This window comes from Chelonoidis abingdonii, chromosome 7 (genome assembly GCF_003597395.2).
Source record: "Chelonoidis abingdonii isolate Lonesome George chromosome 7, CheloAbing_2.0, whole genome shotgun sequence".
Taxonomy (NCBI): Eukaryota; Metazoa; Chordata; order Testudines; family Testudinidae; genus Chelonoidis; species Chelonoidis abingdonii.
The window spans coordinates 93,201,963-93,274,051 of NC_133775.1; the positions used below are offsets into that span (position 1 = coordinate 93,201,963).

Consider the following 72,089-nt stretch of genomic DNA (forward strand, 5'->3'; position numbering starts at 1 on the left):
TGTCAGTCCTAACTCCAGGAGTAGCTGCCCTGCTCAGCTTGCTGGCTTCTGTAAATCCTTTGCTTGGTCACTTAACTCTCTCATGGATGCATGGGGAGTTTGGGCACCTAACTAAGGACTGTGAATTCCATTGCCTGGCACGGTGCCTAAGAGTTAGGTAATCATTGCAGCACCAAGTCCCTTTGTGGATCTAGCCCTAATTGGCTTGCCTAAGATCATGCAGTACGTCAGTAGCAGAGCTGAGACCACAACCTAGGGACCTGTGCTCTATCTGCCAGATCACACTGCCTTCACCAGTTTGTATTGCCTTCATCACAGGAGAGCAATCATCACCTCTAGCAAGGACATACAGGAATGAGTAGCAGCTAGTGCTACCTAGACTTTGTAGCAAGAACTTAATTCTACAAATAATAATACGTTGCAATAAGAATAATTTCCATTGTCACCTAAAGAAGTGGCTCATCTGTAATTCCAGCCGGCGAGCAGAAACTGAATAATAAACAGACAATTCACTTTAGCTTTTGTCTGGATCACAGACAAAAAGAATCCATCTCTGGGTGTTACCAAGAAAGGCTGAGGGGTGACTATGAACACACCTCAGCAGCATTAAGGCAACAACTTCCAAACCTATTAATTTAATGGGGACAGTGTTGATCAACATTTTATTTTCTGTACCTTTATTTTCCTCTTTAATAATGAAGTTTAATTCAGAGCCAAATTGAAATGATTCCAGAACTGCAACCACAACAACAAAAAAACCAGCAATGGGGTTTCCGCCATTTGGAATATTTATTTTCCTGAGCTCTTTGTTTTGTTTTGTGAAACCCACCCTTTAAAATTCAGAAACAGCTAAGTGACAAACTGGTATACCAGTATTAAAAAAAATTTATTATAATAAGAGCAATAATACTTTGTATTTATAACACAAGTGCCTTTCATCCAAGGGTTTCAAAGTTCTTCAAAAAAATCTGCATTTTTGTTGTAGCTGTCTCTGTCCCAAGATATCAGGTGCGTGAGGTAATATATTTAACTGGAAAAGCCTCTCTCTCTCACCAACAGAAGCTGATCCCAAAAAAGATACTGCTTCCTCTACCTTGTCTTTCAAAAAAAAATCTGGCATGTATGTATTATTCCTCTTTTATGTTGGGAAAACTGAGGCATAAAAAAATTAAGAGACTTCTGCGAGATCATAGAGTAGACAGCCTAAGCTTTTTTTTTTTATCTGGGATCTGACATGAAACTAACTTCAAGCATATTTCATGATCTTTCATTGTTGTGACCTTCATTCTCCCATGTGCCCTTCACCACTGTTTATTGTCATCCCTTTCTCTATAAAGTCTAGTATCAATTGTAAACTCATTAGAGTAGGGACCTTTGTAAAGTGCTTTGAGATCTGCTTGTGAAAAATGCTCTATAAGAGCTACGTATCTTTATTATTTCATTTGTACCATGCACATCTCACTGTTAAACAATGTTCCATCAGACTTTATGGCCTTGATAAAGCACGCCCAATGGGTAGAAAAAATGTAGCACAAGTAAAGCAAATGCAAACTTACACTCTCCACTGGTATAAAATTTGCCAGTTGCTTGGCTCCGTGGGAAAGTTAGCTGGGGCTTGAGATAGCCGAAAACAATTTAGAAGAAATACAATTAAGATCTGCACCAATTCAAAAGCCAGTGACGATACAGTAATGATACAATTAAGACAAATAAGACTTTTTCCTTTGCATGTAAGCCTTTCATTTGAGGATTCTGAAGTGATTTACAGGCATTAATTAAGATTTACAACCAGCTTCTGATGTAGGCAAGTATCCTACCCAAGCAGGAATATCATTAGAACAGAGAATGCAGTTCAATTTGCTAGATACAATATATAAAACCTTAAATAGTCTAAGACAAGAGTTCTTAAACTGGGGGTCATGAAGTTATTATGTGGAGGGGGTCACAAGATATACCTATCCTCTCTCACAGAGCTGGAAGGGACCCCAAAAGGTCATGGAGTCCAGCACCCTGCCTTCACTAACAGAATCAAATGCTGATTTTTGCCCCACATCCCTAAGTGGGCCTCTTGAGAATTGAACTTGCAGCCCTAGATTTAGCAGGCCAATACACAAACCACTGATATATCCCTATTGGTATTTATCCTCCCACTCTGCTTTGCCTTGAGCAGTTATAATGGTGTTAACTCTATTAAAAAGTGTTTTTAACTCATAACAGGGGGTGGGGTCACACTCAGAGGCTTGCTATGTGAAAGGGATTACCAGTACAAAAGTTTGAGAATCACTAAACATGGCTGTGTTAGAATTTGCCTCTTACTGATGCCCTATTGGTACAGTTGGGATGCTGTCAGTGTTTAGGGCTGAACAACTCATGGGGACTTGCTAAAACAAGTAAAAGTATCATGACTATGAAATTTACTCCTACTCATGGGCCGTCAGAGCTCAGGTTAGACAACCTCGGGGCATAATTCAGGGCATACCTTTGCAGGGAGATTTTTTCCTGTTTACTGGTGCTGCAGTCAGGAGAACTACATTGGCAGCTGAAGAGTGGCAGCAGTTGCCTCTGCCCACTGATGACAGTGTATGTGTGTTTATTGCTTTACATTTTTTTCAGTGCCCATGTCCACAGCCCTGGAAAAGTAAACTGGGCAGAAAAACTAATGCGTTACATAAAATTAGGTGCACTATCAATGTGCTAATAAAATGGATGGCTTCAACTGCTTGGTCAATGCCATAGGTTAGGGAGCCATTTCTCAGTACCTTAAATAATTGTCTCTTAACTAGAGCACACAGTGATGAGGCTAATATGAATTTAGAGCTACGTTACCCAGAAGCTGATTGAAGAGGCAGCAATGGTTAAGCCACTAAATAATAGCAACCGAACTAGCACCTTGACACTAACTTTTTGAAAGGGTGATTTTTAAAAAGCGGAAGCTTGGAAGACTGAGGGATGATGCCAGTCCTTAGGACTGTCCTAAGGGCTCTACATTCAAAAGCAGGAAGATTAAAATTCTTACACTCAGCCTGGAGGCTACTCAAGCAACCTTAATAAAGTCACATGAACAAGCGGTTACCACCCAGTCCTTCAGTAAATCGAATTCCTAGTGAAGCCAATGGAAAGAAGCATAAACTATGACATTTAAAAGAGAAGATGGAAATGGACCAGGGAGGTGGAATCTGAAGAGCAAAGAGCAAAGCACCCACAAACAAAGAAGATATTATCTAAGTATAGCAGTAGCAGGAAGCCTGTGACAGAACCAGCAGGTGTGTTGGACTAATAAGGTGTAAAGGAAGTAATTAAGGAGGATAAGGCTATTGTACTGAAACTACATTACCTCAGCTGCAGCTAATGTAAACATTATTTTATAATCATATTGGGCTATAATCTGTGCCACTGAACTCAAGAGGAGCAGGCTGGGGCCCAAAGAGCTGCTCAGTTACCTGTGAGAGGGACTAAGCTGATCAACAGTCTACAAGGTAAACCAAACTGTAAATAATAACAGACTAATCAATCAGCATCTAACAAGGACAAGCAGGGGAGTGTCAATAGCATCCCTGTTTTGGGGCCTGGTGAATGTGCTTTAGGTGCCTTTAGATTGCATGACTGGTAATAATGTCTAGCTAGAATTTGACTCAAACCAAAAGGTGGAAATGAAATGGAGTTGGTTTGCTAAAAGCATTGAGACACTTCCCTGTGCAAGTATAGCCACTGTCTTATCTCTAGCCTGCATCTTGCTTGCATATATACCTGCCCCTGGAAATTTCCACTACCTGCATCCGATGCAGTGGGTATTCAGGCACAAAAGCTCATGTTCCAATACTCTGTTAGTCTATAAAGTGCCACAGGACTCTTTGGTGCTTTTACAGCTCCAGACTAACCAGCCACCTTCTTGTCATGCTTCATAGCAATGTACCTTAGACAGCGGCCTTCTTGGAGCTGTACAGCCAAGGCTAAATTCAAGTCAGTTCGCTACGGGGAGGATCGCGCCGCAAGCTGGAACGGGGCAGTGTAAACGCGGAGCGCTTGTTACACTAGCTGAGCAACCGACTCCTTTGTCAGCCCCTCTCCGCCTCACCCGCTGCCTCGGGAACTGTAGCTGCCAGATGGCCCCCAGCGAAGCCAAACCTCCCCCCGGCTGCCCCCACCCTGGAGCACTTCGACTAGCCGGACGGCGCCTCTCGGCGGCGGCACCACGGCGGACTCAGTTTCCCGGTGCGCGACATTGCCCCGCGCGGCTTCTGTTAACGACCTGCTATTCACACGTGAACTCTTCTCTGGCAGCAGCCTGAGCTGGGGAGCTGGGGAGCGGGGGAGGGGGGGGGTCTTAACCGGCCTGCAGGCGAGGGGCCGCTGCAAGGCGACACCGCTTCGCTCATTTCTAGCCCATCCCTCCGCGGCTGCAGCGAGCCTCGCCGTGACCCAGCCCCGCGGCCAGCCGGACTGCGGGAGCTCCGCCAGCCGGGGGCTGAGTTCAAACGTCCTCTGGGGCCAGGTCTATGGGGGGAACGCGGGGCTGCCGGGCTGAGCTACGGGCTCCTTCCGCGCCCGCTCTGCCAGCCAAGGGGCACAGCCCGCGGCCGTCCCGCCGAGGGGCTCCACGGCAGCCCGGTTCCCGCCTTCTGGGGCGGGGCGGGGCGGCGCTTCAGGGCTGCCTGGCGGGGGTCCAGGCGCTACTGAGCCGCGGCCAATGCGCTCCCGCCGGGGCGTGTCAGTTACAGCCGCGGCAGGTATATAGGGCTCGGCCCGGCTGGCCGGCCTCGGCTTCCTGCGCGCGCTGCGTTCTCGCGACTGCGGGGTCACGTCAGGCGGGGGCGATCGGGGCAGCGGGCGAGAGACTGGGCGGGCAGCAGGGGTGCGAGTCCGCTTGGCGCCCGGCTGGTCCCCGGCGTGACTCCCGCGGGAGAAGCTCCCGGCCCCCGGCTGCAGCACCATGAACAGCTCCCTGGCTCCGCAGGTGCATTTCGCGGGCGGCTCTCAGCCCCACGACTCGCGGGAGTGGAAGGCGGTGATCCCCGCTTTGCTAGGCGTCATCTGCCTGGCGGGCTTGGCGGGGAACGCGTGTGTCATCGGCATCCTGCTCTACAACGCCAGGCGAGGGAAACCCTCCCTGATCCACTCCCTGATCCTCAACCTCAGCCTGGCGGATCTGCTCCTCCTGCTCTTCGCTGCGCCCCTGCGGGCAGCCGCTTACTCCCGCGGCGCCTGGACCCTGGGCTGGTTCGTCTGCAAAACCTCCGACGGGTTCCTCCACACGTGCATGGCCGCCAAGAGCCTGACGACCGCCGTGGTGGCCAAGGCTTGCTTCATGTACGCCAGCAACCCGGCCAAGCAAGTGAGTATTGAGACCCGCACGATCTGCGCGATGCTGCTGGCCACGTGGCTGGTGGCCCTGGTGAGCTCCCTGCCGCTCTGGCTCTTCAGCGCCCTTCGGGAGCTCGCGGCGGGCTCGCCCGCGTGCCTCGTGGCCGTGCCAGCCCCCGCCCGGGAGTTCATGGCTGCCTTTGTCAAGCTCTACCCCCTGCTCGTGTTCTGCGCGCCCCTGCTCTGCGCTTTCCTCTATTTCTGGCGCGCTTATGGCAGGTGCCAGCGCAGGGGGACCAAGACCCAGAACCTGAGGAACCAGATCAGATCCAGGCGCCTTACAATCATGCTGCTGAGCGTCACTGTCACCTTAGCCGTGATGTGGTTGCCGGAATGGATATCCTGGCTGTGGGTTTGGCACCTAAAGCCAGCAGGCCCTTCTCCCCCTGAAGGCTTCCTGGCTCTGACCCAAGCCCTTATGTTCACCATCTCTTCAGCCAACCCTCTCATCTTCCTGGTGATGTCTGAGGAATTCAGAGAGGGCTTTAAGGGCTTGTGGAAAAGGCTGACCCTGAAAAAGTCTCTCCCTGCCACAGACAACCAGGAAATCCCAGCTGCTAACTCTGAGGTTCTCCCCGATTCGGTCCCTTCTCCAGAGCCAGTGATTGCTGAGCAAGAGAGAGAACTCCCAGCTGCCCCTCAGGCCTTAGAAAGCCTGGAAAAGAAGGAGATGCCTGTCTTTCCAGACGTAGAGCAATTCTGGCATGACCGAGAAGCAGCCCCTGATACTCAAGACAATGACCCTATTCCTTGGGAGCACGAAGAGCAAGAGACAGCAGGCTGTAATCAATAAAGTGGTCAGAGATTAGAAAACTACACAAGTTTTAACCAGACGAAGGGTCTTGTCAGTATTGTTTTGTTACTTACCAGTGTGCTTAAGCAGATACTGAAGACCTGCAAATAATGTTACTTTGAAATTCCTGTGCTCATTAAATGTTTGGTTTCCTAATCTGTTACAATATTCATACTTGCAGTATTGTAGCCCTGTTGGTCCCTGGATATTGCAGACTTGAAGAGCTCTGTGTAAACTCCAAAGCTTGTCTTTCACCAACAGAAGTTGGTCCTGTAAAAGGTATCACCTCACCCACAATATTGGGGTGTATGTATGTGTGTATATCAGGGCAATGCATTTATAGTTCAAATCCTGACTCAAAGATTTTGGTAGAGTATCTTCTCTGAAATACTTATGTTTGGCACTTCAGTAGTCAAACTGGAGTTTTTTTTAAAGGTGTTTGAGATGCACTGAATTCAGAGACCAGAAATAAGGAGAACTGATAGAAACCTAATGAAATAGTTCTTCTAAACAAGCAAGGACAAACTGGTGAGCTGAATTTCAGCATCTGTTTAAACGTCAGAAAGATAAAACATTAGTATTTACAAAATACATACAGTGTAGATTTTCCCTTTTTGAATTTTCTGGTTTAAGTGCTGCAATGACTTCTGTGGAATTTAGTATATTTGCATGGAGTGACAATGCAGAATTTGACTGCTGCAGCTGAAATATTTTCAGAAATATTTTTTGAGATAACTTCAAACATGCACTGAGGTCTGAAAAGGTAGGTGAGGTTTGCTAACAGGCCAGCGTTGTCTTTCAGAACCAAAAAAATAATCCCTTCTTTCGGAACGTGCATTATAGAGATGAAGGTATATTTAAGCACCTTGTTTTAAGCTAGACATGATTTCTCCCTTCCGCAATGAAAATGTTTCATGCCCATTTTGTAAAGCACTTAAAGCATAAGAGTTGTCAATGTCAGTTTGTTTTCAACTGTGAATAAATAAAAAGTGAAGTTGGTTTGCCTTACTTAGATACAAAAATCATCATCTTCAGCCCCCTGAAAAGTCAAAGAAGACATTTCCTCTAGTTAAGTAGCAGTGAAGGGACTGTTTTATAAAGCTGTGCTGATATGGTCAAGAGAGTCATAAATTCAAGAGGAATTAATAGCCTTGTATATTAACGATGATTGGTTCCTATGTGTACATTACAAAATGTAGAGTTGGGAGAACTTCTCACTATTGCTAAATGCTGCCCTCAGACCTCTCCAGCTCTAGTGAATTTAGCCCTTAGTCCTACCTTGTGAATTACCCCAAGTATTCAGAAATAGGAGCTATCCTACTAATTGGAGCAGCCTCAGACTCTCTCAGCACCCGACAATGCCCATTACGTATCACAGACAAGAGCAAACCTTAACATGACTGTGGATGTGTAGCTTAACAAAGAAAAAGATAAGGGATAACTTCATTAGTCTATAAATACCTATATGGGGAACAAATATTTAATAAATTTTCAATCTAGCAGACAATAGTAGAACACAATCCAATGGCTGGAAGTTGAAGATAGACAAATTCAAACTGGAAGTAAGGTGTAAGCTTTCAGCTGTGAGAATAATTAAACATTAGCACAATTTAACCAAGGGTCCTGGTGAATTTTCCATCACTGACCATTTTTAAGGGTATGTCTACACTACCTGCCAATTTGGCAGGTAGCAATCTATCGGAGATTGATTTATTGCATGTAGACCGGATAAATTGATCCCTGATTGCTCTCCCATTGACCGCTGAACTGCAGCTCAGTGAGAGGCGGAAGCAAAGTCGACGGGGGAGCAACAGCCATCGATCCAGCGCCGCAAGGATGCAAAGTGATTCTAAGTCGATCTAAAATACGTCGACTTCAGCTACGCTATTCTCATAGCTGAAGCTGCGTATCTTAGATCAATTCCCTCCAGTGTAGACCAGGCCTTAGATCAAGACTGGATGTTTCTTTACAAGATCTGATCTGGGAATTTGGGGAAGTTCTGTGGTCTGTGCTATACAGATCAGACTAGATGATCTTGTCTTGCCTTAGAATCTCTGAATTTGAGACAAATGTTGTTGTCAGGCAGAATTTGAGCTCAATTTTTTTTTTTTCTGATTAACTTTCCAGTGAGTTTAAGTCTCACGACTGCAGCAATGGTTGACAGCGTTTCATCTGTGCAAGGGTAGGTCACAACTGTTCCAATCCACTAGTTATCCTAGCTGTGTACTTCCAGTTGAGACTACTTTACCACTTCCACACTGGGGCTACACTTTAAGTCCACTCAAATTTCAGCTAGCGCATAATCTGGCAGACCTGCTTTCTTACTAGCTTCACACATGGAATATAAGGCACCATTATGCCCAAGCAGGCACGGGCTTTCAGTTGGATTGAGTGCAATTCAAGGTACTGATCTATAAAGTCTGTCATGATTTGGATACCTGGCATCTCAGGGTATGTCTACACAGCAAAGAAAAATCTACAGCTGGCCCATGCCAGCTAATTCAGGCTTGGGCCACAGGGCTATTTTGTTGCTGTGTAGAAATCTGTGCTTGGGCTGGAACCCAGCCTCTGGAAGCTGGGGTTGGAATAGTCCAAGAGCCCAGTCTCCAGCCTGGGCCCAAAAGTCTAGATGGCAGTGAAATAGTTCTGCAGCCCAAGTCGGCTGGCATGGTCCAGCAATGGGTTTTTCTTTGCTGTGTTGACATACCCTGAGAGGCTGGCTCACACCCCATGCTTCATTCTGGCAGATCTGACATTCACATACCACTAAATTCCACATTTGCATGGGAGTAGACTAGAAGCAGGTCATTCTTAGAGAGCCCTTTACCCTGGGACAGGCACTGTCCCTACCCAGTCCAACAGAGCTAGAGATGTCAATCATCAGCACATGATACATTGCTCATTTAGTGAGATGTTAGAGGGGAGGGGAAGGCCCAGATAGTTTTGTCCAGACATGGCGGTTTACACACCCAATATAGAGATTTTATTTTATAAGTATAGTGGGGGTGGGGTGGACTATTAGCACTGTGCTTACGGTTGTAGCTTGATGTCAAATTTTACAAGATCTTACCTATGACCCACTATAGTTTGTGTCTTGAGGAGCTGGGGAGAATGTGTCACTTTATGCTTTTGATTTTTAGGTTTTATTGCTAGTGCATTTATAGAAAAACTGATTAAATGTTTGCTTCTTAAACACATTTCTGCAGTGTTAATTTGGGCAAAATTTTCTTAGATCTGGCTGTGATCTAAATTCCACGAACTCAAGAGACTCCAGATCATGTCAGCTTGTGAGAGAGAAAAGTGCCTAAGATGGTAGGGCCTGTTAGTACTACTGTAAAATACATGTTAATATGTAAGGAGAATTTTCACCTCTATCTCAACTTCATGGGTAATACAACTTTGTTAAACTACAGAAAGCTGAGATCATATTCTAGTGAACACGACCCCCTAGCTGGCAAGCAGTTAGCCACTTGATTTTTTGGGACCTGAAGCACCAGCAGTCTCTCATAACAGCAGTCCAACACAAATTCATGACAAATTGATTAATCTCATTCCAAAAATTTTTTTGTGGAGAAAGGAAGGATGATCCAAATGGAAGGAAGGGTGTGCTAATCAGGAAGGGATTACCCCCCCCCCCCCCCACAGACACACAGATTAAGTACTGAAGGAATACTCACTCTCTTTCAACATCTCAAGCACAATGAACACTAAAAGGATCGAGGGACTAAGCAAACATAGCAAAAATCTCAAAATTTGTGTTTCTTTCAAATTCTGTATTGTATTTGCACATGAATACGATGTTCTAGTATCAAAATTACATTTGTCTACGTGATTTATCACTAACTCATTTTGTCTCACTAGGCAAATGGTCTGTTTCAGGATAGCTAGTGTTAGTTTGGATTTTTTGTTGTTGTTAAAGAGACATCTTTGAGATTTAACAAACTTATTAACCATGTTCAATCCATATATAAAAAGGGTTGGTTTATTGTAGTTCAAATACATAAACTAAACAATCCCAACATTTCAAAATTAAACTTTAGAAACACAAGTTTAACATTCATAACAGGAGTATAGTTTACAAGAATTACCCAGAAGGGAAATTCACGGTCTAATCCAGAAGTCAGTAAAGATCACTTTATGGTAAATAAAAATATGTTTATACAACCGTCCTGTTCTGGGAACCATTGTTATTTACTGTGTTTCCAATTTTGAGCAAAAAATCATCAGACAAATCTTCACTTGGGCAAAAGGAACCTGATTTTGCCTGAACTTCAAAGTGGGTGAGGAGACGGGGGAGAAATAAAGCAGACTGGTGAACAAATTCAGAATGGTGTTTAATTTGGTCTCTGTGGGCCTAATTCTTCACTCACATCACTGTCACTCTATAGACTTTAATAGACTTAATTCTGATTTACAAGGGTGAAAGCAAATAGAGAATCAGACCCTTTGTTTTCAGATTTAAGATTATTATTTTTTTTTTTTTACACTGTTGCCTTCAGCACCCAATAGTTTAACTTGAGACAGTGTTTTGTCTGTTGAAACAGCTGAACTTGGGTAACCATTAGGAGGAAATTTGTGGTACTTGTGTAGTTTAGTTCAAACCACTAATGTCAATCATTCTTAAGACCTGCATATATAACACTGCTGAAAAGAATGCCTCCAAATATCACTGACATCCACACCTCATATACAGATATTCCATTGTTCTGAGATCTAAAGTTACTAGACACAGCCTGCATGGTTGGGATTTTTGTCAGTCATGCCACACAAAGAAAGCATAAATATCTTAAGTGTTCTCTTTGCACAGAGACCGTTTTATGTTCACAAACGCTGCTGCTGCTGCTTCTGCTCCTCAGGTTGTTTTCAATAGGTTCACGGTAATGTAGATGTAAAAACCGGATAGATGGCTCATGCAAGCTTTTGAATTAACAGACGCCCCATTGTGAGAATATTTTATAATTATTTTGTTGTTCGTCTTGTAGGCTCTGAAGCTGTGGGAGGTGGAGGGGGACCTCGACGGTCCAGGTCATCTACATAGGATACAATGAGCTTGCGCCTCTCCTCTGGCACACAGTCAAGTACCAGATAACGCTTGTCATTCTGTAAAATCTTTTCTACATCTTTCAGGTGCTGGTCGGATTCTTGGATCAACTTTTTGGATCTGAAATGAAGTATAACAGTTACGATCTGGGCAGCTGTCTGGGAGCCTACATAAAATGCATTGGGAATCTTAGTCCAGTTACTGGTGGTAGATGTCCAAATTACAAAAAACTACCCGCACCATTAGAACCTCTCTCGACAGTGTCAGTAGATAGGTCAAGCGCTGAAAGGGCATAGAGACTGAGCTATCCTCTCACCTATACAGATGCCCCATCAGGTCAGGGGTGAGGCACATTGGCAGGAATGCGTGTGTAAAAAATCTTGCACTGCCACTGCCTGTGCTGTATCTGTTCTGTGGATAAACAGAAGACTTCAGTCTTAATGGCCGCCAGAACCATTTATCAGCATTAAATGAACCACAAAAATGTTAAAAATATGAAAAAAAATCATCACAATTGAAATTAAGCACTCAAGAAGCAGCAAACTATTAAAACATGGACGTTAAACTCCCAGTTGCAGCCCAGTTAGATTGATGCATCAATCTGGCTACCACATCCATTTCAGACTGCAATTCAGCCCACTGAGAACAGCAGCAACTGAAATAGAGCTCCAATACTTTACACACAGCACTGGCTGCAAAGGGAAACAAGAAACTGATTAGAATCTAATAAAACTAGTCAGCACCCTTCTACCTTGAGCTCTTTTGCTTCTGGAATGAGAATCTGTTACTGTCCTAATGAGGACAGTAACATTTTGCAGTAGGCTCCAGACCAGACCAACTTCAACAATTAACTTACTTGTAAAGCTAATACTCAAAGCCCACTGAAGTCAATGGGAGATTTGTTTTTATTTTAATGGGGGTAGGGTTTCACCCTCTGTCTTGTCTCCAAACTCCCAGTAACATCACTGGATGTTTCACTGGATATTAAGCAGAGTATTCAGCCCTAATTTTTAGGCCTGAACCAAGGATCCTAATTAAACGGTAATCTGGCTTCACTACAGAATGAGCTGAATCGCTTGACAGTGTATTCAAAATACCCAAAACAGTGCTCTCCAGCAAAACAAAAATCCCAAAAGCCCCTGCTATAGAACAGTTGCCAACAGTTGATAGTAATCAGTGCAGAAGCCAACATACAGTGATGGACCCCTCACTACTATGCAACTTCACAGGCAGCCTAGTAATCTTCAATTTTTGCACTAAAGCTCCTCAGACACTGGTCTATAAATGTTAAATGGGAGGAGAAAGTGAAATTCAGTTAATCAACACACTTAAGGTACAGTAAAGAAAAGTCTTTGCTCTTCTAAGACACTATGACACACACCTGTACGTTATAAATTTGGTCTCTTTCAATAGCGTCCTGAAGTCAGCTTTGGCAGTAATGTATTTGTCTCTGATGTACTCTTCAAACTCCCTTTGTTTTTTCTGCATGAAGAAAAAGAGCAATATCATAGAAGATGTGACAGTAGATTATAAAGTACTTCATATTAATTTACAGTAAGAAATAATTTTATTGTAATTAGTTTAAAGATCACTACAGAAAAGTGTTTTTAATTAAGATTTTTAAAAAAGCAAATATCTGATTAACACAATGATATAGTTATATTCATGTGAAAGGGAATCCATTTCAACAAACATTGACTCGCTTTTGCTTTGGATAGCGTGGGAAGGCTAGCAGCAATGAAGCAAGACTATTTCTTACCCTGTCACTGGAAGAGAACTTAATGCACCTGGGATCTTCTTTAATGATTTTTTTCACTTCTTTCCATGTTGATGTTAAAGTAATCTTTCAAAAGAGGCAAAAACAGTTCAATATTGCAAATTATATTTACAGTCTAAGCATACAGTACATATGATCACTTTCCCGAGAGCCCTGAAATCCTCATGCATAAGGGGGCAAATTAAGGACATAGTAACCATTTTCCTTTTTGAACTCTTGTTTTCTGTGAACTGGTGGATTTTAAGAGAAAAGTCCTCACAAAATTATGACAGTTTCTTATAGTTTAAATTCAAACAGTTCTTCCTAACGCATATTTGAATAATTTCAACAGTATGTTTGTATGTGTAAAAACAGCTATGTATAGAAGCCCCAGCTCAAAGTGAGATATTCATCATTTTAATTTCAGTCTACCATATAAAAAGTGATTAGAATATTAGATACTCCTCTAACCAATATTTAATAAGACTGCCTGCAAAGACTTGAAGAAAGTTTTGATGAAGCCAGAATGAGATAAAAGGGAGGCAGGAAGTCACAAAACAACAAAGAAAGAAAGGAGAGAGAGGTTTAAATAGTATCGGCACAGAACTGGAAGTTAAAAATGAATTTTGCAGTTAAGATAAAAAAAGACAAGGTGAAGGATAGTATCCTGGAGGCTTGCCCCCCGCTATTCATTAAGACAAGTTATTGGGTAGGTAGGAACAAAGACAGAAGATTAAAATGCCCAAGATACTAAGGGACTGTGTCATAATAGAAGGTGTCAAATAATGCAACTCTGAAGAAATGTGGAAAAGCCAATGGAAAACGAATGACGATCACTGACCACAAAGACGAAACCAGGTTCAAGAGTGTGAAAAGCTTGAATATGAAAATGGACCACAACATTCAAGGTGGTTACTGTGGTATAACTGGTTAGGTGAGAAAAAGATTAGTCTTTCCAGCAGTCCCTTTTTTAGGGAAGTAAGGAAAGTTGGAGCAGGAGAAAAAGCCTAGGGAAGAATTATTATTGAGAACTTTAACTACAGAAGGTAAAGCTAGAGGATGCAAGTCAGTCATAGAGTTTAAGGCCACAAGGGACCACTAGATCATCTAGGCTGACCTCTAATACATTGTGACTGACCAGTGCACAAGGACCTTGCAATAGCAAAGAAATAATTAAATGAGATATTATCCAGATAATCCTGGCATGGATCCTGTATCCACACACTGCAGAAGAAAGCAAAACCCCCTCAAGGTCACTGCTAGTGTGACCTGGGACAAAATTCCTTCCCAAACCCACACATGACGACCAGTTAGACCCTGAGCACGTGAGCAAGAACCAACCAGCCAAGCACCTGAGACGCAGAATACTTGGTGCCACCTCAGAGCCCTGGCCCATCCTGTCCAATATTCCATCTCCAGCTGTGATCATTCCTGCTGCTTCAGCGAAAGGAGATAAAAAACCCCTCCCAGAACACACTGGGGGACAAAAAATCCCTTCCGGACCCTTGCCAGTGGCCAGCTGAAACCCTGAAACATGAGCTTTGGAAACATACCAATGTATCACCACAAGCAACCCTGTTATACAACTGCACTCATAAATTTGTCCAGCTCTCTCTCAAAACTTATTACTGTATATACTCATTCATAAGCCAAATATTTTTTTAGCAAAAAAAGGGAAGCAGCAGAGAAGGGGGTCGACTTATGAACAGGTATAGAGAGCCCCTCCCCCCAACAGAGGGAGCAAGGAGAGGCAGCACAGCCAGAATGGTAGAGGCAGGGCCAGAGTCTCTCTGCTTCTGGCCATGCTGCTCTCTCCTCAGCCTCGAAGCAGGGGCTGGGAGGCTGCAGCTGTGCCGCTCAGCCCCGCCCCCCAGAGCAGGCTGTGGCGACACCACCCGGTCCGCCAGAACGCGCTGCAGCCGTGCAATCCATCCCATCCCACTGGAACATGCTGCGGCCATGCCGCCTGGTCTGGTGCATTGGCTTATAAACAACCCAACTTATGATCAAGTATATACGGTAAGTTGTTTGTCCCTACCACTCCTATTGGGAGGCTGTTCCAGAACCTCACCGTTTGGATTGTCAAAAACCTTTTAATTTCCAGCCTGAATTTATTCACAGTCAGTTTATATCCATTTGTTCTTGTGTCAACATTGTCCTTTAGATTTAACAGCTCTTCACTCTCCTTGGTATTTATCCCTCTAATGTATTTACAAAGAACAATCATATCTCCCCTCAGCCTTCTTTTTGCAAGACTAAATAAGCCAAGCTCTGCCAATTTCCTCAGATAGGCCCTCCATTCCCTTGATCATCCTAGCAGCTCTTCTCTGCACCTGTTCTAGTTGAAATTAATCTTTCTTGAACATGGGTGACCAAATAAGGTCTGACCAGGGCCTTGTATAATGGCATTAATACTTCGCTATCTTCAAATGCCTGGCCCAATACACCCTAGGATCGCATTTGCCTTTTTCGAAGCCACATCATATTTGTGTCTCAGTCTGTGATCGACCCACACACCACATCTCTCCTCCTCTGTTGCTTCCAAATAATCAGCCCCCAGCTTGTAGTAGAAACTCTTATTTTTAGACCTTGCACTTTGTACTACTGAATTTCATCCCATTTGTCACTCTAGTTTTCAAAATCATCCAGATTTTCCTGTATAATATTCCGGCCCTCCTCTGTGTCGGCAACTGACTCCCAACTTTGTATCATTGGCAAGTTTCATTAGCACTCCTACTTCCTGTGCCAAGGTCATTAATAAAAATATTGAATAAAACCAGTCCCAAGACTGATCCTTGAGAGGAACTCCACTGGAAGTTTCCCTCCAATCTGATCATTCACCTTACAGCACAATTCGTTGCTGCCGCCTTCTCCTTTTAGCCAAATTCCTTATTCGTCTTACAATACTTGTACTGATCTGCATCTTCTCTAATTTAACTAATCATTTCCCATAAGGTACCATGCCAAATGCTTTACTGAAGTCCATGTATATCAGATCAGATGTGCTTCCCTTATCTACAAAATCAGTTATTCTCTCAGAAGAAGGAAATCTAGTTAGGCTGGTATGCTGTACCTTTGGTAAACCAATATTGCATTACATCCCAGTTACCATTTACCTCTATAAATTTAATTACTCTTCTCTTCACAGTTTGCTCTAAAACCTTGTTTACTACGGAGGTTAGACTAACATGTCTGTAACTGCCCAGATTCCTTTCTTTCCTCTTTAAAATACACTATTCTCCAGTATTATGGTTCTTCCCCCCCCCATGGATTTATTACAAATTCTTGCTACGTGACTAGCAATCTCATGGTGCCCCCGATTTGAGGGCATTAAGCTCTTATCAGAGAGAAGCACCATATCAGGTAGAAACGCTTTGAAGTTTTTCTTCCACCTCATAAGTGGTCATTTCCATTTCTAGACACTCGTTTTCATCAGCTGTACTGGGCATTCATGCACAAGTCTATTACCGCAGAAGTTTCATCCAGAAGTTGCCTAAAATGCTCCCTCTTCTTTTTGGTAAGTGCTTCAATGTGTTCATTAAAAAGCTTCTCTTTCTCTTCTCTTTCTAGCAGAGAGCCCGATTCCCACCGATGATCTTTTCGGAGCGTCCTCCGAGTATCGGACCATGACACATCTGAAGATCTCACCTGATACAAAAATTTACATTTTACAAAAACTATGTTCTTTCTCTGTTTTATCATCAGACAATGCTTCAAACACTTAGCTTATACTTCATCATCAGCTTTTATCTGAATTAAAACTGCATTTGGTAAGAGGGGTAAGAGAGAATGACATCTTTCATGCAGTTAGCTACTGTCAGATGCCAACCTCATGCTGCAGAGTCTCACTGTGCATCAGTTCAGATGGACATAGATACATCCTATCTGGACTGCTCTGCCATTCTGTATAGAAAAATCAGGATCTTTCACTCTGAATAATATACTGTGTTAACCATATATGATCTAGAAGAGCAGCCTCTGAGATGCATCATAATCAATTCCTACCAGCCAGTGGGCACTTTAATTAGTGCAATGTTTACTCTCTGGAACCAGAAACAACCTCCAAGGAGCTCCCACCAAATCTACATTACCTACATTATGTCACTAGCAAAGATATTGGGTCAACAGAAACCTAATTTATGTAGTCCCCCCGCCCCCCCCCAAAACAAACAAACAAACAAACAAAACCAGGACTGGAATCTGTGCTCAACCACCACCCATCTTTCAGGTATGCGCACATCTTAGATCAGCAGGCAAGAGGTTCCCCTCACATACCACGAGATTCTCATCTCACCAAACCTGCCCTCTTAGGAAGTGCTGTTTCAAGGGTTGGATCAACTAGTGCAATAAAGTGCTCTCTAACTGAGAAGTGAAAAGTGCTGGGTCAGATGCTATGTTGGGGGCATGAGTCGGGCAGACAAATGAGGTGAGGAGAATGTTCTTGAATCAGTAAATCTCCATTTCCAACATATGCATTAGAGTTTCTATTACAAAGTATTTACAATTTTAATTGCCTTTTTTGGTAATATTGTAAGAATGCACTTGTTGGATGAAACCTCAAGCACCAACTGTAAGACTGAATCATTTTTCCCAGCAAGACAAAAATCCTGAAAAAATAAATGTATCATGGAAACAGAAGTTTAACCACAAGTGCTAATGTGCTGCTGTGTAATCAGGGAACTTATTTCTATATTAGCGTAACAATTAGATGAACTGTTCTGGCAAAGAAAGTCCTACAGTAATCAAATGAGAGAAATGTTCAAGCCTCACCATATCAGATAGAAGCGCTTTGAAATTCTGGATAGCCTCTTCCCGTTTGTGCTGTTCACGTTCTCTATCGATCTCCTTGGTCTGCTCAGAACGAGCTTTCTGAACCTCCCTTTCTCGTTCACGCAAACTTGCCTCAATGCGAGCCTGCCTTTCCAACTCCTTTTCCTTTTCGGAGTCTAAATTCTGAATCAGAAGCAAGAGCATAATATTTCCCCATTAACAACATATAAAGAGGTAGCATCTTTCATATTTTGATTAGCCAGTCAAACAATTTAAAGGTTTAACAGTTAATGGAAACAAGAGGATGAGTATCATTAAACAGACTGTCATTTATGAAATAGGTAAAAATGAAATACACCACTTCTGAACTACCAAGGTTTGTCTGCACTTAGGGCATTTTTGAGAGAATTCCTTCTGTTGCTAACACTGACTTACTGGCAATGTTAGCAATGTTGAGAGCCATAGTGCAGATAGGGTGCTGGCTGGCAACACTAAAAGCTATTCTTGCTAAAGATTTTATCTTGTGAACTTAAAGTGGAGGAAAAGCTCAACAGCGGTATTAAAAATGCTGTGTTTTAAAATGTCAAAGACAATTCAACCATTTGTATGTGGCTACTGTAACAGCCTTAAAGAGACATGCCTCAACCGATCCCACGGAGGAGAAATCAAACCTCAAAATGACTGTCTGAATGATGAGGCTATTCAGTTCAAGTATAACAGATAAATCTTGTGTCCATCCCCCCTGTTTGGGACAGATGTTCCCCTCCTCCATTCAAGCACATGAAAGCAAAGGAATGAGCTGAACTGTATACTGCTTTTGAGCCCCCAAAAATATCATCTTGTAAAAATATTGAAAACTAATACAACTGAAAGAGAGGGGAAAATGTTGTTGTCTGATGGACTGTGCACTGGACTGCCGTGACACCTTGAACAAGTCACTTCACCTTTTTGCTCTTTATGTAAAATGGAGATAATCCTTCCTTTATAAAGTCTTTTGAGATCTATGGATTAAAACCTCTATATAATAACTAAGTGCTATTAAGTGACCATTGCAGGTTTGGAACTTCACTGGATGGGAATTGGGGAAGGAAACAGATCAGAGAGCAGCTACTCTACGAAGCATGCTCCCCCCTGTAGCAACAAACTCAACTGCAAACTGCTGTGGAAATTACTGCTAGTTAAGACTATTTTTCAATTCTCATTCATAGCATTAGCTCCTTGAAGAGGCAGGTAGGAACATGAAACAGAAGTGGAAGAAGCGATGGAGGCACTGCATATGAGCCAACTGGAGTTCAGTTGAAAGGAAACCACATGAAAGAAGGAAACCTCTGCTGATCTGGTTGCATTCCATGTGTATCACTACAGAAGTGACAGCATTACAAGTCTCTCAAATTGCTTAAATATATTAATAGTTAGGTAACAGTGAAAGTAGTATGCAGCACCTAACTATTACACAGATACCTTAGCTATTTTTTCGATGTATTGTTTAAAAAGGTCTTCTCTCTGTGAAGAGCTATCCACTGCTTTGTAACGGGGGTCAGTCTCTACTTTGTCCTTCACTTTGCTCCAGCGAGACTGACTGTCCAAGTGGTGATTAGACAGTAGTTCAAAGAAGTCCATTTTAATCTATATTTTAGAAAGAAGAAAAACAAATTAATGAGTAACATGATTCCTGAATGTTTGCTAATAGAAAAAGAGGCAGACTTACCTCAATGAGGCGAACTATATGAATTTTACATACTAGAACATCAAAATCTCTAAAAGTACATTGAATTTTAGAGTTAATTATCTCTAAAATACATTTCGGGTATAATTTTTGTGAAATATATTAAAATTGAAACACTAGGAAGACTATCAAAGTCTAAGATGAGCTGTATCTCAAAGAAATATTCATCCGCACACTTAATTTTCTTGCTCTACTCTAATTTAAGCTTTCTTGTTGAATGTTTAAAATATAATCCCTACAACTTCTGTACTGCACAAACCAGTATTTCAGGGCATCCATGACACAGAAGCTAGTTAGATTTTAAGCAGAGCCCTAATCAGGCAGCACAAATACCCATGGGTTCATGCCTCAAGTATACAGTGGATGGAGGTATATACTGAATCTGCGATTAACCAGCAAACAGTACAAAGACCTCCTGTTTAAGATCAATAGTGGGATTTGTTACATTTCATTAAAACTTTTCTAACTGAACAAAGATATATAGAGCTTAAGTCTATAGTCTTAAGAAGACAGATATATTCAAAAGTGGTGCCCAAATGCTGTAATTCAGCAATTAAATTTAAAATATATTATTCAAGCATAAATAAATATTTGTAGCTACTTCTTTTAAAAAATGGAAATGGCATGTTACATATAATAAACCCCTCAACACTGTACATAGCTACAGCATTATGGAGGACTAACAGATCTGGTCCGATGCTAACTTTGGACCTCAGAACGGAAGACCCAAACTAGTGATATACAACATTGCATCAGCAGTTGCAAGGGCAGCTACCGTACAGTTAGGAAAGATTTTTATCCCTGGGGTGGATGTTCCTCCATGTCCCTTTTGGGATTTTTTCTTCAATTCTGACCACTTTAAACCCTCAAGGCCCTGGCATTTAAGCCACCATCTTTCTCAATCAAGAGAACAAGCCGTCCCTTGAGAGGCCAGTTGACATCACTTGTTGAAGGGCTAGAGCCCACTGAATAGCTCAAAGCACTCTCTATCCAGGGTTAAGCATGCTGCCTTCACAACACTACCAGCCCCTGGTGGCACAGGAACAAGACCATAAGTAGTTCCTTTGCTGCAGTATAACACTACTACCTAGCTTGGGCTGGCTTGGCTATATATTTTGCATTCCCCCAAAAGTCTCAGCTCCCACATACAGAGGTTAACAATGGGAGTAGAAGACTAATGTAAGGCTATCAAAGTGTGTGCCTTATCAGCTAACCGAAACCTTCTAGGTCTCTTAAAATGACATATATAGTTATTACCACATATTAGGGTAAAATGAAGATCAGAGCCAATATTCTGCAGGCTTCCCCACTAATGAACTTGGCTCGACAGTGTTTTTATTGCTTAAGTTTGTAAGAAACTTTATGGACTTTTCCTGTGCTGTCTCAAGACAGGAGCCAAGTACAATAGAGATTAGGAAACAACTCCTTAGTGTTAACAGTGAAGAAGTTTGTAACTCTTCACCCACAGCACTGTAACTCTACCTTAGGGTGTTGAACAAGATGCAAAACAAAACCTTTTACTTATTTTATAAAATGCTGTATGTTGTTCCAGAATTGATCTTAAGTAAAACATGCAAGCAGTATCAAGATACGAAGCTTTCTAAGCCATGAGCGTTAGGAACTTACATTTAAAATGTAAAACAAGGTGTTTTAAAATGTTACTACAGAAATCTATAAAAGTAAGGGTATCTTACTGGTCAAAGTGTAAACAGGAACACTCTTTTGTAATATGTATCTACACAGAGATAGAGACAATATTTCTGCTTCCTTTTTACACTAGTCACTGGCTATTCATTAATCCATCCCGAGAGCCTGGTGAGAGTCCACAGTATGCAGTGGTTCCTCTTACATGGAGAAAAGGAGACTAAAACACTGCGCAACCAAAGCACAACTGCAAATAGTAATACATTGGCACTAGCTCCAGCTCAAGAATCAAAATAACATTTTTCCGTGTTACTACAGAAACAGTTAGCTGTCTTTCCTCCTCTTCTCCTTTAAAGCCAGCATGATCTCACAACCTAATACTTTTTCTTAAGCCAGGAAGGAACAGACATGGTCTTAGCTGACTGTTACTTTACTACTGGCCTGTTTAGCAGTAAATGTGATCATGTAGCCAGTAGCTTTCTTCCTCAGAAAAAGCAATGCCATTTTCATCTTAACACAGAGGACAGTATAAGACTGTTTCAGAACCCCAAAACATCCTTTGTTATATGTACATTGCACAAGGCAGTGCACTAAGACAGGCCGCCTCTAGTCAGTAGGTGGGGCAGCATATTAACAAGCCATTAATTAAAACAATAACTTGACAAAATGTTGTCATCTTGCTATGCAGGGGCTTAAGATATTGCCAACTTAAGTGTCCTGAACTGAGAAAGAACAGAGAGCAATGCCTAAACTAGAGCAGAATGGCAGGTAGGAAGCTATTAATAAGGGTTGGAGGGAACAAAGTTAATGCACTAACATTATAATCTTGGCAAAGTGAGTATACATATAGCTGAGACTTCAGCTCAGATTGAGTTTGTTGGCCCTTTATGCTAGTTTTCTTGCAATGTCTATTTTGAGGAGAGGCCAGAGGAAGATAGGAAGTGTTCTGGGTCAGTATGATGACAACTTGCAGAAAAGCTTCCATGTTACCAGCCCATAGTACACTTGATTCCTTCATTTCTTCACCATGAAAATTCACACACTGAGCCAAATCTCACTCACCTTACTCACTTGAATAGTACCTATGGAGTTCCACTTACTCATATGAGTAAAGGTGGGCCGGATTTGACTCATTACAGTGATAAAAAGGACTATATGACCATCTGAAACAGAGGCTCCCATGGCACTGTTTAGTATAATAAATCTCAACTGAGGAAATCAAAACAATATTTCAAACTCTTACTTTAAAGATTTCTGTGAAGAGCTTACCTTCTGTATAGAAAATCTTTGGATTTTTAATACTGGCTGAGAAAGCTTCACTTCACAATTTAGCTGCCTTATTTTATTTTACATTTTTTTTTAAAAAAGCGAACAAAAATAAGGCTGAAAATACTGCAGGTGTATTTAGATTTTTTTTTTTTTTTTTTCCAGTCAACACATTCTGGGCACAACTCTCATCACTTCACAAGGAAAAAGCTAAAAAAATGTAAAGTACCGGAACTGCGGGAGGCTAAAGTCACCACACAGAGATACCAATTCTTTCCTCACTAGGGAATCCCATAATACTTTGCGTGTCAGTGATTGACAGCTGTCAGACTGAACTGATTGACAGGCCGCACAGCACATAACTGTAAAGTCTATCCACTTGTTATAAAACAGAATACATAAAATGGTTACAAAAGGCTTTTGGAGAAAGAACATTAGTTTCAAGTACAAAAAGAAATACAGTCTTTCTTCTTTTAACTTGTCTAATTCAGAATAATCATGCAATATTAAAACTAAAAGTATTTACATCTCTTTAAACTTTCAACTAGACTACTGCTATGGTGCAAAAACAGTGTTTTAAAATTCCACATTTGTGGTTCAAATATAGTATGTAAAAGTTTAGCTATAGTTTTCAATTAGATTTCATTCATTTTCTCTGAAAGCATAATCATTTATTGAAAACATCAGCAATAGAATAAATGTAATTTAAAAGCCAATAATGCATTTAATTAGAATAATCAAATTCTTGACTTTGGAAATATTTATCCAAAATTGCTATTTCAATTATTAAAGTATTCCAATTCTTGTATGCCACAGCATTTTATCTTCTACAAGTGCTACTCTTTCACCACTGCTTCCTAATAAGTGGAATTTACACTAGCTCTGTTTTACACAATAAATGCTGGAGATTTTAAATGTCAAAAATGATTAGGCTTCAGAGGTTATTCTTCTCCATTCACACAACACACAGGGACATTTAGGAAAGTGGCTGCATATTCTGATAGTAACGCTATTGATGCCACCCCCGTAGCAGTCTGTTTTCCCAGTGGTGAGTGCTTGCTCCTGAGTATTGACATCACAGCCAAATGACATTTGGAATTCATTAATCTTTAATAGTCGACCTTTAATTCTGATAAGCAGTAATTTATACTTAAGGTATGTTTACTGAAAGATTAGAAAGTCACTAAAGTGCTACCTTTTAGGTAGAAAAGATGATAAAGCAGCTTTTTAAAATTTAAATGGACTAGTCTACAAAGAATTCTGAAATCTTATTGCCACCACTGAGAAAAGAGGAAGGTAATGGCCAGTTCTGGATTTTCTACCCAAAGAGGACAAGCATCCTTTTCATCCTCCAGGATTTCACCTTTTTTAAAAAAAAGACAAGTATCATTCCAGTTAAAAACAGCATGATGTGGCTTGTGGGTTTATTTATTTATTTTTTTTAAATATAATGAATGATCAGTGTATTAGCATTGCCTAGAAGTTGATATACCTGCAAAATTAGTAAGATTAATTTAAAAGGCCATAAAACAAGGAGTAGTCAAATATTTGTATTTTAAAAGCGGTAAGGCTGGGGAATAAAAATCTCAGTGAAAGAACCCTGGAAACCAAGTACTGGCTTTGTCCCATCCCATTCAAGCCTCCACCACTCACGCCACTGGAACTAAAACCACCTTACCTTCTCACCTCTGGTCTTCGAATCTTCTTTCTCCTTCTTTCTTGCCGCTGTGACAAACTCGTTAAACAAGGCCTCTCGATCTTTCATCTTTTCAATTGCCTTGAATCTCGAGTCTTTAGCATGCTTGGCTGCAAATTCACTAAAAGTAGCTCTGTAACAAAATGGCAAGTGAACTGATTTGTTCGAGCTATCTTTGCTGTGAAGTAGGTTCAGCAGAAAAACCATCTCTTCTGCTAGATCACGTGCCAAAATCCAATTTAAAAAAAAAACAAACCTCTCTTCTCACTATGCAGATAATTGATCAATAAACTACAGAGAGGAGTTGGGTTAAGAAGACAAAGAAAAATATTGCTCAAGACCTATACTTAAATTATCCATGCAAGTGTGAAGGGTTAAGGAAAAAAGATTACAATGCAACAAAAGAAAATAAATTTACTTAATTCAACTGTCTAGAACACCTTAACTTCCTGGGATTAACACTGTAGTGCAGCCTATCCAGATATTTCACGGTTGTGCGCTCTAAAATTTACATGCACTCACTTGCAGCCAAACTGTGCTAAGAGTGACACTGGGAAATTCAACATTTGGTGTTAGTCAATGTAGAACACTGGATAAATTAATTTTCCTGCAATGAACATTATATAGTTTAACCTTGTGACACAAGGAGTTGGGATATTTTTAACACTGAGCAGGTGCAGTAGTGCAGGGCTTTCCACCCATTATCTGTGTAGCATTTTCTTTACAGTTCTCTCACCTCCAGGGCCAGATTCCAATCTCAGATGTGCAGTAAATATAGTACTGCCACTTACCTCGAAAAAAAAAACACTACTGTGCTTTTTCCAAGATCTGATGCAAATCTGGCCCCAAGAATACGTGAGACACTTATAATCATACGAATGTGTTCATCACAGCATGGAAATAATTAGACTTGGAAAATCCCGCCTACTGTTGCTGTAGGGTAAATTAAAAAAAGAAGAAAATTTGATAGCTTGTTCAAAAAGATTAGAAAGTGAATGTACAGCTATACTGAAGAGCACGAGCTGTATAAAAAAAGTGGAATACAAACTTGAGCATGTTACACTGGGATAGATTATTTTTTTGAAGTAGTTGACACACGTGGAAGTGCAGCAATGCCTTAGACAAACAACTGACACTAGAAGATGAAGGATAGGCTAAAACAAAACATGAAGTCCCTCATCTGGAGATTATATTCTTCTCTCCCATTTTTATATTTTTTCTATGCGAAAACAGCTTTTGTCTTGGTATACATAAACATTCACAGAGATAAGAGTTTTAGTTTTTCTTGGATTGCGAAGTACTAAAGTCAATCCTTCTGAAGGACATATTTAGCACACCCATTCATGTATTTTAAATACTCAAAATCCCACAGCTGTTAAAAAATGTAATCTTCCTGACAACTTCCCTTACTGGATGCCTAAAGACACTGCTGATTGAGGATTGTTTTTACAGATGTGAAGTCAATTATGCTGGTTAGCCTAAAGCCTGCACATGCTGGCTTCCAGCACATTTCAACATATATCGCTGAATCCATGAAGTTGAAGTGAATCAAATGAACCGTTGTTTTAACATAAAAGAATTCCTGTCTGCTCCAGGTTAGAAGTGACACTGAAATACATCTAATGTAAAATATAATGCTTATAAGCTATTAAGTGACATAAGGATGGTTATGAGTTGTTTGGGCAAGAACTATGAACATGAACAATTCAGGCATCTTGGAATCATAATCTCGAATATCTAGTATCCATGCTAAAAACACCAAAACACTTACTGTGATAGATACCCCTGGATGGCACAGATTCATTGAAGGTAAAAAACAAAAACAAACAAACCCAAACACGTACACAGTGATTTGCTGTTATAAGGAAAACTTCTCACAGGCCAGCACGATCTGCAAAGGCTACAAGAGCTGCATGAGAACACTCATTGAAAAAAAAAAAAAGAGCCCTTTCTCATCATCCAGCCATGTGCTGGGGATTTTTTCACATTCTGAACCAGTGAATTATAATATATCAAACATCAAAACCCCCAAATTCCAGCACTCTGTTGGTTAGGGAGACTATAATCATGCGGAAGGAAATAATACATTTCAACAGGCCTAAGATTTTCCTAGAGTTCATTTCCCCCTTCTTTTACAGTTTTGAAAGGAGCAAAAGAGGGGTTAGATTACCCACTGAAAAATGAAGTGTACTTTGACCCGGCAAAAGCTTTCACATGTGAATGTGAAATAAGCCACCTACCTTGGATTAAACTTTGCTTCTTCCATCATTTTCTTGAAATCCTCCTTGGCCTGCATTATTTTGTTTTTCTTTTCCTTGCGCTCTTCTTCTGCTCTGGTCTTCACATACTGGTCAAATACCTAGAGAAATACCAGTAAGACATAAGATGTCCAAACTTGGAGTCATATTATCCCCTGTGAGAGAAAGGCAGATGAAGAGAAAGAAAACTTCATGTGTTTCAACTTGCAGAGTTTACCCAACTAGTCTGCGGAAGGGTATGCCTGCTTTGGCCTAGCAAACCTGCAAATCTGACCTCATATTAGTGAAGAAATCTCACACTCACGGGTGGTCTCTGTATGACCCCCTGGTGCCCGGGCCCAACATTTAGTTCTCCAATTGCAGAACAATTCCAAATGAAGCCATTTTACCATACCTTCCCAGTTCTGCTAGTAGATGTACCCAGGTAGTACTCAAATATCCAAAATAACCAATACCATTTCCCTTTCATTCATTCTTATATATTTATACACATACCCCATAATTTTGGAAGGAATTACTAATCCACCCTTGTTAGATACCTCTTTACAAGAGAAGAGAACTTCTCCTTTCCCCTAACAACTGATACATTTTATAATCCTGAATACTTACACTAAGGGATTAATTACCATTATAACAGAGACCATCCATTTATGCAACACTCACATATTTGCATAGTAACAGTAATGTAGAGATTTGAATAGCTTCTGTAATACACTCAGAATCCATTCCCACTGCATGTATGGGAAATGGCGTAATACAGTAGTATTTGTCATCATATGAACATTTCCTCCCATAATTTGTTTGTTAACCTGAGACTTACTTGGAGGATTTAAATATACTAATACAAAAATAAAGTTGTAACATTTCTGGGTAAAATGTTAAGAGAAAGGGGCTTATTCCTCTCCTAAGCTTTTCAATTTTTTTCCATTTTTCTTCCTTCATCTGGGGAAAAGATTTCTGAACTGAGTCTGCCTTATAATAAAGCCTGTGCTTGAATTTTTCATTGCTCAGATTTTTAATGTGTTCATTATTCATTCTATTAATATTTTGGTGTGACAATGAAGATGCGCTCTGCTGTTTTTTGGCAGCCTCTTGGCTATATATATCATTGCAGCAAGAAATGAATCTTACCACCAGAGAAGTAACAGCTCCTGCTCTCTTTGTTGAAAATAAAGCATAAAAACAAACAAACAAAAAAACCCCATTTGCAATACAGGTACCCAAAGGACTATACTTCCACTCAAAGATTATTTTTAATGATATGTATGTCTTGAAGTTAATTAACCTTTTCTATTACCTGTTTCCTTTCTTTAGGATTGAGAAGCAAGTACCGAGGATCGAAAACTATCTTGTGCAGCTCCTTCTCCCAGGTTGAAAAGGCAGAAACCTTTAAAAAGTAAAAAAATAAACTGGATTTTGCCTGGTAATTAAGTTCCCCCAAAGATACAAAGGTTGTGTATTTTGCTTGAAATCTACAGGACATCTGTTAAAAAGAAGACATAACCGAAATCCATCCTGAAGTTTTCATCACTAATAGATGACAAGCGGTAGGAGGTTAGCATGGCAAATTTCCACACTAATTGGCTCTGAAAACTTTTACATAATTACACAGAAGTAACACACATCTAATTACTCATTAAAATAACCACTACTGCGTGGCATTTAAAAATCACTACATCAGAAGAGAACCTTCAAGCTTTGCATTTTGATTTCCTATGACTGCTCTGTTCCTTCGCTAAATGTTCTGAGTTTTTAAATTAAAAGTTTCTCATACACAAATGGATCTTTGTATTGAAAAAATGCCTATCTGTAAGCTGATTTCAACTGAGTTTTTTTGGAATAACCCTAAAATGGCACTGCTGTGGATCAAAACAAAAGATGTACAGGCATCACTTCAAATTTGGAACCTCTTCTCTTTTACATATAAACATTGCTACCATTCTAGGAAGCCAGTGCATCTATAAAAGTCAATAGGTATTGAACAAGCCTCAAACTCAGTTTAATTAAAAAAAATGGCTAGTTTTCAATGTTAGCAGAATAGTTTAAGGAAGGATGAGGTGAAAGTTTTTCTCCTTTCACGTTGTGATCATGGGAAGATTTTAAAAGAACAAATAGGAATGAGATGCTCGATTCCCATTGATTTTCAACGGATACTGGGTGCCTGATATGACCTCTGTGCCTCTGAAAAAATCTCCACTTCCCTACCTATGTTTTGACTTGCCAATATACTACATACTTTTTTAAAAGAAAAGTCTTCGGGGCAAGGATTTATCCCCTTCTCGTTCCTGTACATCAGCAGCACACTGTTGAAACTTGAAAACTAACATTGGAAAATTAAATATATAACAAAATCGTGCTAATTCACACTGATTGTGGTTTAAAGAATCATGAGATATGAAAGGAAAAGATAATGCATCAGAATATTTGGTTCACTTATTTTGACAATGTAGTTCAGTTTTAATTATTTAGGATAACTGTGATGATTTTAGTAATCACAGCCCAACTCGTGTTCAATCTTTCCTCAGAAGTGGGATGAGACTGCTTTTGTGTGCATGAGAATTATTAGGCATGCAAATTAGCAAAGTAAGAATTAACAAGGTTCTACTTTATTATCAAAAGGATAGTTCCTCTGACCCCTCTCTCTAGCAACATATCCTTGAACTGTTTCATTCGAGCCTCCAGTGGGACAATGGCCCTCTCACGTGCAGCTTTAATTTCAGCTTCCATGGCAGCCTCCTTGTCTGAATCAATGTCTTTGTTGTCATCTTTCCTGTAAAAATGAAACATAGAGTATCCTCTTAGAAGTGATGTTAACACTGCAGTTAAGATATCTAACTGCATCACAAATACAACATAAATTTTAGATCATTCCAGCAACATAGGCTTGTACAAACCACTGCAAGACGTTTGTCAAAGACTGAAGCATCAGAGTGAATAAACACAAACAAGGCATTCAGATTCTAAGTATTATCAAGCGAATCAAAAGAAAATGTAAAATCACTAAAAAGAAAAGTAGGTTTAATCCATCTTTTGTTTTATACTATTTTACATTCTACCTCTCTGTTGAAAACACCAGGCTCTGTTTATTGAGTTAAAAGGACACGATTGAGCAAGTTTATAAAATTGAGTTTAAGGGGGGGAACTGCCAAAAAAAAAAAAACAAAAAAAAAAACACCACCAAACCATCAAATAATCCACTTTGTTAAGACATTTTTAAAAAATACATTGCTCCTCTAGGGATATTTACTGAGACATTCTTGGTTCCCAGAAGTATTATTCTAAATTCTCACAGTCATAACCAGGATCTAATTCATGATTACATCAAATGACACAAAATACCAAGATGGGAGTAGGTATATAGCTCTAGGAGCAATAACATTTGCCCTGATTTTCTGCAAACCAAACAGAGCAAAAACAATCACTCTTGATGTTATAGCACAGTCAAAACAGCCTTTTTACAGAAAAACTCCAGCTCAAAAATCCATACTTACTGTCTTTTTTTGGGCAACAAAAACTTGTGCAAATAGAGTGAACACAAGCTGGGCAAATGAGTGGCATATGCTAATACCACAGAACTGTGTAACATAAAGACAGCTCAAAATGCTCCTGAGGGAGATCAGGCTATCACAGATAGCATCTATCACAAACACACATTTATTATTTATGACTTCCACAGAAGATGGAATTCTCTCTCAACATGAATTCTATCCAGCTCTAAAACCCTCAAACTAAGTAACATTAGCAAGAAAGTTAGCGGAAATCTAAAGTAATCCTGTTCAGTTATACTCAGGCAATGCCATTGCCTTCAACAGGGTTGCATGAGTGCCGCTGAGATCGGACAGAGCCTTCTATATCTAGACTAAGTCCATATAAGTGTTTTCAAGATTAACTTACTTTCGCTTCTTTGTTTTAATAGGCTCATCATCATTTGTTTCCTCTGCTGATTCATGATCTTCTTTAACTGTAAGATAAGTTTCATTAACAGTCTTCTAGATGAAGAAAAGTTCACAACTTATGCCTGAAGCCTCTTGCATACCATATAAAGCTGCCTGATCACAATTTTAACCCATTATTTTGAAGGAAATTAGATGCAATTCTTCATTCAGTTTTAGAGAAATCTTATCGGAGCTTGATAATGTTTGTCGCTATGGCATTATGCTTAAGTCTCCATCTTTAATTGCCCCTATAAATCAGATTGTTATAGCACGTGCCAACACCCTGGTTTTGTATTAGCCACAAAACAATTCTCTTCCATATTCTATTTTCCAATCATTCAACAGAAGGGATTAGTTCTTATGAAACCTGCTCTCTAATTACATGTAAAATCCTTTTCCCATAACAAGATTTAAGAACTCTATTTTCATTTGTGTTTTATACACTTACATGCAGAAAATAGAACAGAACCATAAATATACAAACTCAAAATGCTGAGCTCATTCATTTCAGTAAAATTAAGTAATTAAACTATCATCCCTAAACCCAGCAAGAAGCCCAGGGGACTGTGTAGGTGGCCCACTTTCCTCACCCCCCATGGATCTGACTGTAAGACTGGGACGCAATTTAGTGTAAGTTGGAAGAAAACACAACATTAGCAGTTATCAAACAGTGGGTCACCATTCTACTTCACTGGGTTCACCAGGGCAGAAAGCTGCAAGCAGGAACTACCCACGAGGTGCTAGAGCCCCAAGCCCTCAGCCTGGCTGAAGCTCCAAGCCCTCTGCCCTGAATGCGGCTGAAGGTAGAAGGTCGCAATTTTTTTCTAGTGAGGAGGGGGGTTAGTGATTTTTTTCTTTTAAGTCCAAATGGGTCGCCTGCCTAAAAAGTTTGAGAAACACGACACTACATGATTTATGGTCAGTTTTGTATTTTAAAGGAATTAAACATGTAACTCACATTTCCAAAAAAAATTGAGGCCAAAATGTGCCTTTGTAAATGCTTCATGGAGCCCATTTATATCTTCTAATTGCAAAGTAATATTCTGCATTACTGTCTTTAGAATTAAATCATCTTCCTTATACTTCCCCATCCCAAAAAAGCCTTTTCCTCTTAAATGCGGAAGTCTATCATTCTTGGATGATTTATTAGAAATTATGCCCAAAATAGTCTTTCAGTAGCTTCTTAAAGAAAATAACGCTGCCCAACCCCCAGAAATAAACACAATTTCTGATCACTGCAGAATTTTATTTCAGTCAACATTAATTTAATTCCCTCCTTTCAATGCTCCAGTATTTTACGGTCTTATCTTTGTGATTAGATCTTTGTCTGCTTTTTGTTGGCCTGAAAATCTATTCCTTTTCCCTATAAATTTTTTTAACCATTTCTCCCTTTCTTCTCAATAAAGAATGTCTGCTTCTTAGCCTGTTTTCATACATATTTTATTTTATCAGACATAACATTTCTCCTGTCATTAACATCCCCTTTACTCTCTTGGACCTTTTTTTTTTTAAGCACTTTATATAACTGCAATTTATTATCGCAGTCAGCTTTTTAACTTAGTTGTCTCAGTTTTCATAATTATACCTCATTTTTCAAGCCAGCTTACAGTTCTATCACTTATTTTTTATGCTCGTTTTGAAAATAAGCATAAAATGGAGCTTGGGCGAAAAGTTGTTCGTTGCCTCTCTATTAATCCTGTAAAGGTGGTGATGGGGAGAATGGGGACTGAAAATGATGATTTTCCTCTTACTTTGTTTCTTTCCTTCTTCCATTCCTTTTTTGTGAGGAGGTTCCTGAATAATTTTGTCCACATCAGCTCTTCCAATTAAGTCCTCTGGCCGGTCCCACATAGAGAGACGAGTGGTTGGATTGTAGAAAAAAACCCGCTCATCACCAGTCCATACCACACACCTAAGAATTTTGAAACAGAATGCACATGCACCAAGTTTAGTTTTATCTATATTCATTTTATATGTCTGCTTTATATCACCCATGAGAATTGAAAATATTAAGTCATCCAGAAAAAAAGACAATGCTTTCTAATGTTGTCCTGCAAAGAATTTAGATTTCTAATCTCTTCCAGCTATTCACTATCCGCTTTACAGAAACAGAGGAAAACAAACAGATGCTAAATGAATGATACTGCAGTTCAACAAGTTAAAAAACCCCACACACTCACCAATCATCAGTAGAAAACTTTCTCTGGCAAGTGGCCTAAAACTTTCAATTTCTGCGGAATATAAGCTTTTGTTAAAAAACCCAGTTTTATAATGTTGCAGAGCTAACCTTCCAAATGAGAAACACAGTACCATCCTACTCACTCAGCAATAGAGCTGTGATCCTGCATTTGATACTACTGCTTTCTCAACCAGCGAAGAGTAAAACTGAAAATATTCAAGTGTCACTGCTACTGATCAGAACTCTGTGGGGGAAGTAAAACTGACTGGATTCTATTCCATTTTCATTCTGCAGCTGCTGCTTCTTAAAACTGTATGCAGCATTAGAGAAGCATGAGAAAATATCCACAGGAGAAGACATTCAAAAAACCCACCACAGGAGAAGACATTCAAAAAACCCACATGCCAACAGATTGGAAGAGTTGAGTTCTGTGGGAGAGAATGGAAGCCACTTCTGAGTTCGTCTATCCTCTGACTAACCTGTTTTTGTTGTTTCCACCAAATGTGTAAGAGTCTAGCCTGAACTACATCTCCATTTAGGAAATAATGTGCCTTGTATTATCTTGGTCTAGCTCCCATTCAGGTGATTGATTTTTCTGTTCTGGTGAGCTCACCTGCTACTACTCTACAGGATACCAGAATGTAGGTCACAGTCATGTCTAGGTTATATTTAACACATAACTACAAGATAGATCTTTTTCCCTGAAGAGAACTGAAGAACTGTTTTTTCCCTGGTAGTTTATGTAATAGGCTTCAAAGCTCAAAAATACAATTTTACCAATATTTTTACCAAAAGACATAGCAAATCCAATACCACTCTGGAAAAGTATTCGCTCTAGAAGTCTGATTCAGATATTAGTACTAAGGAACCTTCTATCTCTGCTATCTTGATAAAAAGTCATCAGATGGGAAAATTCAATCCTAACACCGCTGTTTGAAATTTACAGACCATGCTCTGAAGTTAAAACTTCTGCTTTACTATGTTAGTGGTTACAGAGGTAGCCTTAGATAGAGACTTGACTTTAATTGTTCTAAGACCCAGGTATTAAAGAGACATCAATGGTTAAACTGGACTTACAAAGAATGACATCATTATTAGGCTCCTTTATTTAGACACAAAGAATGGTTACTTATCTAACAGTAACTGTGGATCTTCAAGAGGTTATCTAGATCAGAGGTTCTCAAACGGTGGTCCATGGACCACCAGTGGTCCGCGAGCTCCATTCAAGTGGTCCGCAGATAGTTCCCTCTAAGGTGCGTGTCTAGGCAGCCGCACACAAGAGAATGAAGGGGCACCCCCCTAATTAGTGGAGCCATGCAGCTGTGGCTTCATTAATTAGGTGCCTGGACCCTGGAGAAGACGCACATATAAGGTGAGGTGGTGGCCTTGGGGGGAATATGGGGTAGGTGAAAGGGGGCAATGGAGTGAGAAGAGGGCATGGAGGGAATTTGGGACGTGCAGGGCTGCAGCAGCCAGAGAAAGAGGCGATTTTACTCAGCCCCAGGGCTGCAGCTGCCGGGGAGAGACGGCCCTCCTGCCCAGCCTCAGATCTATGGTGGGGGAGACCCCTGCCTCCTTCGCAGCCCCAGTTAGGGGGCTGCTGAGGAGGGGGAGAGAGGGAGAGACCCCCTCTTTCCCAGCCCCAGCTCAGGAGCTGCAGCAGCAGGGTAGAGAGGGCACTTGCATCGCATTAGAAAGGTAAGACAACTGATATTAAAATATGACTTGTGCACCTTTATTTGTAGAACAAAAAGAGTTTATCATCATCAAGGTTTTTTTTAATATAGCGCTTTTACCCAAAGCGTTTTACAATAGTTAGCTAACAGAACAAACAACATTTGGAAAGATCATTAAGTGGTCCGCCGAGACCCTGAGCAATTTTCAAGTGGTCCACAAAAAAAAAGTTTGAGAATCACTGATCCAGATGGATTCCACTCTAGATGCATGTGCACCCAGTGCTCATGGGATCAGATTATTTTGTCAGCAGTGTCCTTTGAGGCCATATCTGAGCTCTAGATGGGTTCACATCCCCATACTTGAGAACATAAATGATGGCGCAGGACCAACCAACCCTAAGTTCCTTTGCCAATACAGAATGCCAGAGGAATAGTACTCTGTAGTAGAGGGGTCAGGAGGGTGAATCATGGAATCCAGGTGGATAACACATCTCGAAAGAATCATAGTTCCACTCTTGGTAACTAACCAGCAGTTGTCTGTTTGCTCGGAGGTAGGTACTAGAAGTCCTACTTAAAGAATGACTGTAGGACAGCGCTACCAAAATGAGCATTATTTTTTGGAACCATCTACCAAAGAATAGTTTCTTGTAAATGCGTGGATTGAGTTCCACACGGCTACTCTATACTTTTCAGAAATAGGTACAGTCTTCAGACAGGCAGAAAAGGTTGCCTAGGCTCTAGTGAAATGAACTCTCATGTGGCTAGATGGATCTCACTTGGGTAGCTTATAAAAAAATTCTTAAAACAACTGCTGGAGACCCATTCTGATAATCTCATTGCGTATACTGCCTGGCCCTTAAACCTATCAAAGTCACGAACAATCTAGGTGTGTTCCTAAATGTATCTGTCCTGTTAAGGAATAGGGCAATGCCCTTACTATATCAAGAATATGACATCACCTGGGATTAATGAGGCTTGGGGAAGAAGACTAGGAGAAGAATACACTGGTTCATATGGAACTCTGAAGCAACTCTGGCTAGGAATCTGGAATGAGGCCTGAAAGTAAACCTGTCCTTATGAAACACTATATAAGGGGTACCTTCCATGAGGGCCTGAATCTTTTCTCCCTTTGAGTCTGTGTAAGGTCTTCTAAAAAAAAGAAGGCTTCACTGATAGGTGGTATAGGGAGCAGGCTGCAATTGGCTCACATGGGGGACCCATCAACACTGTTAGTATTATACTTATGTCTCACAAACTGGGTGAAAAACATGAATAAGGCCCTTAAATAACATACCCACTCTAGGGTGTGAAAATACAGTGCAGTCCCAGATAGGAGAGTGACGTGCATATATTGCTGCTAGATGAACACTTTATGGAACTGCCTGAAAAAATCAAGATGGTTTCAGAGATAGTAAATAGTCCAATTTTGCTGAAATGGGTGTTGCTGAAGGAGACATAACTGATGCTGAGATGTCCAAATAGAAAACCTCTTCCATTTAGCTTTTAAGTCAATCTTGTTGAGACTTTCCTGCAGAATGTTCTGAACTTCAGGTGAACTGCTCCTTTCAGTGGATGTCAAAATGCCTTAAAGTTACTGTTGGACAAGGTGTAGATGACCGCCTCATCAGGGGAAGATGACAAAATTGCTTGCGAGATCAACTGTTCCTCCACCTTTGCCTGTTGATCTTCCTTTCTCTTAAAAGAAAAGGATCTAGCCCCTTGAAATGGGGATAGAGGATGTTGTCTTGTGGGAATATGGTTGCATACTCCAGGATGCTTGTACATATGGATACAACACTGGTGGACACAAGGGGAGGCTAACGAGGGCCGTGTCCCTGTGGGCACACCTACACTGCAATTAGATACCTGCAGCTAACTGATTCACAGGGCTCAACTTAACAATCTTTTTATCTGCAGTGCAGACATCCAGTCAGGCTGCAGCCCAAGCTCTGGAACCCTCCGACCTCTGTGTGTACATATCCTCTAAGACCCATGCCTTCTCCTGCTCAAAAAGTAGTTTCCGAAGGAATAGCTCCTGGTGGCTCTGAGCCTACTATCAATGAAAAAAGTTAGTAAAAAAATACAAAAACAATAATAGTCAAACTAAAAGTTAACAATGGAACAACTGAACTAACTCACCACTAACTGTCTACAACAAAGTCATACAGAAGCATGACTTCTGTACGGGTTCTCTCTTGCTGCCACAGGCCATAAGAAGGAACTGAGACATGCTTGGGCCTACTCTTCTCTTTATCTCCTTGGACACCCGGGGGGTAGCTGCGGTCTCAAAAGCCACCAAAGAATCTGATCTCCCATGCACTGAGTGCATGTGGACCAAAAATGGAATCCTGTGGACAACCATTTGAAAAAGAAAATGTTTTAAAAAAAATGAAAAACCCACCAAGCAGAGGTACAGAGGTTTTCCCACCATATTTTCTAATCTGTATTGTGTATATCCGCCATATATTTTTATCACATCAGGAAGCCCCTTTGGAATACTTGAGTATACATTTCTTGTAAATGGCAGACAGATCCTTCCAAGTACCCATGATTTTCTTTCTTTCAATAGGTTCAATGATCTACTATTTCACAGCATGATTACTTTCATATTAGCACACTGAAGAGCAACAATTCCAAACTGAAGGGCTCCAGTATGTTTGACAAATACACATCCAAATGTCAAACAATATTCCCAGAATTCCTATTAACATTAAGATCTACAGAGATTTGTCCTTCAGAGTCCTATTTTTGCTTCCAGAGATTCAGCATCATTTCCCTCAATTTAGAAATCTTGCAATAATACTGTTAATGTTACTTTGAAGTATATTTCATTTTAGGATTTTAAACAACTTTACAAATCTTAAGCTCCATTCCCCTTGTAAGGCAGGTACAGTGTTGGAACTATTTCACAGACAGTTAAGAAGCAAAGCAAATTATCTAACCGGCTCTAGGAAACAGAGAGTCAGTGAAAGAGACAGGAAAGAATTCATGAGTCCTGACTCCCAGTCTCCTGTTCCAACAACAGAGCAACACTCCTCACCAACAAGATGTCTGCTGCAACATACTACAGAGAAAGGAATTGGAATACCAAAGGTGTGCACTGGGAGTTAACTACATACCATGGGGTTCCAGGAATAGGAGTAGTTGCAACTGGTTTTGCTTTCTGAGCTGCTTTTTCTTCTTCAGTCATTTCTTCCTCTTTTGGCTCCTAGAAGGGAAAAAAAATAAAGGTTGTAAGAGTCCGCCATGTTCTCTGTTCAGCTATTTCATTTATATCCAATTGACAGTAATGTGGAATCATATTTATTTATTTATTTAAAATAATGTTAATCAACAGCCTCAATTATATTCTCAGAGTTTAAGGGAGGAAGAATCTATTAGATCACCTAGTCTGACCTCCTCTTTCTTTCTCTCTCTCTCATAGGCCACTAATTTTCACCCAGTTCTCCATATATTGAGCCCAATAACTTGTTTTTGACTAACATATAACTTTTGTTTTGCTAAAATGTCTTACAGAAAGACATCCAGCTTTGATTTGAAGACTTCAAGGGATGGAGAACCCACCACTTCCCTTGGTAGTTTGTTCCAATGGTTAATCACTTTTAAAAATTTGTGCCTAATTTCAAACGTCAATTTGTCTGGCTGCAGCTTCCAGCCACCAGTTCTTTATCTGCTGGATTAAAGAGCACTTTTGTACCTGATACTTTCTTCCCGTGAAGGTACTTGAACAGTAACCAAGTCACCTCAATCTCAATAAGCTAAAAAGGATAGCGCTTTAAAGTCGCTCACTGTAAGGCATTTTCTCCAGCCCTTGAAATCATTTTTGTAGCTGTTCTGCATCCTCTTCAGTTTTTCAATATCCTTTTTAAGATGTGGACACCAGAATCATAAACAGTAATCCTCTATCATTCTCAATAATGCTATATGTTGATATAAATATCATCTCCCTACTCCCCTGTCTATACAACCAAGGATCGCATTAGCCCTTTTTGCCATAGCATCACACTGGGAGCTAGCTACACTCAGTTATTGTCCACTATGACCCTTAAATCCTTTTCAGAGTCACCCCTGCACAGGATAGTCTACCATTCTGTAGATATGGCCTGTATCCTTATTCCTAGATGAGTAAGTTTGCATTTGACTGTATTAAAACATATTTTGTTTGGATTTCTTGGTGACCTGGGCCCATTCAGACTGGTCCATATGATCATTATCTACTATTCTGCCTATCTGTGTCATCTGCAAATTTTAGCAGCAGTGATTTTATATTTGCTTCCAGATCACTGATTAAAATGCTAAGTAGCGTCAGGCAAAGTGCCAAGCACTTTGGAACCTTATTAGAATTACCACAATTGACTGATGATTCCCCACTGATGACTACTTTTTGAGATATATCAGCTAGTTCTTAATCCATTTAATATGCTCCATTGATATATTGTGCTAATTATAAATGTAATGCAGTACTAAAGACACAATGTGGGTGAAGCAATATCTTTTATTGGACTAACTTCTCTTGGTGAAAGAGACAAGCTTTCATGTTCCTTAGGCCTCTCTAATGTCCTGGGACCAAAACAGCTATAATAAGGCAGTACTAAGTCAAATATCTTACAAAAGTAAGTACACTACGTCTTTGAAGTTTATCAATCAAACTTGTAATACCTCAGAGAATGAAATCAGGTTTGACTGGCATTAATTATATTCCTGTCCTTTAATTCTTTATGTGTTCCCTATCAGTTTTTCCATTATTTTGCTTGGGACTGATGTCAGGCTAACTGACCTGTTTCCCAGGTCATCCCACTTGCCCTTTTGGAATAATGGCACAACAGCAGTATTTTTAGAATCGACTAGAATTTCCACAGTATTTCAAGATTTATTAATAATTAACACAAGAGGGTGAGAGATCTCCCCAGTCAACTCTTTTATGAGTCTTTGGAGTAAATTATCCAGGCCTGCTGATTTAAAAATGTTTATTCCTAAGAGAAGTCATCTAACATCCTGTTCAATTACTAATGGACTGGAAAATACTTCACCCTCAATTGATATGACTACATCTTGCTTCTTTCAAAATAATGAACAGAAATATTTATTGAACACATCTGCCTTTCCTGAATCATTAACAATTTTACCATCTCCATCTAGTAATGGGCCTATAACATTGCTAGATTTTCTTTTGTGCCTCATAGGCTTAAAAAACCCTCATTAGTATCTTATTAGTTTTCATCTGTCTTCTCAAATGTAACAATGCTTTGATTATTATGCTACAGGCTTTAATTTCTATTTAAGTCAAAACCCAGATTCAGGAAAGCCCTTAAGCCACATGTTAACATTGACTTCAATGGAATTTAAAAATACTTAAACACTTGCCTGAATTGGGACGTTTCCCCGAAACAGGGCCTAAATGAAAAGATTATGGTGAGATATCTACCACAAAGAGAAATTTCAAGAAATGTCTATTCTGAAAGCTCAGTGACTTGAAAGACAAGATTTGGCTTACATAAAGTGCTGAACATAAAATATAATTGCCTTTACAATAGGAAAAAGCAAACAAGCTAGCAAAAAAGTATTAATGACTACTTCAAAAATAAGCATGACAAATTGGATGTGTAGCCTTTCCAACACTATAAACTGCTGTATGTATATTATGACTTGCTTTAACGTTATTGCCAGAAAAATACAGAGCAGATTAGTAAGCAAACAGTACAGAAAGTGTTATTTTTGGTCAGGCAGCTTAGTGTTTTTATCACCGTACCTTACTTACATAACAAAAAAACTATACACAAGAAGAAGTTTTAGTTTGGTTACTGTAATTTAAGGGAAACAAATGTACTTTACTTTTGCAGAGGTTCTCTACGATAAGACTTTCTGACAAACTAAACTCATTGATTGTATTGTATACAGGAAGTTTTGCCTTTGTCTCAAAATTACAAAAATAAAGAAAATATGCAAACATGCTTCTCTTTCAATATTTCAGACATCCTGATATCCAGAGCAAACTGAGCTGCTGAATACTTCGAGTTTAATGAGAGAAATGACTTTTTATAAATCAGAATGTATTTAGAGGTAAGACTGTTTTCATTTTCAAGTTCTTACTAACTTACAACCTAATTCATCTCTCTATATTTTTCTTTTTAAAGTTTTTTTAAATAAAAAAATTACTAAATGTCACGAGAAAAAAAATACTGTTTTCAAATCACCCCCAATAACCTAAGAACTCAAATTACTAACCATAATCTCTTATCAATATGTCTGCATCCACATATATACACAAAAAGAAGATTTTATTTGGTTGAAAGGTCTTTTACCTCTTTAATTAGCAATTTTATAGGTTCTTCTTTGGGTTCCTCTTCTTCTGTTTCCATTGGCAAAGGCTCCTCTGTAGGTTCTTTAATAGGTTCTTTAATCTTCTCTTCTACTTTTTCTATAAGAAAAAGGATTTTATTTTTTTTTAAAAGTTTGCCTACGGTAACTTAAAATTTTTACTGAACTCATCAGATTCAGTTTATCAATGTAGTTTTTCAAGTTGTACTTTTATTTGTTTGGCACTATTCTCTCTCCAGACAATTAAGTGTCATCCTCAAAGGGCCAGATTCTCTCTTATGCCAGGATCTGCTCAACATGGGGAAAAGGGGAGGCAGTTAGGGCTCCTAATCTCACAGTATCCCAGCCCCAATGTAAGTTAGTCTTTCCTAACTTATGGCAGTTGGTGTATGAATTGCTGTAGTGGACCCTACTCTTCCCCCTCCTCCCCCCATGCCCTCTGCCCCCAAGGCAGAAGAGAATTATCAACTTTGCAGCTGAAGTCAAATTCTGGTTGCTCTTTGTTGTTTAGATGTTGTGCAGGAACTGGAATGGGGCAGAGAATCTGACCCAAAAAGCAGGCATCCTGGCCATTCACTGTAAAAAATAATTTAAATGGAATCCCTCTTACTAACACCTTGCTACCCATGTAACGGTCCTAACAGGATTCAAGTGACACAGTCAACTTTAATTTTGGGAACTGGCTCATTTCTAAAAATGTAAATTTCTGACAGAATACTCTTTAAGGCGTATGCCCTGAATTTTAAATTCTGGCCTTTTCAGCAAACAGGAACCTCACAGACAATACAGGGGAAACTGACCAAATACAAAGTAATGCTAAACACACAAAGTAAACAACCTGTAAGAGAATATTCCCACCCCCCCAACTTTTCTTTTATAGCAACTCTAAGTGCTACATGTAAATATAATAGAGAGAGATGTGATTTTCAGGGTGTGTTCCTGTGACAACAGCTCCAAATTCAGTCCAGTTTCCTGAAGTGCTCATGCACATTCCTTGTTTAGCAGAATAAATTATAACTTAGATTCCACGTATTTCTTAAAGCTGGTTCCACGCAAGGATTTCACGATTGTAATTAAAACTGCCCTTTAGCAGCCTGCATGTCTGTTCTTATACTTAGCCCCAATGCCAGTAGGAAATATTAGAAGTCAAAAATAAGACAAGGAGGTTACATCAATAGAAACAAGTCACTTGGGAAGAATAGCTAGGGATGTTAACCATCAAATATTATGCTTGAAGTTGCACTAAATTTTAATAGAAGAATAGTGTGTGTGATAGAAAGAGTTATTTCTCTAATCCCAACATTTCTCCACCTAAAATCCAATCAAAAATATGGGGGAGGGGAAGAGGACGTTATGCTGTGACTTGCACTGCAGGCTGCTCTAGTGGGTCTTATATGATGCAGAAGGGTTGCTATCAGCAGCACACCATCCTGGCATAGACCTCCTTTGCTATTTCTTAAAGGCTGTTGCCTTTTTAACAAACAGCTTGTTGTTTATATACTGCTAGGGTGCCTTTACTTTCTGGATTAGTTTTTTTGTTTGTTTTTGATACTATGTCTGGTGACAATAGGTCTCAGAAAGGAGTCTCCTGCAAGATCAGCTGCTGTCTATCTCCTTCCCTTCCATGACATTAAAATTTGGTTAGGGAGTCCATGGGTTTGGGAAGGAAGATAACAAGTCTGCAGTTTCTTTGGATGCATTAAGAGCTACAAAATAAACTAGGATTAGCTAGTTACTTTTGCTCCAAAAAAACCCTGCAGTTTGTTTAACTTCTCTAGAATAAACTACACATTTATCAAGATTCAAGAGATATTAAAAATTGAGAATGAAAGTTTTAAAATGCACTTTGGAACTTTAAAGAACATTACAGAAGAGGCTGAAATACAAGAAAGCAATTTTAAGCAGACACACATTTGGACACCAAGCATTCTGCATGAGTTCCCGAACCACTAGAGAACGTCTTCTACATGAAGTTTGGATGGAATACTCAAGCGAATGGTGCAGTCCAGTTTCCGGAATGGACAGCTCTTGCCTAAAAAAGACTGTACAATGCAACTGCAGAGAGACAACCTTCTGAGCATTGTTCTATACCTATTACTTTCCTTTAAAATACATTTTTATATATTATGAGGATCTAGAAAATGCTTCTTTATTCAGGGAACCTAACTCAGACGTTCTGTCTTAAGGACCTCTCAATTCAAGAGAAGTAAGCTGAGTTAGTGAAAACTGAATTGTCAACTAGATCATGGGCAGCAGTCTTAACTAGCATGGTTGAGAGTTATTTTAAGCAGGTGTGTGTATGTATATATAAAAAAATTCAACCAAGAGGGAAAAGGAAGAACTACTTGTGCCTGACTAGACCGGTGAAGACTAGCAAAAATTTTGTAGATACTAGAATAGAACATTTGAGGGGATTTTCACTCTCTAGTCTTCTTTTTGGCATTATATGTGGATCACCGGGTGGGGGGTAGGGGGAGAAGAGGACTTCCTCATGGATGTAATTTGGGTTAAATTATTTGGGGTTATGGAATATAATCTTTTCTTTTTGCTAATTTAATTTTGTCCTATTCATCCCCTCCCTTTCTCTCCATCCCAAACTCTAAACTATGTGCTTTCACAGGTTTCCATTCTTTAATGAGTTTATCACTAAGATGTAAAATTACATATAAACATTTTAAAAACTAAAAAATTCTTTCCACTTTTTGTCCTTTCACAGAGATCTTTTCAAGCATACTAGTATGAGAATATAACTTCTTCCTACTGGAAAATAAATGCATTGTTCAACTAAGTGTTCCATGGTTTGACAGCAATGAACAGCTATTAAGATAGCACAAAACAAATATGCTTTAACTCTAAGACCTATCCCCAACTCAAAGTTAGCACTAGAAACACATTTTGGAAATCCTAATTAAGGGAGAAGAGGATTAAAGTAATTCTCGTTCACATTTTCCAACAATGTTTATAATGTTAAGTCGTAAAAGTGATCATACCTAGTTGTGGCTGGACTCTAAAATCGAATGCTGTACCTTTCTCTTTTAGCTCTTGGGGTCTTTCCCATGTTGATTCCAAAGTCCTATTGTTATAATAGTAAGTCTTCCCATCTGCTGTTTTGTACTCTGTCCATTCAGAGACTGCTGTTGCTCCAGCCAAAGTAGCAGGTGAAGCGGCAATAGCAACCTGAGGATGGATCATAGGTACAATAGGAGGGGCCATTCCTGGCAAGACACCTACATAAAGGAGCAGTAAAAAACAAAAACAAAAGAGTGAGTGACAATGAAATATCATTTTTTTGACACAAAAAGCATCAAAATACTGTTTTACGATAATCAACTAAGCATACAATTTAATGTAAACTGCTTCAAAATAAGTTTTTTCCCCCCAAAATTGGAAGCTGATGTTACTAATTATACTACCATGTTTCTAAATCACAAATGTCTATATTCAACTGGGCAAAGGACAATTATGTAAAATGCAGTGATTTAAAGAGTAATAGCCAATTCTGCATAGTACAAAAGTTGTTAGCATTTTAGGCATTCAATTTCAGTGTTTCAAGAGCAAAATCCCTGCTACTTCAGTTCAAGATGAAGTCTGATGACTTAATGCTTTTAAAAGAGTAATACTGAACTATGCTGCGACGGTTCTGTGGAGTACTTGAGACAGACTACCAAATCCATTTTGCTCATGTCCTAAGTCAAAATGGCAAGCAAGTACCCAGAGATGAAGAGCCAGTACAGTATATTACTATACCATTTGCCTGGTATACCAGGTTGTTTGGAAAATGAAAGTAAATTTGCTTTCAAGTAAGCAAATAGGACCAACACAATGTGGCCATTATTTAGAGCAGTTTAATAATAAAGTACTAGTTGTAATGTCTTTTAGCCCGAGACAAAAAAAAAACACCAAACCAAAACAGTACATTATTGAAGAAACAAGTAACTGGTTTTTATATGAAAACACATTTGTTCCTGAAAATGGCTTATTTTCAAACAACGTACAACCTTAAAATGAAGATTTATACTAAGACACGCATACACCACATACATACTAACATGCAAGCAGTCATGTCACTGTACAAATAGAAATAGAAAACACACAAATATCCCACACGCAAAAAAAAGAACTAAGTAGTATGGGCATGAGGAGGTTCACATTTATCGCAGAAATCAATGATTAAAATAATGTGAGTTTGTGTAGCTTTTTTGTACTAAATAGGCTAACACTAACAACTCATTAGGAAAGTTATTTGCTGGCCAATATATTTTCATTTAGACTTTTTTTGAAAATAAAAATATATAGATCCACTCATTTGGGGAAAGCAAATAAATAAATAAAAGATAAACAACAACATTCACTACCATGCCAACTTACAGACAAAATGAACTAAGATGGTTTTAAAAGTTACCCGTCTTGGTGGTAGCGACTGTCTTTACATACGGGCAGCTGACTATTTGCATCATTGCTACACCTGTAAAATGGATAAGCAAGCATGTTGGAAAGCTGCCATTGTATGCTGGCTATTACTGGGAGTCCGAATAATATGAATTTTCCTGCTACAATTTAAAATGCCATTTTCCAATAGAAAAGACAGATCCCAGGCAGGAAAATGCAAATTCTTCTTTGTTCCAATATATTACGAAAAGTAGTGCCAGATCAACTATAAAACTAGTTCTAAATTACAGCAACATTTACGGTTTTACATTGAACTAGCAGTTTAAAGTGTAACATATATTAGGACTTTATAAAAACATTTGAGAGAGGATTCAAGGGTTTAAATTCAGTGTGGGGTAGAATCTCACCCCTCTCTGTGGGACAATGTGTTGAGGGTAGTTTTGCTCACAGCATTTGCCCAGAAGAGGCCAATAGAAGCAGCTACAGAAACTCATGCAGTCCCTGTCAGTTTCATTCTGCTCCTACCCCAGCTGCAAAGAAGGTGCGAGCAACAGTGGAGGTACAATTTTAATCAATTAAGAGAAGGGTGAGAGTGATGGTGGCAGCGGCAGCAGTGAAAGCACAATTTCAACCAGAAAGGAAAGAGGAGGTGATGGTCATTAGGGAAAGGCACTGAAGCTGAAAAAGAGGAGGCGAAAAGAAAAGGTTGTGAAGGGGTGAAGAAATATACACAAAGAAGCTACATTGGTGGGTCAGTGGTAGGAAGTATTAGCTCTGTCAGTCTGTGGAGCACCATGGGTTAGGAATGCTGTGAAGGCAGCACACTTAGCCTTTAGGAGAGGTGGCACCATGGACTGCTTTCTAGCTCACTGAAGAAATGATACTGAAAGGTATGGAAACTGACATCTAATCCTCTTCAGTGAGATGAAAAATCACTACGAAAGATGTGAGAATAAAAAGGGAGGAAAAAAGGGATTCCAGAAGACAGTTCATTTTAGGGGGAAGGGGTCATGACTGTAAAATACTTCTGAGTATCAATCCAGTACTTTCAGACTGCTAACTGAAAAACTCAGACATATACCCCCAGACCTAAAATGCTTCATTCCCACCATATGAAAGAGATAAGAGGTGGGAATTCCAACAACACAAAATGAAATTAAACCCTTGTATTTATAACCAAAATAAATTTTAATTTTCTTTATCAAAAATCTAATATATAAAATACACTAAATATACTGCCAGTTTATTAAAAAAAAATCTTTTAGAAAAGACCAAATCTCAGTGCTCTTTAGTTTTGAGTTCTTTTATTAAAATTTCTAATAGCTCTATGTAGTAAGGATGGATCAGGATACCAAAGCATTGAATCAAATGGTACTGAATGAAGTGTTTGTCTAGTTTTGTTGGGGGGTTTTATGATACAGCCTTTGAATGACTGTAAAAATTTGTTTTGTTAAGGAAGTTACAGTATGTTCTAAAACTAAATCAGGATAAATAATGTCATCTGTCCGATCACTGAAATTGGTTCTACTGCAGTGCAGACAGACTTCTTAGCAACTACAGAAAACAAACAAAAAAAAAGCTGTTTCCTCTGACAAATTTCACATTTTTAAATGTATAGATAGCTTCCATATATGAATTAAGAGTAAGCAGACCGACTTTAAAATTTAATATTGTAAGATATTAACACAATGGAAGAGTTAATTTAGTGTCATGCCACAACATGCTGCAGAACTTTAAATGTCAAGATCACATGTCAATTGCACGGCCCAGCTCTTTTTTAATATGAAGTGATCTCTCTGGATGGCTTCATGCTCATCACTGCTTAACACAAAAGAGCTACACACTTATGCTCAATATGTCTTTCAAATTCTGCTAATATTTTAACAGAATCATTTTAGCTTGTTTCTTAAAAACTCATCTCTTCAGGCATTTTATAGTTATGGTGGAAATATTCCAAGGCTTTCTAGAAACATCACAAAAAAAGTACAACCAAGTCAAACCAAATTTAGCTGAATTAAAAAAACAAAACAAAACATAGTTTTGGTCCGTAATCAAAGAGATTGTGTATTTAGAACAATCAAAGAAAACATATTCAAAATGGCATGGAGTCCTCTCAGTTCAATCCAGTGTGTTATTTCCCAGGGAAAATGGGTCAGGTGTAAGTCTTCCAGAACTTCAGAAACTATACTCATGTTCTGAGAGAATTTGAGGAAAACGTTCCATCAGATAACCATGGTTTTTTTTGTTTGTTTTCCACACTTCTCTCTTCTTTTCCAGTGTAGAGTTCAATGTGGGAGTTTCTGCACTGGAAACTTACAAAATATATAGGTGTCCATGGTTCATGGGCAGTTTCTTGGATATTGAAATTGTTTCCTTATTGTATTGATCATTCAAATTTTGCCTGCCAGTTTACACTCAAGAATAGCTGAATATGCATTTTACATGAAGAATACTGGATCCTTCATCTTACACTGATCGTCTGCTGGTGGAGGCAGGAATTGAAGTTAAGAGTAGTCAAACTTTCTTCATCCTGATTTAAGCTGCACATTTTCAAACTTAACAATTAGTTATTCTTTTCCCTTAATTTCCCAAAATATGTAAGAATCTACTCCTGAGGGCATTCTGCACCAAAAAATAAATAAATAAAAATTCTGTGCCAAAAAAATAATTCTTTGCATTTTATCTGTCAAATAAATGTGGAGGCTCCAGCATGGCATTGGGGGAGCACAGGCCACGGGCTGCACAAAGGCAGGAGATCACTTAGCTGCTGGGACAGAGACTCAGTGGTGAGGCTGCACCTAACCCCGACAGAGCGTAAGGACAGGGCCTGTTCCAGAAACACCCCAGGGCCCTGCCCCTTCATGCCAGGTGCACCAGGTGTGGGCAGGCAGGCTCAGCAAGGAAGGATCCAAGTGTGGAGGTGATTAGTGTGGGGGGATCCAGGTGTGGGTTGAGAGGGTTCTGTTTGGGGCAATCTGGGTGCAGGTGGTTGAGTGGGGGATCCGAGTGCAGAGGAATCTGGATGCACAGAGACTTGTTGGGGGGTTCTGAGTGTAACAGTAATGGGACTCTGCAGGGGGGTCCAGGTGAAGGTGGTTGGGGCTCAGCAGGGGTGAAGGGGTCTGAGGTGGGGTCCAGATGCTGGGGAGTGGGGCTCAGTGGGGTGGGGATCCAGGTGTGGGTGGTTTGTTGGGGCTACAGGAGAATGGGGTTCATCAAGGGGGGGTTTGGATTGCAGCGGGTAAGGTTGAGCAGGAGGGTCTCGGTATGAGGAGGTCTGGATAAATGGGGGTTGGGCAGATGGGAGAGCAGCTCCCTGTACAGGGATCCTCCCCCAGCAGCTGAGGAGTGATGGGTGAAGGAGCCAGGGGAGTGTGGTGGGGGGTTGTAGAGCTTCCTGCAGCTGGGAGAGAAATCTGGCTGTGGGTCTGACCCGGACCCAGATGCCGTGCAGGGAAAGAGGAAGCCCCCTCAAACAAACAGTTGAGCCTGGCACAGGGCAGGAGCCACCAGCCAGTCTTCCTCAATCCTGTCCCCTGTCTCACAGTGATTTCTCTCTCTGCCAGCTGTCCTGGACACACAAAACATACTGCTGGAGAGGGCCCCATGAATGCTCTTGTGGCTTCCCTATCAGAAAGTCAGTTTTCTGCAGGGAAGCAAAGAAATTGGGGGGAGGAGAGAGAGATACAAATTCTGCACATGCGCAGTGGCACAGAATTCCCCCAGGAGTAAACAATCAGACCTCTAAATTACTTACCTAACATTCAGTATCAACCAGAGTACTGTCCTCAACCTGGTATAATTTTGTCTTGTTTAAGCTGATGACTTCCCTATAATTTCCTTTTTAAAACAAAATTGTGGTGTTGCATCACTCCTACAAAGTTGATTTTTTCTAATCACGACTCTGAAAAAGACTGGTCAATTATGGTGGATAATCAGCTCAACATTAGCTCCCAGTGTAATGCTGTGCCCAAAAGTGCTAATGTGATCCTGGGATGCATGATCAGGGGAATCTTGAGTAGGAGTAGAGAGGTTATTTTACCACTTCATTGGACACTGAGTGACTGTTGCTGGAATACTGTGTCCAGTTCTAGCGCTCATAATTCAAGAATGTTGATAAATTGGAAAGAGTTCAGAAAAGAGCTATGAGAATGATTAAAGGATCAGAAAACATGCCCTGCAGTGATAGATCAAGGAGCTCAATCTATTTAAGCTTAAGAAAGAGAAAATTAAGGAGCGACTTAATTAGAGTCTATAAGTATGTACACAGGGAATAAGTATTTAATAATGGGCTCATCAATCTGGCAGATATAAGTATAACACAATCCAATGGTTGGAAGTTGAAGCTAGACAAATTCAGACTAGAAATAAGCTGTAAATTTTTAACCGTGACAGTAATTAACCATTGCAACAATTTGCCAAGGGTCGTGGATTCTCCATCATGGACAATTTTAAGTCACGATTGGATGTTTTTCTAGGAGATATACTCTAGGAATTATTTTGGGAAAGTTCTATGACGTGTTATAGAGCAGTCAGACTCACTAGATCACAATGGCCCCTTCTGCACTTAGAACCTATGACCGTGGACTAAGCTTCAACATGAGCCCCTACAGCTCAAGTCTTTTTGCTCATTTTCCGACACTATGCCTGGTGGATGCAAGTGATCAGGCTTGGGAACACTTGGTATCAGTGCTGAATTGTAATACTTTCTCTGCTATCCGGGGACCATCACGGCTGCAACTACACTGCATACATATTCAGGAGCAGAAACTCTAGAATATGTAATTCACTTTTAGTCTCTCCTCTAGTTTTATTTCATTTCCTAATGCATGTTTGTGCATAAGACTGAAGCTCTAAATCCAAGTAATGAAGTGACAGCAATGATTACATACCAACCATGAATTCTGCCATATGAAAAAAGAATGTAGTGCTAGAACATCCTGGTAATAAACTATTTTTACAATTGATTAACAGTCTCAGGGTCACTTAGAGAATTAAGCCAGCTCTTCATTACTTTGTATGGGACTGGAGTATAGACACGATCCCTTTAAAAAAATCCATTTATAAAATGCAATTTTCAGTGCATACTTAAAATTTATTTGTATTAGCCAAAACAAGTATTTTACATGTTTAAATAACTACTTTCTAATAATTGTATCAGAACATTAAACATGTAAAAAAAGAGTTTCAAGTGACTATTACTTAAAAAGTCTGTCCACTAAACCTGAATTATTTCAGAAAACATTCTAAATAGAGAGGATTTAGGCAATTCCATACACAGTAGACACATGAGTGCAAACAAACTGACAACATGGACACACAGTTGACAAGACAACTACAGTCTACCAATTTACCTGGAAGTGGAATTGGCATGCCAGGAAGGGGAACACGAAATGGAGGTACCATTACAGGTGGAAAAGCAGGAATTGTTGCTGTTGGCTGAGGTACTGCATGAGGAACTGCAGGAGGCAACGTCTGTGGGACTTGCTGGGGTACAGTCTGCACAGGTGTAGCAGAAGGAGTGGAGGTTGAAACACTAACTGAAGATGTAGCAACTGAAACACCTGAACTTGTGGTCTGGTCTTGTGTTGTCGGTGCTGAGAAAAGAAAAGAAAAGAAGAGAGAAGAAAAAATTTGTAGTTTTCTTAAATGATGCAACGTGTGAACTGTAAATACGTGAGCACTTACTAATATTTCCCTACACATACTATACAGTATTTCATCTCTTACTGACGCACACATGAGGAAAAGACGCTCGCTGGAAAGAAAAATCCCTTCCTCCACCCTGTGACATTACATCATTCCAAAAAAAGGTCAATTTCTATTTCTTATTTCCCTTGCCCCCCTGTTTGTATAATATAACTAACAAATCTCTAGGGCAGTAGCAAAAGTTTCTTTGCTTTGTTTACCAGAGAACTAGTATAACCTGTTTGGGTGATAAGTGAAATTTGAACCTCTGTTCAGATTGAGACAACTAGAAGGGGAAAGTTGTACAAAACCTTGAATGAAGGAAATAATGCGCAAAGAATATTGTTGTTTAAACAATATAAAGGCAGCAGTTCTGTATGTGCATGTACGTGACAACAGTGTGATATTCTTAGATTGTAGCCATGCAACTGTGATTCAAGTGTGGAGAAATATCTGCACAAAATTTACAATCAAGGAAAAGTTTAGGAAAATGCTCTCAGTCATGGGCTGGAAGAATTCTAGTGGCCTTCAGTGCCTCCTAGTGGGTAAATGAATATTAAACATTCAGTTCAACACTTCTTGCAGGATGATTCGGATTATCCTTCAACAGGATGTTAATGTTGCATACGAATGTGTGGGGTAAAAGGCAGAAAAGTGGCAGCCAATTCGTTTCAAGAATTAAGCTTATACGAGGCATCATTTTGATTTATTTTATCCTGGAAAGCAATGTTATAAATTTACAAGATGATACAGCGCAATGATGGAGAAATATCACTTTTCTTGTACTAAGTGATTATGTTTAGATATTAAATTTATGTCATAAAAACAGATTGCAAGGAAATTATTTTCTCCAGTATTTAATAAAGCGATTAACTCACTTTTTCAATAATATAAAGATACTTAATATTTAGTATATATTTAATAATATTCATCTGTAGTTCTCAAAGGGTGAGAGAGTTATGCCTATTTTAAAGAGAGGGAAACTGAGGCATGCAGCAATTAAATGATTTGCTCAAGGTCACACAATAAATCAATGGCACAGTCAGAATTAGAACCCAGCTCTTCTGACCCCCAATACTTTACAGACTGATTCTGAATGCTGAAAAAATTGATCTTTTAAAACACAAGCTTTAGCACCTGGCCACAAGCATCAACATTAACAGATCTTCCTTAAGAACAAAGGCAAAATTCATTAGTGCTTGGTGTCAGGAAATTACATTTTTGGCAGACAAGAGTCAAGTCAACTTTTACATTATTCTATTAATATTACATAAAAGGGGCCTCAGTATAAACATATGCCTCAAAAGCAGAGAAAACTACAGTGAATAAACTATGGATCTCAAAGCTGATCTGGAATGGAACCTAAACATTTGTCTGATTCCTGTCCAAAGTTACGTATTTAACAAATGGCTACACATCCAATAAAATAATGCCCTACACACTACACTTAAATATATCAAGAGAACAGGCTAGGTGGTCACTTTCCAGCTTTCCAGATCTAGTGAAACAATGACATATGACTCAAGATGAAGAGTCAACTGTAATTATTTGCTACGGCTACACTCTAAATATATACATTCCGCAAGGTCAGTCCCTTATTCCCTTGGGCTGTTGTGAGCTGGAAACATTGTAGTGACTCAGTACATATGAACAAAGGAACTGAAGCACTGGGATGCTCTGCAGAATGAAAAAGCAGAAGTTCTGCTCTACAACAATCAACTCTGCTTGTTCCAGAGGCAGCACTGACATGTCTACCTCCTCAACCAGAAGGGCAGGTTGGATCCTGGAGACAGGTAAGATGGGAAACCTTGGTGGAACAACCCCTTCCTCCAAAATAATGCCTGCTCTTTTCTTAATAAAGCATTTCCAAGTTTTGTTGGAAGTATATCGATAACCAGACAGACACTTAATAGTTATTTGAGAACATATGGGTAACAGCAGCAGAATAACAAATACCTGGCAAAGAAGAGGGGCCACATGTCATATTAAGACTTTACTCAGTATTTCCTCTAAGGTAGCATTTCTTTCCCACTCTCACAAAGCCTAAGAAACCCACAGTAACTCACTGGAAATGGTCTGTGAAATTGAAGTGGCTGTGGTTGTAGTAGAGGTCATGGAGGACTGAGTACTTGATGATGTTGATGGAGACACTGAAGATGCAGGACTACTGGTTGTTGGTGTGGAGGCACCTTGGGCTTGTGCCTGCGCTTGGGCTTGTGCCTGTGCCTGTGCCTGTGCTTGGGCTTGTGCCTGTGCCTGCGCCTGTGCTTGGGCAGCAAGCATTGGTGTCAGTTCTGATTGTTGAATAACCTTTACCCCATCCGGCTTGGTCCATGCAGACTCACGTGTTCGTGCATTATAGAAATAGACCTATAGAGTAGAAAAGTCATTATCAAACAAAAGTCATTATCAAACATATGTTTTCACAATGAATGGTCCAGTCCCCCTTTCTTAAATTAGAAGGGCAAAAATTAATATCTATATGAATATGTATTAAAAGGAAATTGCTCTGTTTTGCCTATCTACTCACCATGACAAAAACAAAGACTCAATCTGCAGCCTCGATGGCAAAGATTAACACAACACCACCACCAATGCAAACAAGATCATGTGTAGTAACAGTCACTCACTGTTCCTGACAGCTCCTTGCTGTATTTGGTTCCAGTCTTACCTTGCCATCTGGAGTCTTGTTTTCTACCCATATCTCTTCAGTGGGTGGCATAGTTGGAGTTCCAGGAGCAGTGACAGGTGGCATCCCTGGAGGAAACATCATACCAGGAGGCGGTGGCATGCTACCCATGGGAGGAGGCATGAATGGCGGCCTCTGTGTAAATTCATATAACAGTAACAATGTCACAGGACTGCCATATACAGTTTGTGTTCATATTCAGTATCACTTGACTGCACAGCCTCAGCAAGAAAACAAGTAGCAACAGTGTTCAGTGCTATTCTAATACAGTCCACCGAAACAACGTTGCAATCTCTGGCCTGTTCTACACTTAAAATTTAGATTCCCATAGCATACTCAGGGGGTATGAAAAATCCTCAACCTTGTGGAAGAATGCTTCCATCCACCTAACTCCGTTGCTTAGGGAAGTGGAATGCCTCCAGTGACAGAAAATCCCCTTCCATTGCTGCAGTCTGCATCTGCAATACAGGGTTAACAGTGGCAGAGCTACAGCACCGCAGCGATGCCACTGTAGTGCCCATAGGGTAGCCATGGCCTCAAATAGCAATACCAAGGCAAGGGCCACACCTTATGACAAGTCAAACCTTAGCACAGAGAACAGCTCTAACAAATACTTCAAGCCTTGAGGTATAAACTAAATGCAAAGCAGCAAAGAAGTGGCTGTATAAAGAGAAGAGGCATAGGGTGGAATAAATGATTCTCCCCTCATTGAAGAGAGAAATATAAAACATCCCTACAGGAGATGCAAGTGAAAGACAACAGGAGCGAGAACGTGCTGAAAAACTGTCTTCCACCCATCAATAGCTAGAAATCATTTGAATTCAATGTAAAGCTACAAGACAATTTATACAATGAGATATACAAAGTGGGGTATGAGCTGGTGTACCACTGCAGAAGCAGACAATTTCATTACAATACATTATACCTTTTATTTATCTACCTGCTAATGTTTTACTATTAAGACATTAAGGGGAAAGTGTACAAATTCAACAAAGTAGAGATATCAGTTGTAATTTTTTTTTGTAAAGCACTTAACAGATGATGCAGCAGAGGATCAGTTCAACTTAAGTAGTTATTACTAAATGTCCAGAAGTAGCAAAAAATTCTTAATTTTAAAATACTTAATACTAATTTGATACCCCCCAATATAATTCTAAATTCTAAGTTCGTGCATGCCCCCCATAGTACGTGAACTTTTAACATAGCAATACTCAGACCTCTGTGGTTCAGGAGCCAAACTAGAGATCACCATTACCCAAAAGAGCCTCAGTAGTGTGAATTCGTTGTTTCATTTACTATACATTCATATTTAAACAGCAATGCAGTGGAAATATTTAGTTCAGGGGTTCTCAAACAAGGGGTCAGGACCCCTCAGGGGGGTCGCGAGGTTATTACAGGGGGGTCGTGAGCTGTCACCCTCCACCTCAAACCCTGCTTTGCCTCCAGCATTTATAATAGTGTTAAATATATAAAAAAGTGTTTTTAATGCATAAGGGGGGGTCACACTCAGAGGCTTGCTGTGGGAAAGGGGTCACCAATACAAAAGTCTGAAAACTCCTGATTTAGTTTATATAGTATTCTCACAGAAAAATGACTGACCAGGTATTATTGTTAATCAATTACAATTGGCTAACAACATTATAAAAGCATCCTGATTGGTTAATAATTGAATCACAGTGCTTTAATATCATGTGTTGCAATGAGCTGCAGGAGACACATTGAAGAGTCACTCATGGCTTGCGAGCCTCAGTCTGAGTATCATTGTTTTAGCCTAGTAGCAAAGCAACAACTCTCCTGTTGGGAAGATTGAGCATTTCTGTTTAAAGGTTGACTATTTTAAGTATTCTAACAAACATACATATATTCTGATTGTTTTGAAATTTGTTGTGCTAGATAGTGTAAGCAGGTCAAATCTGGGGTCATTTGAACCAGGGGCTCCCCAAAATACAGACCCCCTAAAACACAGCATTTTACAAAATCATCTGGTTTGTCCACTTTTTTTGTGCAAACCTAGACTCAAACTAAGGCTCTGATCCATCTCAAACTGATTTAGTCACTCAGGATTTATCTTAGCATGTGCCCCCCCTTTAAGGAAGCAATACTGAAAAAGTTATTGAGGGCAACATTTGTACTCTAGTTTGGCACAAGCATCATGAATGTATTTAAACATATATATGCTGCGAGACATGGGACTCTGCAAAAACAGATCTGCAGGCAGCCTGCTGTGAGAGTGAACAGGTAGCTCAAGAGGACATGCTGTCATCACTGGACCTTAGCTGCACCCAGGCACTGAGAGTTTAAGGCCTACCCTAGACAGTTTTCAGGATATGCATTTTGTGCAAGTTCCTTGCTCTCTGCCTGCATTTTGCAGGGCTCTTTAGAACACTCCACCCTGAGGTTCAAATTTCTGGTTTAAAAGTGGTATTTTAAAAATGCTATGAAATCTACATGTAAACTGTGCTTTTACTTTAAAAATAATGGCAAGATCTTAAAAATAAGAGAGTGAAGATGAAAGACAGTAAGTGGTTAGGCTAACGTAATCATGACACGGTCTTCACCCTTTTTTGAACAATGGAACTTGATGCGATCAAAGGAAAGCATATCCTGTGTCATCTGGTCAAGGGTCCTTGATACACAGCTCCACTAGCATGAATTGACCATAACTTCTTCTGATTCTTAGAACTTTTTTGGTGGAGAGCAAGGGAATATGGAATGTGTGTATATAAATCAGAATAGTACCATGGAGGGTTGGGAGGGAGTGGGATGAAGGCTCTGCCTCTCAGAATTGTGCTCTGGCACAGTTACTGAGTGGCCAGAACACCCTAGATACCGACCCTTATTTGTGTAACAGATCAAACACGATGTTTCTGAAAGCCCAGTTGGATGACTTAAAGCTTTGATTAAAAAAAAAGGGGGGGGGGGGGTTCAAAAAAGTTTTTTTTCCTAGAATTCCTCAACAATTAAGGGACCATCTTCTGAAATCTTTGCTCTCTGGCAGCTCAAAAGCACGAACAGAATAATACCATAAAGGGTGGGCAGCTGGTCACCTTCCCCTCCAGTGACATGCTTGGATGGAAAAAAAAAGTGGTATCATCCATGCACAATCCTCCTCCATCCCTTACAAATACACCTACAATTCCTTCCCATGACTCCTCCACCAGCTGAGAATCCAGAACTCCCCACCATCTCCATGCTACCTTCAGCAGTGGGAAAAGGTGCCAGGCTCACTCTCCTAAACACCAGGAAATATACAGTTAAAGTATATGCCATCACTACAGCACAATCTTAATTCCATTCTCTCTGAACAATACCGCAACACACCTATAACACACATACAAGCATTCTATCCTTGGAAATGCTGCAGAACACTCAGGGAGCTGCACCTACAAGCACTGTAGGACAAGTACACCTCTTTGCTAAGACAAAACTCTGGTTTAAGTCAGGCATAGCAAAACAGGAGCTAACTACACAGACTGAGCCCACTGCAGAGCAAGCAACTCAAATTTGCTAAATATTACAATCCTTTCTCTAGACTGGTAACAATCCACATGACAAGACCACTGTGCACCACTACTGGCACACCTCTACAGAACCAATGTTGAAATTAGGCTTGCTTGATCCCTCACACCTTGCATCTCTTTTCATATTACAGTAACAACTCTTCCAAACTGCTCCAACTAATCGATCCACCATTCAATACAACCACATCTAACTCAAGGAATGCAGCTGGAGCGCATGCAGATAAATGTTGGAATTAAAAACTATTGATCACAACACAATGGGACAGTCTCCTTTTTATTCGACATGTCTTATTATAGCACCACTCTTACTAAACCATTTCAACTGGCTAAGGCCAGCTCCAAGGAGCAGTTATATTGCAGGGGTGGCATGCACCTTAACTTTCATGGTTTTCTGAGGTTTAAATGTGTGTTAGCTCTACTCTTCATTACCTAGTTTTCAAATGTTAAGAGTGTAGTTGAACTTGATGATCTGGAAGGACACAAGGCACTATCAGAGAATTTTACCTCTGCACTACTGGAGTTTTTTGTCACTGAGCTCATCTTAACTGTGCACATGATTCCATTATGTTTGCCTTTAGGAACCATGTGAAGGACCCTCTATTATAGATATTTTTGAACAACGTGCAGTGTGATAAAACTAACTGGGTTTTGATCTTATCCTTTTTTAACATTTACTTTTTTCTTTTCCTGCTGTAATCACTTCTGAATGCTGCTGACTTCTTACCACATCCATCCACATCAAAAACAGAAAAGCAAACTGATACACTCTTTACCTGTAGATGTGGAGGCCCCATTGGTGGAGGAATCCCTCCTGGAGGTGGCATTGGAGGCATATTAGGATCAAATGGAGGACGTCCAAAGGGGGGACGAGGTGGTGGAGGAGGACCTCTCATCATGCCGAAAGGTGGAGGTGGGCGCATGAGAGGTGGTGGACCCCTCATGACAGCGTTTGGTGGGGGCGCTGGGCCACGAAATCTCAGTGCTTGCTGCTGAGCCATTCTGTGTGTAAAGCCAGAAGAAAACTATTTGTGTTTGCTGATTAGTTGCGGGATAGATTAATTTGTGTTACAAAAAGTGAAAATAGTAAAAGCAGACGGACGTGACAAATTTTGTCAAGTTTCAACAGAGAAAATTAAAAGTACAAGTACTTTAATAGGTTTCCCCCACCCTCACAATTTAAATTCATTAGAAATCTGAATGTGATTTTTTTCACTCATGAAAATGAGTGACCTTTAGACTGAACCATCTTAGTACGGTCAGGCACTGTGCAAGCTTCCCTCACACAGCTCTGCCAAAGCACTTCAAACATGACCTGAATCACCGTGTCTATCTATAGTCACATCTTAGGCCTCTCGAACAATGGCTGCCGATTGTGCCAAGGTTTTTACTTATTTCATAATGTGAATGAGTGTCCACCAGGGACTTGGATGAGACCATCTGCATCCTTTTCACTTATGACCTAATGAGGATTTGAACTCTGATCTGCAATGATGAAAGGCTAATATACTAAACCCAATGTGCCACCCAGCCCACTACACAGGCAGCTTAATAAGTGTATATATAGAAAAAAACGTTCACCTTTGCAACCAACAAACGCTCTTCTGATGCTCTCAGGAAAACAATTTTGCCCACCATTTAGTGCCAGTGCAATATCAATGTTGGCATGATGACTCAAAATTGAAAAAAACAAAGGTTATAAGGTGGTGAACGGCAAAACACATGCAACTCAGCACTCAGATTATGGAGACGTCTACTGATTTAGGTTTCATATAGCACCTACAGTTTTACAGACCAGGTGCTGTTTTACATAGGTTTTTAAAAAGGAAATTATAGGGGCCACCCACTATGTGGTACATAACTGACCATTGCTACCAACCCTGAAATGCCCAAGAGCAAAACAAAATTAATGTGCTTTGAATGATGGCCCAAAGATCACCAAGTTCTAACAGTGATAGAGCACCAAAGGGAGCAAATTCTAAACAAAGAGGCACTCTTTACTGAGAAGACTCTTCTGTCAGGCCTGGAAAACATCATCCTAGGAACTGACATAACAGCATCCCAGCTAATCTTAATGGTTATGAGACAGAAACAAGGCAAATGACAGTCAGAGAGCAAGGTCCCAAACAGCATAGGGCTTTATCAGCAACACCATGAATTGCACTAAGACAAAACTATAGTTTTTAGAACACCTATGGCCATAACACCAGGTTATGTGCTCCCAGGAGCCATGTTGTTTCCCTAGCTTCTGTTTGCCAGAAGCTGGGAATGGGCAACAGGAGATGGCTCACTTGATGATTACCTGTTCTGTTCATTCCCTCTGAAGCACCTGGCGTTGGCCACTGTCAAAAGATAGGATACTGGGCTAGATGGACCTTTGGTCTGAACGTATGGCAGGTTCTCACGTTCCAATTAAGTAAGGCCAGGAAAGCTATTTTATCACTCATGTGGGCATTAGTTCCTGTCTGTTGCACAGGGCATCAGAGAGCGTTACTTTTATTTCACCAGCGTGTTGGATGTTATGAACTCCCCGCCCCAAAGACACCATTCCTGCCCCAAAGAATGGAATGCTTTAGTTCTAGCTTTATAGCTTTTATGCAATTACTATCACGGGGGCAACTCTGCAGTTCGGGATGCATGGAAGGAGAGCACGAGTCAGAGAACAATCGAACATGACAGCCACAGCTGCATTTGCCCCTTGAGGCCCTGGACACCGTGAGTCTCTCCAGGGGACACACAGCCAGCGGTGTGCTTAGCGTACAGGCAGCGCCTACTTCCCCAGGGAGCATGCTGCAGAGGGCTCCAACTAGCCGCCGGGCCCGGTTCCGCGGGGCGCAGAACCAAAGGGGGGGGGGAAGCACGGAAGGGGAGGGACGGAAGGATCAGCGGGCGGGGAGGGGGGGCACAGCGGCATGGCGGGCCCAGGGGAGGCGCTGCCGGACCCAGGGATCGCGGGGAGACTGCCCGGCGCGCCATGGGGGAGAAGCGGAAGACGCTGCGAAACCACCGGCAGTGAGGGGTGGCTGCGCGGGACCACAAGGCCCTGGGGGAGGAGCCTATGGCCGCAGGGGTCGGTGGGGGAGGCCCGAGGGCCAGGCCGCAGCGTGGGGCCTGTGAAACCCCGCTCTTCCCTGCCCCTGGAGCCCCGCCGGGCTGCGCTACCTGATCTCATTATTGTACCGCTCCGCCGCCGCCGCCGCCGCCCCCGCGTCTCCCTCGCCGCCGCCAGTCCCAGCGCCGCCGCCGCCTCCTCGGTCCGCCATCACCGCCTCACCAGCCCCGCCGAAGCCGCCACCTCCGCCGCCAGGCCGCGCCCCACGTCATTGGCTGCCAGGACCGTCGCTCAGTAGGCGCATGGGCAGGACCTAACTAGCATTGGCCATCGCGCCCGCCGACTTTGAACGGGGGAAGTAAGGCAAGCTGTGATTGGCTGCGAGAAACCGTCCCGCTCCCCTTAGTGGCCCAGGCGACCCATGTCACGTGATCTGTGACCGTAGGGAGACCGGAACTGACCTCAAATAAGATATCATCCAATCATAAAAACGGAAAGAAAAATACAACCAATTCAAAGATAGGGCGAGTAGGATACTAACCAATCAAAGATCAGAAAGGGCTATGTGCCGGCCAATCAAAAAACAAAATTACGTAGCATACAACCAATCATAAAAGATGATAGGCTCCAACTCCAACCAATCGGAGACCCGCTGGCAGTGGCGAACGTGCCAACGAAGCAGGAAACAAAGTTAAGATATTCTAGCAAATCAGGGAACAGAGTTAGCACACTGCCAGCCAATCAGCGAGTTTTGTCTGAGTTACTGGGAGGGACGCTCAGGGCAGGTGGTGGAGACAGAGGCGGGCTGGGTGTCTGCACCTGCTCATTGTCTCCCGGTGCCCCAGCAAGGAGGCCAGTCCGCTGGACTCCTAGAGTCGGGCTACTACCTCCCTTTCTGAGGATGGCAGAAGGACAGGGATATTTTTAGCTGATTTCTTATGACTAGATTTCCTGTAGTTGAGGCACAGTGCTTCTGCTGCAATGCCCCTGAGAAGCGAGGGGGAGGATAAGTAACAGCCCGCCATCCCACCTTTAAACCCCCACGTATGCTTGGGATCATAACCGTATTGGCACTTCCATTTCCCCCTTCCTACACTGCCATGGTCAGGGACTAGTGGTATTGGGGGTGCAGCAGCACCCCCTGCCTTGAAGTGGTTTCTATCATATACAGGGTTTACATTTTTGTTCAATAGCTTTCAGCACCCCACTATAAGAATTGTTCCAGCACCACTGACCATGTCACGTTCATTTGCACACTCTTTGGGGCCAGCTGCCTTTTGGCAAGTACAGTTTGGAGTGCTTGAAAAATAAAATCAAGATAAAATAACTCCACCTGCCTAGCAACAATAAATACAAAATACAGAAATCGATTTTGTGTGTGTGTGAAAGAGATGGAATATATAGGAGAGCATCCAGCACACTGTATGTCAGAAGAGTGCCTGCACAGTAAATTTCAAACTAAGGCTAAACATTGTTTCTGTAAAATTACATTGTATGACAGATGGGTAATTGTACATACAAGTGGAGTAACTGCAACTTATTTTTGTGTCCAAAACCAGTTTTGATATCCATGACCCATGCTATCCACGTTTTAAAAAATTGTCCCATAGGTCTAAATTCTCATCTCAATTCACTAAGTATAGCTAGTAAGGAAAATTTATAAATATATTGAAATGCAGGCTTATCTATCCAAGTGAATGGGAAAGTACCACTTCTTTTAACCAAACAGTCTTTATTAATGAAGGCCCTCACTTCAGAAGCATGTGTATCCTCTATGTTTGGTTTAGACCTTAATTATCTGTGCACCATTGGGTTAGCTGAAAACTCTTCCTATAGTTTTCTGATAGTATAAGTGTGCCGGGGACAACCAGCATATGTTATGCACATAAGTAATACCCTGTTTACAGCTTTGGATATTAGAACCTACTGCTGAGAAAGGAAATGTTTGCCAAAATAGTGGGGTTATCTCCCTGCAAGTGCTATGGGATCTTTAATGTGCATCCCAGACACAGGCAGAAGAGAACTGTAATTACCTGTGCCTCGCCTTTTCCAGTTACATCCCCAGCCCTTTCTCCTAGGGGTGTAGCTAACAATTTGAAATTTATACATGAACTGGATGTATTGCCTTCAGCTACACACAGTCAGATCAGTAAAATGATAGCTAGAACTAGCTAGTTAATAGGTCTTACTAAGAACAAAATAACCCTGACAGCTGACATATGAACTGTTGCCCATGAGAAATGAAAAATTATATGCCATTGCAAATACCACTCACAACCACCCTGTGATGGGTTGGACCCCTTAGGATGCCATCAGATGTACTGAGATATCACTCAGCCCGCCTATTATGTCAGCCTGGAACCCTTTTTACCTGTCTTGCTGCGGAAGGGAACAAGAGATCAGTTCTGGGAAGGCTCATCTTAAGGGACTTGCCCCAGCACTCAGGTGTCCACCTCCCTTGGAGTGCAGACCCAAAGGTATATTATGAAATCTGCCTCCTGCTTCAAGGTGGAGGAAGGTATGCACAACTTCTTGCCTCCCCCCAGAAATTACAGAAACTGAGTTTAATAAGAAACAAAACACATTTTATTAACTATAAAAGGCAGATTTTAAGTGGTTAAAGGGGTACAGAACAAACAGAACTAAGTAGATTACTAAAGAAATAAAACCAAACACACAAACTAAGCTTGTTTCACTAAAGAAATTGGTTACAAATAGGTTTCAGAGTAGCAGCCATGTTAGTTTGTATCCGCAAAAAGAACAGGAGTACTAGGGCACCTTAGAGACTAACAAATATATTTCAGCATGAGCTTTCGTGAGCTACAGCTCACTTCTTCAGATGCAGAGAATGGAACACACAGGCAGGAGATATTTATACATACAGAGAACATGAAAAGGTGGAAGTATGCATACCAACTCATACTTCCACCTTTTCATGTTCTCTGTATGTATAAATATCTCCTGTCTGTGTGTTTCATTCTATGCATTCAAAGAAGTGAGCTGTAGCTCACAAAAGCTCATGCTGAAATAAATTTGTTAGTCTCTAAGGTGCCACAAGTACTCCTGTTCTTTTTGTGGTTACAAATAGTAATTTCTCATCCTAGATATTGTTACAGGCATATTACAGAAAGTCTTGAAAGGCAGATGCTCTGGCCTCCAGCTTGAAACCTTAGTTATTATTAGTCACTAGTTGGACACCCTTGCAGCTTGGGTTCAATCCTTCTTCTACCCCCATTCAGTTCTTGCTTCCATATCTTTTTCAGTGTCTCTTAGGGTGGGGAGGCAAAGGAAAACCATGATGATGATGTCACTCCCCTGCCTTATATAGCTCTTGTGTAAGGCGGGAACCCTTTGTCTTCCAGTGGAAAACCACTGGCATTCCAAAAGGGAAGGAGGAGTATCCAGTACCAGGTGACTCGGACACATGTCTCTGTGTGGCTGTGGCAGCCATTGCTCGTAGGCTGTCTCCAACATCTACAGGAAGACTAAGGGCTAGTCTACACTGGCAACGTTAAAGTGCTGCTACAGAACTCTAAAAAAACCACTCCATGAGGGGTGTAGCTCCCAGCGCTGATACACTCTCTATACTGGCACGTTACACACTGACGCTGCACTCGGGGGGTGTTTTTTCACCCTAAGCCCTTTCACAGTCCATCGTCTCTGCTAATGGCCAATTAGCCCTATCTGGCTTTTCCATTGTTGCACCTGAAGGATTGGTTGGGAGTGACACCCAACGTGACCCATTTGAAATATCAGAGGGGTAGCTGTGTTAGTCTGAATCTGTAAAAAGTGACAAAGAGTCCTGTGGCACCTTATAGACTAACAGACGTATTGGAGCATAAGCTTTCGTGGGATGCATCCGATGAAGCGGGTATTCACCCACAAAAGCTTATGCTCCAGTATGTCTGTTAGTCTATAAGGTACCACAGGACTCTTTGTCGCTTTTTACATTTGAAATACAGATATATAGTTAATATTCCTAACTGCAGATACAGAAATGATACAGTCATACAAATTGGATAATCTCATTCAATAAATCATAACCTTCCCAACGATATCTCACATGAGCCATCTTGGATAAAGTATATCTCAGTTATGTCATATTCATATCGTAAGCATATTTTCATAAAGAATATGGAGTGAAACGTCACAACATCCATCCTGTATTTGCATTGGGCACGAGCTCAAGTTTAAATACACAGCAAGTGACTGTACTGAAAGGATCCAATTCATGGCTCTGTAAATGACTGGCGATCCCATAGTGGGAGTATGAGATGGTTGACATGGAACCGAACTCTCTTCCAGTTTTCTACTATATTTTGCTCCAAAAGCTGATTTATAAGAAACATTTTTCTCCCATCTTCCCTCAGACCAAAATTCCATCCCCCATTGCTCCTTCTTCTCCAGGCAACTAGCTCCCTGCAATTTTGGGAACAGAGAATCCAAAACCCCATTACCATTTCCCAAAGATTTTCAGAATAGCCTTCAAGGAGATTTTTAGATTAGGTTTTTCAAAACTTTCAATACATTTAACATGTAAAACAAATATTTAATTAGAGCTGACCTGAGCTGCAAAGATGGGGCTTATTGTTTGCATCACCATAGCAACTGAGAGCCCCAGTTAAGAATCCCATTGTGCTAGGTGCTGTACAAACACTGAACAATCAGGTGGTCCCTGTTCCAAAGAGCCTACATTCAAATTACCCCAAAATTCTGGGATGTGGGGATTAACGCAGACTCATTTCCTGTTTACCAGTTGCGTTTTGGTAGGGGGAAAGTTTGTATTTTCCTTTCCATACTGCACCACACTTCCTGTTTGCTTTCTTTGCAGTCAGAAACAAGCTGCAATGGCTACCACAACTGAGAGATGCTCTAAAGAAAGAACGTGACAGAGGGGGCAGATTCCTTGGGGAAGGGAGAGCTCTGAGACTAGACTCCTTCAATTCTGGCCTATTTGTTTTTCTTTTTCATGCAGATTACAGAAGTCGAAGATGTCTTGTTACAGGGATGTACAAAGTTCCATACAAACTTTTTTTTGTAATTCTCCTTTCAGTCACTAGGAGATCCCCTTGAACAGCTGTGTGAAAAGCTATCAAATTTCACTCCATTCAGCTGCAGCAAAACTTCACAGATTCCTAGTTACGGTTAATTTTATTTATTTATTATATGCATGTTAGGAATAATAAACACGTTCTTAAAAATAAGTTCACTTATGTGGCACCCTTCATCTGTAGTTCCCAAAGAGCTTTTCAGTTAATTAAGCCTCACAATTCCCATGTGAGGTGCACGTCATGATGCCCATTAATATTAAGACCTTCCATTAAAGATATTTTCCAGCCTGTCCCTACATTATTACCATACCCCCACGCAGACAGCACGGCATCACATCTGGTTCAGACGGTTTTCTGGACAACCACAGATGCTAGAAAACTAATTACAAATATGAAAGTACAAGATATGTGTAAATTGACTGACAAATGTGGCCCAGGTCAGGTGTTATGTTCTTATGATATGTTCTCTTAAAATTCCCAGAGAACAAAAATCAGTATACTAAAGAGGTGCCTGAACCCAAATCCTGCTCATCCAAACAGCTCTGAACTTTGAGTTGGTTTGAAATCTACACTCAGATCCAGATGAGATCATCATTGGCTCAATCATATGCAAAATCTGGTTCTGATTGACGTACAGTATTATCGTTGGTTTTGTTGGTAGCTGGGTGTTGGTATTGCCATGGTAGGCAATAATTAATGGACTTTACTCAACTATGGATTAAACTGGCAACTTCTCAAAGGAAAACATTTAATAACAAAGATACAACATTCCATCCTGGGGTAGAGGCTCTTATGTCACCAGACTCTTTCAATGGAACAACAGCCTTACTGAATGAGATTTGGTCGTAAAGCAGGGAACAAGACTAGTGCTGTACAAACCCTGCAAGGTAATGCTGGACCAAACCCTGCAGGTGCTCTTGAGCACTCCTCCATGAATGCCCCCTTCCCCAGTGTTTTCTCTTTTCTACTCCAGCGCACATTGTCCTTGGGATGAGCCTCTCCTATTCTGTGCCATCCTCCCGGGGCCCAGTAACCGTTTCTACCACATGCTGAGTCTTCAGGGGGTGCTAGATGGCTGCTTCTTTGCAGGGGAAGAAAGGATCATATGGTCTGAGTTACTGCTTCTCCAAGCCATTCTTAAGGGGGTACTCTGTGCCTTCATGATAGGGGGCACTGGAACAAGGTAACTGTTGCACCTGCTGTCTCCTTCCCATTCTGCTGAAGTGGTAGCAGGCGCACTATAGGTGTGCATGGTAGGGCTTCGTATTCAAGAAATTCCCTTTGTGCTTGGTAGGGATTACGGGATATCTATATTACTGGCTCAGTTGCGCCAATTGCTGGGGATTTGGAGTAATAGCTCTTTGGCTATTAAGTGGGTCATCTCATTGTTCTTCCATTCCCTGAAGACCCTGTATGAATTATAGGCAGTGGCCCAAACAGCTCCACCCTTGAAAATCCTGCTGCAGCGGAGAGCAGCTAGCTGGCACCCTTGAACTCCCAGTTGAAACCTGAGAGGGTTAACTAGTCACAGAATGATGTTGCCCAAGATAAAATGGAACTAGGGGCGGAACGGGACAGAGGTGGAGGTGCCTCTGAGAATGGCTGTGGCTGGCAGCCTAGTCTGGATTTTTCCCCAAACCAGGGTGGCTATTGGTGAAAAGACACAGAAACTCACCTTGATTTTGAGCTGGCACTGGCTTCTAAGTCTTTCATGCTGTCCTAGCAAAACGTCTGGGTTCTATTCCCAGTTGTGCCATTGCTCGATGGTATGACTTTGGAAAACTATCCTCAACTCTCTCTGCTTCAGTTTTTTCATCTGTGGAATGGGAAAGGAAATTAGAGTGAGAGAATCATTTTTCTATTCACTAATTGTCTAAAAAGAGATCCCAATTTTCTGGAATGTGTGTGCATCACTCAGAATTATTTGTTGCTTAGTATTTGCAAAGAATCATCCTTCTAGAAAGAGGTTCAATGAGAGTATTTGATTCTTGATGTTTGAGCTGTTTTGATTGGACATAGGTCACAAGGTTTACTTTGTCTTTTCTGATTGAAACCAATTCTGGCACAAATATTCATGATTACAAATTTCCTTTTCATAAATATTCCTCAAAATTTGCTCAAACTTTTCTGGTTTGTGAACATTTGCAAGAGATTGCACTATTTGCCCAACCATAGTAGCAATACTGAACTAATTTCCCAGTAGGACTGTGTGCTGCTTAATTAGTGTTTGTAAAGCACTTTGAGATCCCCTATTGAAATATGCGATACAAGCGCAGAGTATTGTTCATTGTATTATCTGGAGTTCCTTCTATTATTTTTATTATATACTGCCCTTGCTATTTACTCCTGATTAACGGTGTGTTTCACCTCATTCAGATAAGCTGTGTATGTGACTGTCAGCATAAAGGCAGCTCATAGTGTTTCTAAAAGCAAGATCTTATGGTCGCTTTGCCACAATGGCATGAATGTAAGATGATAAGGGTCTGACAATGTAAATTCAGAAAACTGCTAGCTGGGAAATACATATATATATCCCCGACCCTTTGATGTTGCTAATGAATGGGCTCTTTTTAACTTACTCTTCTAGCTGATAATTGTGCTGTAGCTCCTGGGCAAAAGTATCAGTAATGTGGGTATGTAGACTGGCCATTGGCATCAAATATTCATAGAGTCACAGATGGGAATCTACAAAGAGTTTGCACAGAAATGGAGTGTATTCCACATGTTCTGTGGTGAGCCTGTCAGAGCATCAAGAATAACTTTTGATTTGCTTCTACAGCTACATGTTGTTGTTGTTGTTGTTTTAAAGAAAATATAAAAAGAAAGAAAAATGCTTTTGCCAGCTGGCGTTTCAAGCAGAAGTGGGTCAAACAACTCCTAAAAGTTCTGTGGCCTCAGAAAGCAGGTGGTAGCTGGTTTTCACTATACATCAGGGGTTCTTAAACTGGGGGTCGTGAACACCTCAGGGGGTCACGAGGTTATTACATGGAGGGGTCATGAGCTGTCAGCCTCCACCCTCAACCCCCACTTTTCCTCCAGCATTTATAATAGTGTTAAATACAAAAAAAGTGTTTTTAATTTATAAGGGGGGCCGCACCCATGGGTTTGCTGTGTGAAAGGGGTCACCAGTACAAAGGTTTAAGAAACATTGCTATATATCAGAGTGTGGCTAGTTTCAAAGTGGATGCACAATGTTGCAGGAAGGATGACAGGAAGACTTCCCTGCTATCCCCAAACTTTATGTCCCCTAGGCAGGGTGTGCAGCCTTTGCATTCTCCTGAATACTGCTCTAGCAATGTTATCAACTCTGACCTGCAAAGATGGTGGGAATCCATGATGCATCTCCTTTGTTGCTGGGGCGCTGTGGGAGACATTTCTTTCTTACCTTAGGGGGATGGTTCCTGTTTTCTGGGTTTCCACCTAAGGAAAAGGCAGTAGTATTTGCTGGAAGCTGCCATCCTGCAGTCAAGTCTATGAACCTGTGAGTTCTCCTCATTTGTAGCCTCACACAGCACCATGTGGTGGCAGAAATACAGCACTGCAGCTTCTCAGGGACTTGAGTGGGGAAAATCTGAAATACTGGTTGGTTGTTGACACGGTTTGTTCTGCCTCTTGTTTGTCTTTCCATGGGCAACTGATGTAGATTGCTCCTCCCTTCTTGATGTCCAGAAGATGCTATAGTGGTAGATTATTTTAATGGTTAAAGCCAAACACACCAAAGTATGGAGGTAGAACTGCTTGGAAAGATGAAGGAGCCATTTCAGAGGAAGCCAAAATGAGGTGGAGCAAAAGGCCTAAAAAGCAACTCTTCAGACCCTATTAAGGTATTTCAGGTCACAGCTCCTTATCCAGATTGGGACTTTGGAATTATTACTTGAATGGGTGCCACGTGATTTTAAGAAAGAGATTCAATCTCCATGTTAAGGGCCTTCAAATAAACAGATACTGTGTTTGATGCATGATGGACTCTGACCTCATCCTCTGGGGACCATAGGAGAGGAAAAATGCTTCAACTTCTCCACATGTGAGGGGGGATGGAGCATTTTTTATTTTATTTGAAATTTGTATCTGTATCCATTTTTTTATTTTAAATCTGTATCTCTGCTGTGGGGTAGGCAATTGGAAGAAACAACCATGAGGCAGCACTGGCAGATCATGTTGGTGGAGTCATCTGGAGAGAGGGAAGAGGGGAGGAGGTACAACAAGAAAGAAAAGGAGTTCACAAGAAGTGTTCCTAACCTCATCTTGAACATTTTGCTTGTGTAAGTTTATTGTTTGCCAGTCCTGTCTACTTAGAACGTAAGTTCTTCAGGCCAATACTGTCTTCCTCTGTGTTTGTACAATGCCTAGCCTATTGCACCACAATATACATAATAAACAAAAAGAACAATTCCAGACTGATTTCTGTTCACTGAACTAAGCACATTTACAGCCTTCCATTTCCATGCTACAGTCACAGTGTGACACGCTTCAGTGATTGTAGATTCAGTTCAGAGAGGGGAAGAAGGATGTGTATCAGCCAAGTGTGCATTTCCTATTGTTCTCTCATAAACTGACTTGGCTGAGGTCACACAGGAAGTCAGTGGCAGGGTTGGGATAAGAACCCCAGAGTCCTGATGACTTGCCTTACCCACTTACCTATTGGAGTGCAGTAGCCTATGGTTTTGGCAGTGCAGTTCAAATGTTATCCTTCTCCCTGTCTCAATTTCTGCACTGGAAGGAAGTGGATTTGCTGCTGTTTGCAAGGCACAGACATTCTGAGCAAGTGGTGCAAAGAGCAGGTGCCTCATGAGACACGGCCATCAGGATTGCCTGAGGATACAAAGGGCCCGGTTGGCTTTCTGGCTGCCACCAGGTCAGTGGATTGCACCCTGTGACTGAAGCAGTGTGTTTTGGGAATTGGTGCATTGCATGCTGCCTTCTGCAGCAGCTAGAGACAGGCTGAGCCTGAGGCATAGCACGTTGACTTGGCAGATTTCCTCTTTTAGCCTCATGTAGGCTTGTCAACCTCATCATCCAAAACAGTTACACAAACAATTTATTAGCATGGTGTCTGGGCCAACTGCTGTCACATTATTAAAGGTTCTCTGAGATTCTTCATTTCATAGTAAATCACATTTTTCTGGAGCAAGTCTGGTTGGTAGAATAAAATCTTGGACATCTGAAATCCTATCAAGTTAAAACCTTATGAGTTCAGAGGCAAATCTTTCATTCTTTCTTTCTTTCTTATAAACAAGACATTTAAATCAGTTGATTCATCTTCACAACAGACAAGAGCAAACTCCCTTAATATTCCCAGAATTTGGGAACTCTTCTATCAAACTTTTCACTAAAAAGTGATTTCTTCCACTCCCAACAGACAGTAGATACTATGAATTATATAAAAAAGCGTGTGATAAATCTAATTTGGATGGATTTGTAAGATCTGGTATATTCCATCAATATTGATCTGATACTAAGTACAGATCCAGATTTTGGAGACACCTACCCCCCATCTCCTATCTCTAGTAAAGAAAGGTGAGGAATCTCAGGGCATTGAAGAGTACTCCATAATGTTGGGGGGAGTGGGGAAGAGAAGGCTTCTTCACATAAATTAATTATGTGTAGAAATCTTCCTTCTCCCCTCCTTGCTCCCACCTATGACAGAACTCACTTCTGACCACCACCCTTTCACCCTCCATTCCCTCTTGGTGCCATTCACCCCCTCACTCACTACCGTCCAACCACTTTGGATTCCTGAAATTCTCCAGTCACTGCAGAGGAGAACATGGTTTCGGAAATCAGGGAGGGACTCTGGCCAGCGGTTGGCAGCTGCAGGAGCTACTGTAAGCCATACCTAATAAGCCACCACCTGACGGCAGGCAGCCGTTGTAAGTGTCTAGCTCAGGTTTTAACTTTGTACAGAAGTCAGATTTGTACCAATGTGAATCCAGAAGCGTTCCCAGATTTATGCACCAAGCAATTACAAATCATCACATTCCTACAGGTTAATTTGTGGATATGGACAAGAGCAGAACTTCTCAACTGGCATTTCACTGCAGCAGGGGGGCCCACCTGGTTATTCCTCATGGACTGAGAAACCAAAATTAAAAAAAAAAGCTAAATGCCACAGTCACAGGGATCTAGTGAGAATAGGGGGTGGAATTAGAAACTTGCTCTCTCCAGTGTTAAGTGAAGTTTTCTACCCAGTGAAGCTAGCTCAGTGGAACTAACTTGATTGCAAAATATACATTTTTCCTAGTCTAGACAAGGCCCAAAGGGCTGTGCTGCCAGCGCTGCTTCCATGCCAGACCACTGTGTCTGCAAGGAGCGCAGAGACGCCCCTCCCCGCAAAAAAGGACCTACCGTGCTGCCAGCACTAGACCCCATCCCAGCATCCCTCTTCCCTAGTCCTCACTCACACATCTATCGGCCGAGCGCCCAGCTACAGCACCATAAGTGCTCAGATTGAAAACAACTGACAATCTGCACAGAAGAGATCCAGTTCTAAAATGCAGGAGTTTTACTGCCAGTCAGGATCCTATTGCAGAGACAGAGGTGGCACATGCTCCCCACCCCCACGTTGTTGCTTGGTTTGTACTGAGCATGCTCAGTAACATCTGCTGAAGGTGCTGCCCTCATCAGAAGGTACGGGTTGTCTCTGGGAAGAGGCAACCCTGGCCTGTACATGCCTGTGCTATGCTCAGGCTTAAAGCACGTCTAGACTTACAAAATTAAGCCAACCTAACTCATGTTGGCATTCAGCCACAAATGTAATTACATCACTTGTGTGTGTCTACACTTCACTCCTTTTGTCAGTGGTGCACATCCTCACCAGGAATGCTTGTGTTGCTTGTACTGTTAGTGTGGGAGAGTTCCTGAAAGCCAGTAACAGTCAATATTAGCAATGCAGTGTCTTGACCTAATTACATCAGCCCTGACTCTATGTCACTCATGGAGGTGAAGTTATTAAGTCAGCATAGCAGGGCTGTTCATAGAATAGCAAGGCTGGAAGGGACATCAGGAGACCATCCAGTCCAACCCCCTGCTCAAAGAAGGAAACCAATCCCCAGACACATTTTTGCCTCATATCCCTAAATGGCCCCCTCAACAACTGAACTCACAATCCTGGGGTTTAGCAAGCCAATGCTCAAACCACTGAGCTATCTGTTATGTCAGCAGGAGTGAAATTTAAATGTAGACACTTCCATAGTTAGGTTGATGGACGCTGCCTTGCATCAATCTAAGTCTGTAGTGTAGACCAGGCCTTGATAAACATCCCCAGCACACCAGTCACCTCCAAA

General features: G+C 40.9%; 2 protein-coding genes across 9 annotated transcripts; one reads left to right on the forward strand and one right to left on the reverse strand.

Annotated features, from left to right (window-relative positions):
• The first annotated feature begins 4,908 nt into the window (after positions 1 to 4,908).
• On the forward strand, positions 4,909 to 6,270 carry GPR151 (G protein-coupled receptor 151). Its single transcript, XM_032801473.2, has one exon. The coding sequence runs from the start codon at positions 4,931 to 4,933 to the stop codon at positions 6,152 to 6,154; it is 1,224 nt and encodes a 407-aa protein (XP_032657364.1). The 5' UTR covers positions 4,909 to 4,930; the 3' UTR covers positions 6,155 to 6,270.
• Positions 6,271 to 10,114: 3,844 nt separating this feature from the next.
• On the reverse strand, positions 10,115 to 59,974 carry TCERG1 (transcription elongation regulator 1). Of its 8 annotated transcripts, XM_032801522.2 has the most exons (23): positions 59,866 to 59,974; positions 57,480 to 57,705; positions 53,168 to 53,320; positions 52,563 to 52,866; positions 50,163 to 50,405; positions 44,822 to 44,884; positions 43,410 to 43,646; positions 40,404 to 40,519; positions 39,466 to 39,495; positions 37,221 to 37,309; positions 31,998 to 32,158; positions 30,206 to 30,272; positions 28,946 to 29,081; positions 27,609 to 27,698; positions 26,294 to 26,412; positions 24,036 to 24,186; positions 19,183 to 19,347; positions 17,722 to 17,904; positions 16,420 to 16,599; positions 12,955 to 13,038; positions 12,577 to 12,677; positions 11,512 to 11,606; positions 11,229 to 11,315 (listed from the first exon to the last, which is right to left on the reverse strand). In XM_032801522.2, the coding sequence occupies exons 1-22, from the start codon at positions 59,964 to 59,966 to the stop codon at positions 11,528 to 11,530; spliced, it is 3,078 nt and encodes a 1,025-aa protein (XP_032657413.1). In that variant the 5' UTR covers positions 59,967 to 59,974; the 3' UTR covers positions 11,229 to 11,315; positions 11,512 to 11,527. The 8 variants fall into 8 exon arrangements, with proteins under 8 accessions (XP_032657409.1, XP_032657406.1, XP_032657412.1 ...); XM_032801518.2 differs by lacking the exon at positions 11,512 to 11,606 and having other exon boundaries at positions 10,115 to 11,315; positions 43,446 to 43,646; XM_032801515.2 differs by lacking the exon at positions 11,512 to 11,606 and having other exon boundaries at positions 10,115 to 11,315.
• Between the last annotated feature and the right edge of the window lie 12,115 nt (positions 59,975 to 72,089).

What these genes read in the sequence shown, in the direction of transcription:
- GPR151 (XM_032801473.2), top strand. Translation starts at nt 4,931, where the DNA reads ATGAACAGCTCCCTGGCTCCGCAGGTGCATTTCGCGGGCGGCTCTCAG.
- TCERG1 (XM_032801515.2), bottom strand. Translation starts at nt 59,966, where the DNA reads ATGGCGGACCGAGGAGGCGGCGGCGGCGCTGGGACTGGCGGCGGCGAG. An exon ending in CGGTACAATAATGAGATCAG is followed by an intron (nt 57,706 to 59,865) that starts GTAGCGCAGCCC and finishes CTTTACACACAG; the next exon opens with AATGGCTCAGCAGCAAGCAC. An exon ending in AGTTCTCTTCCAGTGACAGG is followed by an intron (nt 12,678 to 12,954) that starts GTAAGAAATAGT and finishes TTCTTCATGCAG; the next exon opens with AAAAAACAAAGGGAGTTTGA.